The sequence below is a fragment of the Papaver somniferum genome, chromosome 6, assembly GCF_003573695.1.
Source record: "Papaver somniferum cultivar HN1 chromosome 6, ASM357369v1, whole genome shotgun sequence".
Taxonomy (NCBI): Eukaryota; Viridiplantae; Streptophyta; class Magnoliopsida; order Ranunculales; family Papaveraceae; genus Papaver; species Papaver somniferum.
In genome coordinates this window covers 123,789,454-123,861,542 of record NC_039363.1, presented here as the reverse complement: position 1 = coordinate 123,861,542, position 72,089 = coordinate 123,789,454, and the positions used below count along the sequence as shown (strand labels likewise).

The following is a 72,089-nucleotide window of genomic DNA, read 5'->3' as shown; positions in this document are numbered from 1 at the left end:
ATCGAAACATTCCAAGCCTACATCAAATGATTGTATTACACAAACCATGTAAGATGTTACTTGGCAATTTTATCATGATATAAGATGAACTTGGTCAAAGCAAAAGCTTACCAACACATATTTTGAGAAATATGTAAGCGAGATATACCCAGCTCGAAATCTCGCATGTGTATACAGAAAACTATATCTTAACACGACTTATGTCTCAATATAGGAGATAGTAGAAATAGACTTTCCAAGTGATAAACGAGTTCAAGTCTCCACATACCTTTTGTCGAAGAAGTTCCACAAGCTCCCCTTAGTAGTTCTTCATCTTCAAATGATGAACTCTATTGATAGGTGTTTAAAACACCTAATTTTATATCTAGTATTTATGCTTTCTTTGCTACTTTTCTTGTAAATTATGTATTTTATGTTTGATTTTGAGTTTATTAGGTGCAATGGAGTCATTATGAGCAAAAGAAGGATAAACGTCCATTTGGAGCGAAAAGCGCAAAGAGGTCAAGTCACTGGCGACATTTGGAGTCGGATAATGTTGCGTAAGGAGTGAAGAATGAACTGTCAGTTTTCTAAGACTGACAGGCCACATAGAAATTGGTCAGCCCTTATCCGAGTCCCTGAGTGCCAATACAAATCTGGGTTATAACTCTATACCTGAAGTTCAGAAAAACCATCTCTCTTTCATGTTGGCTGCGTTTTTATTGTCTAAAATTGAGAGAAATGAAAAATGAGAGACGGCCGTCACTGAGAGTTTGAGTTGAAAGAGGAATCGATGAGAGAATTCAAGATGGAGATGAAGTTTAAGAAGGATGAGTATCTGTTGCTCAGAATCAGATTGAGAAGAGGGTGGATTTGTTGTTGAAGGGGTTTGATTCTGGTGGTGTTGATATGAAGAACAAGAATAAAAAGGGATCTGTGAGATTTTAAAATCAAGCAGATAAGAAGAAATTGGTGACTGGTTTCTATGTGTTATGCTGTGAATCTGGTTGGAAGAAGATGAGAAGCTGTTATGCTGTGAATCTGAGAAGAAAGAAGGAACTTAGGGTTTGAGAAGCAAGAGTTGTTTCTGTGGTTTATGTCTTGATGATCTAGATGAGGACCTAGGATTTTGCAGTGATGAGTACGGTGAGAAATGGAATAATAAATCAGAGGGCTAGGCTCGTTACTGGTTAATGAAGCTTGGGTTCAACTCGAGCCTGAAATTGGCAGCAAAACGGTTGGATTTTGAGTTGATTCAGGGAAGGTTTGAAGTTGCTGGCTGAGACAATGAAGCCAAAATGGTGGTATACTTGGGTTGGCAGCAAGTGGAAGAAGTGCAGCTGTTGAACACTGATTCAGTTGAATGGTTTACAGGGCCATGATTTTTTATGGTAAATTGTTGCTGTTGTGATGCAGAATTGCAGCTGTAACAGGGAAGAATTGAAACAACCTCGTGATGTTGTTGATGCTCGAATTGAAGATGAATCTGAGTTCGTGTTATTATTAGCTGAATCTGATGAGGGTTAAGATGATTTGAATCGAGAATGGGTATTGAATTCGAATTAGGTGTTGGAAGATAAGAACAGTGCTGCTACCAATTGGTCTGTGGTGAAGCTGAGAAAATGGCTAGTAAAGAAGATGGATGCATTTCTGGTGGAAAGGTGAAGATGAAAAATGGTTGAGACACTGGTGGCGTTGGAGCAGTTCTGCCAAGAAGAGTTAGGAACAACCAGTAGTGGTTGCAGCTGCGATTGCAAGTAGATGAGCAGCTGAAGTTGAAGCAATGGCGTGGATCTGGTGGTTACTGTGACTAAGTGATGCAGGAGTGGATTGGCATCTTAGATTGAAAGTGGAGAAGGAACCACTGGGTTGTGCGGGTTCTGTTGTGTCGAGTTTGCGAAGAAAGGATGTTGCTGGATCTGTGCTATTGGGTTGAGCTGCTAAACACGAAGAGCTGCAGTTTGAAATGGTTGTTGTGGCTGAATTCGACGAAAGATGATTCAGATAAGAAGAGGGAGATATGGCTGTGAATTGCAATGCAGTGAAGTTGGTAGGATGTCATATGCATTACAGGAAAGAATAAGCTATATGTGTGTTGGTGGTATTGCTACAGATGCTAGTGAAGATGAGATGTACTGAGCATACGGGTTTGTCTGAATGTGCAACTTCAAGCAATGGTGTTGAGTACCTAAGCTAGAATGATGTTGTAGCTACAGAAAGTAGAGAACGGTGGATGCAGCTTCCGTTATGCTGAGATGGTGTGCTGACTGAAGTTACAGAAGTTGGGTTTGGCCTGAAATGGAAGTGGTGGACAAGACTAAGATAGATTCTTTACTGGTGGTCGATATGTTGTTGCTGTAGGGGTGTTTTAAGTGCTGAATAGATATATGTTAGGACAGGTACAAATTACAGGAGCTTAATGGGTTTGTGATGCAGTTGAAGATTAGTGTGGGAGGTGCAAGATGATATGGATGGTGTTGCACCTGGTGGTACTAAAGTTGGTGCTATGTAACTACAGGGTGCGAGCAAGAAGCTGTGGTGATGTTATGAGCTTGTGGAGATACAGTATTGCAGGGAAGACTAAAAATGGTGTCTACAGATAGAGTCTGTGTTGTTGTTGTAGATGGCTAAGCAAGAACCAAGTGATGTTGTTGATTGTGGTGTTCTAATTATAATTGAGCTGCTGCCAGAACAAAGGAACTGCAGGGATTGCATGTGCTGAGTAAATGTGTGTGTAGGATGGAATGGATGATTAAATGATTGTGCAGGGGAGGATCTATAGTTGAGCCTGAAACAGGCAGGAAATACCCCAGAATCGGCCTGAACTCGTCTGGAATCGGAGTACAGCGAGTTGACTCATCGATCCAGATAGATGACTGGATGGACTTGGACTTACATTAGTGGACTTGATTCCTGGACTGTTTTAAGGACTGGTTTTTGGCAGACGGGTGCGACCTAAACTAGCAGAGAGAGTATAAAAGAAAGATATATCTCTATTATATGGGAGGATATACAATATCTCTTCTTCTACTTTTGTTTTAGGGTTTAGACATGGAAACTCTTCTTTTCATTCTTGTTATGAACTCCAAAAACATGAGCTAGAATTTTATCATTGGTTAAAGAATAAATTGGATTTCCAAGCATGAGTTTTGTTCAATAGATTAGTTTTGTCTCATGTTTTATCGATTATGACTCGCTAGAAATATCGCCATGTATGATTGATTGTTAGTTTTGTCAAGTTGCAAATTGGTAGAACTTGTAATCATATCTATTGCTAGTTTAGGGTTTATTATACGTAAACGTGATACACCTTAAATACAAGTAGCATAATTGTGATTATTTCTTGTAGTGATACATCCTAGTAGTCACAAGTGATTTATAACCTTTGTTAAATCGGATTAGTGCTTTTACACGTTCGATTGCTTTGATTGGCCTGATTTCATAAAACTTAATGCATCTAGGGAATTAAACTTGATTAGTGCTTTTACACGTTAGGTTGTTCTCTAAGGTAGAATTCATACTCGCATCTTTTAATGTGTTTGTTGATGAAAACAGGAGATTTGCGGGATATACTTGCGATCAAGGTATCTTAGGTAGGGATGTCAATGGGTACCCATTAACCGGGTCCGGAACCCGAACCGATGGATTCGGGTCCGGTTACGGGTCCTTAAATTGGACCCATTAACCACTTTGGACCCGGCGGGTAATTACCCATATATACCCGTTTATGAACGGGTCCATCCGGATCCTACCCGTCGGGTACCCGCGGGTATTCGGGTATTTCATAAAGGGTAATTGTGTAAAATCCCCAGCGAAAATTAGGTCATATATAAAGCAAAGGATGAAGATCACCACCCATTCTGAATTTCCGATCTACTTTCTTCTCCTGCCTCTGCCTGCAACTACGAAGTGGAAATCCTTTGTTTCTCAAATTCTTTCACTGAAAGAAAAGTATGATATGCTAATCTACAAATTCTTAAAGGTTAATTAGTGGGTATCTTTCAATTTCTCAATTTTAATCAGTATTTGGTGTGCTCAATTTCTCTAAATTCAATAATTGAACTTATGGCTCTAATTGTTGCTGCTAGTGAAGTTAGATTTGTGGGTAGAGTTGTCAAACAGGCCGGCCTAGATTTGTTGCTGTGTCTAGTTATTAACTTATTATACTATTTCTTATCTAGTAATTGTCTAGTTGAAATGAATCGCTCATCTCTTATTAGTCTACTGTTTAATTTCTTTCATTTTTTTGTATCAATTTTTTTTCCTTGTTCTTGATGATTTCTCTTGCACAGACAAGGCAAACTTATTATGCTTGAATAGGTATCCCTGTAATCTCAATGATATGTGAACTCTATGGTTGTTTTTGTGAGAAATCAATGATAGCTCGAAGGCTGGGTGTTTTCAGTAGCTTGCAGCAAACATGCACAAGAGCAAATCAATGATAGCTCGAAGGTTGGGTGTTTTCAGTAGCTTGTGTGTGGTTGATGTGTATGTTGTTTATGCGTATATGCTTGGAACATTTGTATTTTCCTTACTGTATAATGTATATGCTTGTTAAATTTATTATCGTTTACACTTTATAACACCTGATAGGCTGATACAGATGTTTGTTGGTTTTTCCTTGCAGAGGCAACATGAAAAGTCAAACAGGAAGTAGTGTTGGTGATCATTGTGTTCCTGTAAAGAAGACTAAAGTTACCGTTTCGAAATCCCCGTGTATGCCGCCTCCTAAATATGCAACACATTATGCTTCTTCAGCTCATGTATACTCAGCAAACATTTCGACAAATCAAGTGAACATGGAAGATTCAGTTGGTAGTAGTGGTAGTACTTCATCTTCTCAAAGTTCTTTTACTTCTATAAGGAAAGGTTTGACGGCATTTCTGGAAGAAAGTTCACAACATGACGTTGTTCGCACAGATCTAGAGCAATACCTATCAGCTGATGTTCACCCTATTAGAAAAGGAAGTGGTATTGATCTGAATGATTCTAGTTTTGATGTTTTGGGGTGGTGGAAATTTCATGGACCAATGTATCCAATTGTAGCAGTGATAGCTCGTGATATATTAGCAATTCCTGCGTCATCGGTGGCTTCTGAATCTGTTTTCAGCACCAGTGGTAGAGTTGTAGATAAATTTCGTTCTTCAATGCTTCCAGAAACAATTGAAGCTCTGATATGCACACAAGATTGGATAAGAAGTGCGCTGAAGAGTAAGTAACATATTCAATTCATGTTTGCTATTATATCAATTTTAGTTAGTGATTCATTTACTATCGTTCTTGTACGTCAACTAACTATTTTATTGTGTTAGATGAGGGATTTGGGTTAGGTAGTACTTCACTTCAGACTCTTTTGGAGGCAATGGAGGAGCTCGAGTCAGATGATGATGATGCAACATCGCACATTGTCTAACTGACTGACTATCAATTTAAGGTAAAATAACCAGCTAACCTTGGAATGCACAAATTTGTATTTCCTTAAACTTTGTCGAAATGTGATTAGTAGTACAGTATAAGAAAGTTTGACTTGTGTCTGTCTATACAATATTAGTCCTAGCTAGTTGTATATTTGGGAATTTTAATGTTTGCTTGTGGTCCTGGCCCTAGCTAGTTGTATATTTGGTGAGTGCAATCATGGAAGCAATTCTTGCTTCATCACAGGCAAGGTCTTTGATTGTGATATGGTTACTTGTACACGTTGTTTGGTTGAATATGATCAACTGTTTTTGTTTCTCTTGCAGGAACAATTGGAAATATGATGGTGAAATCTTTAGTGAACTGGTTGGAACTTCTTTTTGGTATATATATATTATATAGGCATAGCCAAAGAACATGCGAAGTGCGAACTACATCCTTCTTTTTTTGTATATGTACTTGTGAAGGAAACACATTTATCTTTTGGGGCTTCTACACTTTATAGGATGATATGTCTGTCAACTTTTGTGGTTATAATACGACAGACTATATTAGCCATTAGGGCTGGCGTTACTTGTAGTTATCGGCTAAAAAAATGTCTGCCAACTTTTGTATTTAATATTTATCATATATAATGGAATATTCTTACTTATAGCTAGGAAAGTAACTTTGATTTTCCTAATCTAAGGATTCTAAGCTCAAGTTTACTCTACTTTTGTATGTATGTTAAATATGGTCACTTTTCAGGTGTTGAATAATCTTTTTTCAGTACTCAGGAGCCATAAAATTGGGAAGTCATATAACTGATATAAGTTTGTGTTTTTACTCGATGGGTACCCGGACCCGGTGATTACCCGTGACCTTTACCGGGTCCGGTTCTGGGCCAATATTATGGAACCGGTCCCGGAACCGTTAGGACCTGGAACCGACGCTGATATGTGGGGTCCGGGTCTGGGCCATGTACTACCCGGGAGGACCGGGACCCGTTGACAGCCCTAATCTTAGGGCCTTTGATAAAGGAGAGATTAAATATCAATTCTAGTTATTGTTAAAAAGCATGTTTGTGAATGAAGATGAATCCTTAACCAATATCTTTACATCTTAATTTGTGTGCTTTATTTGCTTTTATTTTAGTTTACTTTAAAAAAATCAGAAAACCCCCCTATGGTATTTATAGGAAACCGAAATTTTTTGACAACCTTAGTCCTCTCTGTGGGAACGATCCTTTCTTGCCCTTGTTATATTTTATATTTTGAGTAGTGAGAAAGTAATTTATTTTTGACGCGTACGACATCGATCATCTGTGAAATCTAAGCTCAACTACACTATCTATGTCCTAGTCCGAGACATCTATAAATAGGGTAGAAATCAAGACTTATAGTTTCAATCACTAACATTGACAAACATGCTTGAGATAGCAACGCATGCGAGTTCGACTGAGCAGTGCTCTAACAGAATGCAACGGAAAAAAAAATTAGGGTTTAGGCAAAATACAAGTCTGGATTTTGAACTTCTATAGAACAAGTATTCCATATCCTCAAGGATGGAGTCCAGCTTTTCTCATCATGTCTCTCCAACCTCACGACTATCCAAGGTTTTTTTTTTCCAGGTTTCCTCTTTCTCAAAAATGATTATACAAAGTCGAAGCTCAATGAAGAGGATAATTGGGGTTTTGATTAAGTAAACCTTAATTTGAGAATCTTTCTCAAAATTGAACGTCCTAGATCCTCCCCTACATGATTAAAACTAGTGTCACACCCAAAAAAGGCGTCAAACATTTCTCCATCTCCCCTGCACACGTATCTGAACCTATCAGAAGCTCAGAACATGGAAAATGTTGCTCATAACATGTCTTATTTCGGGAGTTCACATGTTTCCAGGCAAGGACGCAAGTATTTCATCATCACAGTCAAGATATATCATACACAACAAAATTCCACACGTATCTGGAATACCGTTCATACCATGCAAGCGCATCTCAAGTCTTCGACGACGAAATTAAGGTAGTGACAGAATTAACCCTAGTTTGATAATTCTATCAAAACAAAATTAATATTGCTCCACTGGAGGACCTAGTTACTTCTCGCACACACCGTTAACATCATACACATGAGGATCTTCACTCATACTTGCTCCTCTCTCCAATGCGGCCCACAAACAAATATAATTAAAGTTTACCCAAGGAAAACTCTAAAGTCAAGAGTTTGAATCGAGTAAGGAAAATTTTGATTTTTTAGGGGAGTTTTTTATACAATAAAGATTTATCCTCACAATGAGAAGTTGGTCCCAGCAAAAGCACACCTGAGTCAGTGGTTATATATTGTTGAGTTTCGTAATCAAACTAGGAGAGTTATTTTTCACAGACATGAGAGTTATGAAGAAATCTAAATCAAAAAGATGACATCCATCTGTTGTTCACGACGTAACTTATTATTTTGGTACAAGTAAAGTCTATTCCCTAAATTAGGGTTCCTACACCTTTTAGACTAAATTCTCACTGTCAGTAAATCCCGTGGAAGTCTCAGAGATCAAAGCAATCTAAGTACCACCCGTATCACTTCATCACGACTTCTTTAAAATCCAAGCTCAAGTCAAAGAGAACATGCAAAGATATATCCACATTGAGACTGTACATGGTCCAAACAAACCAACAACTAGCTCACTACCAGTAAATCTCAGTTCTTCGATTCCCTACAAATATGAACTTTATACAAGTTATGCTCAGATGCAATCAACAAAGACAACAGGAAAGACTGGTTCAGCAAATCCTAATTCAAAGTGTTGGCGTATTCAAAACGTAATTTCAAGTCACCATTAACGTGTGAACAAGTCTCAACTCTATCAAGGTATTTGCTTCAATCTCAAGAACTGGGGACTGAGCCCTATCTCTCTTTCCTGGTGGTGACTGCCGAATAAAAAGGTACCGTATGCAGACAAAGCTTCATACATAAAATTTACCTAAAACAAGTCTCGGACATCCAACATTTTGATGCAAGGTGGATCTTCCAATTAGACAACGAAATATTCCATGAATTTTAGTTTTCATCAGCTCAAGATATTGTCTCCGTTCTATAATCCTAACCCTAAGGTTTCTTTCACCTAAAATCTAACATGACCAGATAATCAGAACTAGGGGTGCACATACCCTACCCATACCCGCCAATCCTACCCTACCCGCCAGTTTTTTAACCGTATCCTACCCTATCCACTATTTGGCGGGTAGGGTGGCGGGTAAAAAATTTCTTAACCGCCGCTAGATGGGTAGGGTGGCGGGTAAAGCTCGAAATTATCCTACCCTACCCGCCTACCCGCCTGTTTATACTATTGATCTCTGCCGTTGGTTCTCGTTTAATCTCTACCGTTGATCTTTCAACTATTGATCTCTGCCGTAGCTTTATATTTTCCTACAACACTAAAAACTAAAAAACTAAAAACTGGATTCAATTTTCGTTTTATCTCTGCAGAGAAACTCCCAGAACTGAATTCATTGCTAAGAAAAAAATCTAGAGAAGAGAAGATCATGAAAAGAAAAACCCTATTCTTGTGAATCCACAACGTAAAAGAAGAACTGGCCAGGGGAGTTTTTGAGAACGGAAGAAACATAAAACCAGTACCTCTGATTTACCAGTACCTCTCACATCTCGTTTAGAACTTCAAATATGTTAACAGATCTCGTTTAGAACCTTTTAATAGGTTGATTCAAGGTAAGATCTAACTTCAAAGTTCATTTTGTTTCATTTTTTTTTTTTGTGTTAAATTGATTGAAAAATCATAAGGTTTCATGCATGTTGCTGGATATGAGGAATCTGAGTTTGGAAAGCTAATGAAGGGTTTAGAGAGTGGTTCTTCCTCCTAATTTGAAATCCAAACTAATTTTCAGGTGAAAATTTGAATAATTTTTTTAATAATTTGAATGGGTTTTTCTTTTATATGTTTTATTGCTTGGTGATTTTATTTGTATTTGAAGAAATTAGTTGAAATCAGTTGAGTAATATGATTGCCATCGTGAAAAATTGACATGCATGTTAACTGATTGATGAAATTTCTCATAGAAATTTAGTTTGTTCCTCATGAATGACGAGTTTCAATGCGATTCTGTTAGGAGATGGGAAAAGGCAATTGAATGGGATTTAAAATCTGTGGTCATATGTAAACTGATTGATAAATTGTCTCTTCATGATTTCTATCTAAAACCCATGTCTTTAAATGTTTAGATTATCAATATTTCAAACAATTTCAGTGAGATTTTGATTATGTGACACCCATGTCTTTAAAGGTTTATCTAAAGCAATTGAATTAACTTTAGATTCTGCTCACAACAATAGTAGTATTAATGAAAATCATTGGTTTGATTGAACATTAGCATCATGTCAGGTGAGTGAGTACATTTAAGACCTTTGCTAGGTGGGTGAGAAAAGGAGAGATTTGTTTTGTAGTTTAAATAGACAGTTGACACTGGAGTCCAGTATATATGTTTTCTCGCAAATAACTTGTCTCCACAATGCTTGTATGTCTGCAGAATATCTCGAATGCCACTTTCCCAATAAAGATCTATACATGAGTCTCAAATTCCTTATTCCAAGTCAATACAATGCAGAATAGCACTATCATCGATACCAATAGAACCCTCTAATTCTCCAAGGATATCTTAACCAACGGACGGATATAACTACTGTCTAATTCTAGATTTCAGTGTTGTTCTCTAGATTTCAGTGCTGTTATTAGGACCCTTTGAAGCCTGTTAACTTTTTTTGCTTTCTATTCATATCACTTGTTCTTTCTAGTGAGGAAGCATGGTTGAGATTACAGAATTGATGTCAACGAGACCTCCTATTCCCTCTCAAGATGCATCTCAATCCGTGCAACAAAGGGTCAGGGTTGTTATATCTCCGCCACCTCCACCTCCACCATCTTCTCAACCTGAGGTCAGGGAAAGTATGAAGCAGAACAGAACATCTTCGGTGTGGGAGCATTTCCAAAAGAGTGTTGATGAAGCTGGTGTTAAATGGGGGAAATGTAACTATTGTGAAGGTGGTAAATATAGGGCTGGTGGTAAGAAGTATGGCACATCAAATTTGAACTGGCATTTGACCAAGTGTCGGAAGTATTTGGAGTCACTAGAAGCTGCGCAGTTGGACTCTCTCGGTCATCCTAGCAATCTGGGAGATCAGCAGCAAACAGTTGGGGTTACGTTCTGTCAAGATGGATGTAGGAGAGCCTTGATAAAGTTCATTATCACAGATGAACAGTCTATCACTTATAGCAAGAGATATACTTGCTATTCCCGTCTCTTTAGTTGCAAGTGAATCTGCTTTCAGTACTGGAAAGCGAATACTTGGTCATTTCCGAAGTTCTTTAAAACCCCGAACTGTGGAAGCATTGATTCTCCTACAAAACTGGTTAAGGACACCGATTGATATGGATCCATCTACATTTGGAGCTGAAGAGAAGGAGGATGACGTCTTAGAGTCAGGTACACGAATTTCCTACATTTATTCTCCTACATTTGTCAAGTCTCTGTTGTTTTCAGTTTCTTAGAATATAGTATAACTATTATATGTCGTATAAATGATGATTATAGTATAACTATTATATTTCTACTTCATGTAAGTATTATAACTATCAACTGTGACATGAATTGTTAGCTTCTTATAATTTGAAAATAGTGTCTCAGACTTGGAGTCCTTGGAATGAAGGCAAGTGGTCAGGTTATATAGTGGTCATCTTGCTAAACCTTAAGACCCAACTTCATCAAGCCCCCATGTGGCTGCCACGTAACACCATCAAATATGGCATGTGCACCTGAACCTGAACGGATGAAAACCTCAGTAGAAAAATCACCAAAGAACTGATGAAGTAGAATGATCACCTGAGTCCTGACTCTTAATCGAAATCATATTTATCAGAGTTTCTTACATTCTGTTACAAGATATGGCAAATACCAGCGCAAAACTAACAAGTCTCACTCAAATGTCCAGAGCATGTCACCAACAGACAGGACTGCGAATATATCTTTGAGAGTTCTTACACCGTATAAGCTACCAGTAACTTTATACATAGTAGTCTAAATAAATACCTAAAGATATATACATTCATTATTCAAGATCGTTGTTGACATGTTGTTGGATTGGCATTATATAGATATGGATACATCTGACTGAGTATGCAGATCCAAATCCCAGTGACTACCACCACCACTACTTCTTCACTGCCTTTTGCTTTTATCCTACATTCTTTTTGGCCGTCTGTTTTATGGAGTTGTCTTTATATATCTCTATAGTGTCACACTTTGAATTGATTAATCAAAAACCATTATGGCCATTCAACTAGTACTCTAAAACTCTTTTTGTTTCTCTCTTTACTCAACTTGTTGTGATATTACTTGTATGCAGATTTATCTGGTGATCTTAGTACTTATTCCATCATCGTAGATGATGATTGAAGAAGAAGGTCAATATGAAGAGCTGCAATGCTTGTTAGTTGTTGGCTAAGAAAGCTAAAGTTGTGGAATTTGTGGTCGTGGAATTGGTGGTCGCGTTGGTGATGCTGGAGGTCGGGGTGGTAGTGTCACTAGAGGTCGTGGTCGTGGTGGTGAAACTGGAGGTCATGGTCGGGGTGGTGGAAATGTTGGCGGTCGTGTTGGTGGTGTAACTGGAGGTCGTGGTGGTGGTGTAACTGGAGGTCTTGGAGGCGGTGAAACTGGAGATCGTGTTGGTGAAACTGGAGATCGTGGTGGTGGTGGTGGTATTTGTGTTTGGGGAAGAGGAAGAGGAACACCAACAGCAGCACCCATATCTTCGACTCCTTCTACTCCTTCAATTTCTGAAGTTTGTTCATCTTCTGGATCACCAAACGTGGATTGACTTGCTGGTCGTGGTGTAACTGGAGATCATGGTGCTGGTGGTGGTGTAGCTGGAGGTCATGGCGGTGGTGGTGTTTGGGGTAGAGGTACAACACCAGCAGCACCCGTTTATTCGACTCCTCCTCCTTCAATTTCTGAAGTAGGTTCATCTTCTGGATCACCAAACGTAGATTTACTTGCTCAAGAAGTGCAGAAAACTCTTAACTGTACAACAAGAACCAGCAGTTTCTCTTGTTAGTTTAGTTCATGTAATTCACTTTCATCATCTCAGACATAGCCCATTCTGTTGTACTTGATGATGTATCTGTTCCTGCAGAAAAAAAAACGGTTATACCCGCCATCCTACCCTACCCGACCCGCCAGAGAATGGGTCGGGTAGGATCTTCCCCGTTTAATGACGGGTAGGATGGCGGGTGAAATTTTTCTTAACCGCCAATAAACGGGTAGGGTGGCGGGTATAGGCCATATCCTACCCATCCTACCCGTTGTGCAGCCCTAGCCTTAGGTATTTGGAGGGTCCATGAAATGATTCATTTGGGCCCACAATTGACTAGTAAAGAAATGAACTTGTAAATGGCGCCAATCTATGAAATACTTTTCTCAGAGATATGAAGATAAAACCCTAAGAGGCTAAAACCCTTATTTTTGCGAAAGTTCTCCCTCAAACAGCGCTCGCTGAAGATGATAAACTTCTCCTCATCCCGCATATACGCCAAACTCTAAAAGAAAGTCAGACAATTTCTTCTTCTCGTCTCTTCGTAAGTTACCTAATCCCCCTTGATTCAAGCTTTTTGTTTGATGGGACATTTTTCTATTTACTTTGTCGGTTCATGCTCCAATAACGGATGAACATCAAATTCAAAATAGGAATTTAAGGATTTGTTAGGGTTTACAATAGCTCTAATCATTGTCACCTTACTGAAATGGCGGAGGTGTTTGGGGGCAGTGTGGTTCCTTAAGCATAGGAGAGTTAAGTCCAATGGATTCATTTGTAATAAAAATGAAAAACAATCTATAGTAGGATTCAGTTCTAAACATCAAGAAAGAAGGCTTGGAGATCTGTTATGGAATCCAATTTGAGAAAATATTTATTGACTGAATCAAATTTTCTAAGCACCTAAATAAGAATAAATTGCCTTTGGTACTGCTGAAACATGAAAGTGACAGGAGTTAGATGTGATATGTATTGGTTATAGTATCATGTTTGTCGAGGTTTCATGATTTAATTATTTATAATGGTTGGTAGCTTGCTGGTCCTAAACTTTCGTTGGCGATAGCTGATATCATCATTATCATCATAGTAGTTCATCAGTGTATGTATTTAGGATGTAATTGGTGTGTGTTCGAACAGGTTGCCATATTAACAAGTAAGTGAGTAACATTAGTTTTGCACTTTGTGCTTCACTAATGTTTATTTTGTTTAAGCTTTAACAAACTTTGGACAAAATGAAGATTATAGTTGTGACTAGCTTTTTGAGATTGCACAGTTAGATTGAAATTCTATTAAGGTATCTTGTGTATCAGTGTATGGTTTCTAGCTGAAGTTATTTCAGATCATTCTATCATGATGGTCAATTTAATTGACAGTTTCTACTTGTGCATCACATTTTGACAGTGCTCAGTAAAAAGTTAGAACTTTAGCTCTTGGTGCTACCTGGACAAGAGAGTTCTTGGAGAATAATGGACTCCAAAGCTGCCAATACCACTGGGTGTGAGGCTGCTGCTGCTGCTATTAAAGGTTCTGAACCTCAAGGTCAGTCAACTGCAGGTAAGAAAAGAAAAGCAACTAGTACACCATCTAAAGCAGTGTCACACTTCTCAGAAGTTAGTGATAGCTCTGATTATGATTCTCGTAGGAAAGAATTAATTATAATGCTTACTAAATGTGGGCTTCCTTTTGAAATGGTTGAAAGGAAAGGGTTTAAGGCATACACCAAATACCTTGATCCTGGATTTGAGATCCCATCTAGTATCGCTGTTCATCATGATGTTTTGGCTATGTATATGTTAGAGAAGCAGAAATTGAAACGCTATTTTAAGAAAAATCGTCAGAGAGTATGTCTTACATTTGATACATGGACATCCATCCAAAAGTGTAAGTATATGTGCATAAGTGCTCACTTTATTGATCATAATTGGAAGTTACGTAGGAAAATCATAAATTTCTGTCATGTTGAGAGTCGTAAAGGTCTAATCAATGGCAAGACCTTAGGGACATGTCTGTTAGAGTGGGGAATTGATAAGGTGCTGACTGTGACTTATGATAATGCTACTGTTGATGATAGAACTATTACATATCTGAAGGATAGATTGATCAAGAACAATGCAATAAATGCTGACTTCTTGCATGTTAGATGCGCTGCTCATGTATTTGCTCATGTTGTAAAGGATGGTTTGAAAAAGTATCGTATGTCGATTAGAAAAATCAGGGCTGTGCTTAAGTATGTTTTGAGTAAACCTTCTAGATTTACAGAGTGTGTTGCTAAAGAAAAGATTGAATGCAAAAAGGGGCTAGTCTTAGATGATAAAACTAGATGGAATTCTACTTTAACGATGTTAGAGGCAGCTGAAAAGTTTTTCTAAGTTTTTAAAAGGTAAGAAAGGGAAGATACGAAGTTCTTTAAAAGGTTCTGTTCCAGTACTTGTACTGTTGATAAAGAAGCTTCTACCCTTAATATTGAAGAAGCTTCCAGTTCCGATTCCGAATCTTATGAAGAAGCTTCCAGTTCTGATTACGAATCCGATGAAGAAGATTCATCTCCTGACCAAAAAGCTTCCAGTTCTGATTCCAAATCTGGTGTAGAAACTTCCTATGCTGAAGATTGGGGTTACGCCAGAAATTTTATGAAGTTCTTAAAGGTATTTGTTGATGCTACGGTTAAGCTTACTGCGTCTACATATCTTACATCAGATTCCTTCTCGTGGCAGCTTTGTGTGATTCATAAACAATTGAGTATTTGGGTTAACAGTGAAGACCCAATTTTGAATTCCATGGCTAAAGCAATGTTGCGCAAGTATAACAAGTATTGGGGAACTTACGAGGACGTGAATCCTTTTTTATTTATTGCCGTACTGCTTGATCCACGAGAAAAAGAGTTTGGATTAAAGTTTCGACTCGATGTTTTGTGTGAAAAGGATGAGGATTTGGCAGTGAAGTTAATGGGTAAGGTGGAAAGTGTTCTTCAGAAACTCTATGAAGAGTACAAGTTACTCTATTCAGAGGCAGAAAATGGTGCTGCTGAATCAAGTAATCTACATGACACTGAAATGAATGACAGTGAGGATCTTGAGCCGCTTTTGAGATGGAGATTAGAAAAGGTAAAAGAGGAGACTGTCGAGTACAAATCAGAGGTGGACAGGTATTTGACCGAACCATGTGAAAGCACCTGTACTAACTCTCAGTTTGATTTGTTGGTCTGGTGGAAGACCAATTCTACCAAGTATAGTATTCTGTCCTACATTGCAAGGGATATGTTGGCCATACCTGTCTCTTCTGTCGCATCTAAATCAGCTTTTTTAAATAGCGGAAAGCGCATCCTTGATGAATTTCGAAGTTCTTTACCTCCTAAGACAGTTGAGGCTTTGATTTGCATGCAAAGTTGGTTACTCTCAAGAACGGATCTTGATCTTTCTGGCTTGGGATGATGCTGCTGCTGGTGATGATATTGAGACAGGTATTATATCTTTTTTGTTGATGTTTATAATTACTAACTTATTATTTATTCGTATTACATGATTATCCACTTCTTGGTGTAAATTCTCCAGATGATGAAGAGTGATAAAAGGAGATTTGCAAATGATGTAAACTGAGATGAGAGCTTGCAGGCATCTGGATATAAATTTTTTGTCGTGTTCTTAGATTGTTTTAGACCTCTGGTGATGCTAGAATATGTTTGTTACTATGGAATTTATTGTTTCTAGCTTTCTGACTTTATAAAAGTGTCAAATTTTTTGGTTAATTTATGTCAGATTTGTGTGTATTTTCTTTCAGAGTTTTTGGTTTGAATTAGTTTTGAATGTGTTTTGTTAACTGATCACTGTATCAATGTGCAGCCTCAGCTCGGCCGCAGTATCTCATGTACCTTTCACCGATCACACTACCAAGCTTTTAGAAAACCTATCTGAACTCTTGTCCCACAGTAGTATGTTGGGTGGCTTGGTGCATCAACAAAGACTAAAGAGTACACCAGTCACGACTCACGTTTCTGGATTCCGCGGGATGGCCTTCTCCTTGGCTCAAAATTTCCAATTTTTTATTTGGATACCAGCTTACTCTCCTACCTGTCCATCCTAATGTTCATTTGTGTGCTGTCATGATAATGCAGGCAATCCTGGCACATTCAGGTGTAATATAGTTTTAGGAACCCCTAAGCAAACCAAGTCTTCTAATAATAGGGTTCCAAACATAGCCTTAAATATTTCCGAGGGTCCATGAAATAGAGTGACTACTCGTAATTAATGGCGCCATCGTACTAAATAATCTCCCTCAAATAATTTTATCTGTCTTTTTTTTTTTTCCAGAAAATTAGAGCCCATTCCAAATTTGTGAAGCCAACACAAGAGAGTTAAAGCAGGATGAATGCTATGAACTTTATAAGATTCATGTGTAAGGATTTAATTTTGATTAAGTTTTATGTAATGTGATTGTGTTTTTTAAATTAAATATTTGTCTAATTAAAACTTAATGAAACGTAAAACCAGTTTGGATTTGATCATTAATTTTAATATAGTTTTTATTAATAAAAATATAAGATAATTACATTAAAAAGGTTGAAATTAAATTACATCCATAAATTACCGTTTCCTGACCATTAAAGATTTAATTGGTCAGGTTTTGTGGATCACGAGTGTTGTTCGACATTGCAGAGATCTCACCGGCTTGAGACTCATTTGGTGGTTGAGTCTTATCAGAATCATCAAAACATTGAAAGTAACGGGTTTACTAGGCGGAACGGAACACGATCGCGATCTTGAAATGGGTGAGCTTGAAATGGTCGAAATGCTGACGTGGTTTAGGAGATTAGGGTATATAGAGTAGATTTCCTAACTACTTCAGAGTTCAAGCCACTACTAGGAGTCATAGTGTAAGGTAGAAATTGATTGAACAAACCTCCAGGAGTTTTTTCCATGTTAATGACTTCATCACCACGTACTTGAGCATCTAACACTCTATATTAGGAGTAGAACTATCTACCACTACATTATGCATATAACGACTTCTAACTTCTTTGACTTCTCAAACTTCACTGACTTCCACTACGATGGCTTAAGCATACATCAAGACTTGTACCTAAACCATCATGACTTGAACTTGCACCACTATGACTTACACCTGCACCACCATGACTGGATTATAAGTGACAAACATCATGTTATCCCTAAATTTTTTCATCTCACTCAAGTGGAATCTCTGAAACTCATGTAGTAGATCATTATAATCGTTCAACTGGTCTTGATACTGCTCCAATGTAGATTCTACCCCCAGTATGGATAAGTGCGTTTAAGAACACTAGAATGAACAATTGGAACATAAAAAATAAGGCTTAATTTCTCCCGTGAGAGTTGAGTTTTGACTTGCAGATTTCCTGAATAGATGCCTAGGCTTCGCTTTTTCTGAATCTGAACTTGAAATCGATTATGGGCTTGGAATTTCTCGTGAATATTTATGCTAGGCGGTGTTTATCCGGGTGTTGTAGTCTTGTCATCATGAAATAAATGCCTTAGGCGTGTATATTTGCGATTAGGGTTTATCTGATTAAATCCCTAATTTTCAGCTTTGTGCTTGATCGTGTAGACCAATGTTGTGATGCTTACCGTAAAGCTGAGTATGGCCATTATAACCATTAGTGAGAATCTTGAATAGTTCTGATTAGGGCTGCACAACGGGTAGGGTGGGTAGGATATGGCCTATACCCGCCACCCTACCCGTTTATTGGCGGTTAAGAAAAATTTCACCCGCCACCCTACCCGCCATTAAACGGGTAAGATCCTACCCAACCCATTCTCTGGCGGGTCGGGTAGGGTAGGGTGGCGGGTATAACCGTTTTTTTTTTTCTGCAGGAACAGATACATCATCAAGTACAACAGAATGGGCTATGTCTGAGATGATGAAAGTGAATTACAGGAACTAAACTAACAAGAGAAACTGTTGGTTCTTGTTGTACAGTTAAGAGTTTTCTGCACTTCTTGAGCAAGTAAATCTACGTTTGGTGATCCAGAAGATGAACCTACTTCAGAAATTGAAGGAGGAGGAGTCAAATAAACGGGTGCTGCTGGTGTTGTACCTCTACCCCAAACACCACCACCGCCATGACCTCCAGCTACACCACCACCAGCACCATGATCTCCAGTTACACCACGACCAGCAAGTCAATCCACGTTTGGTGATCCAGAAGATGAACAAACTTCAGAAATTGAAGGAGTAGAAGGAGTCGAAGATATGGGTGATGTTGTTGGTGTTCCTCTTCCTCTTCCCCAAACACAAATACCACCACCACCACCACGATCTCCAGTTTCACCAACACGATCTCCAGTTTCACCGCCTCCAAGACCTCCAGTTACACCACCACCCACGACCTCCAGTTACACCACCAACACGACCGCCAACATTTCCACCACCCCGACCATGACCTCCAGTTTCACCACCACGACCACGACCTCTAGTGACACTACCACCCCGACCTCCAGCATCACCAACGCGACCACCAATTCCACGACCACAAATTCCACAACTTTAGCTTTCTTAGCCAACAACTAACAAGCATTGAAGCTCTGCATACAAGTAATATCACAACAAGTTGAGTAAAGAGAGAAACAAAAAGAGTTTTAGAGTACCAGTTGAATGGCCATAATGGTTTTTGATTAATCAATTCAAAGTGTGACACTATAGAGATATATAAAGACAACTCCATAAAACATACGGCCAAAAAGAATGTAAGAGAAAAGCAAAAGGCAGTGAAGAAGTAGTGGTGGTGGTAGTCACTGGGATTTGGATCTGCATACTCAGTCAGATGTATCCATATCTATAGAATGCCAATCCAACAACATGTCAACAACGATCTTGAATAATGAATGTATATATCTTTAGGTATTTATTTAGACTACTATGTATAAAGTTACTGGTAGCTTATACGGTGTAAGAACTCTCAAAGATATATTCGCAGTCCTGTCTGTTGGTGACATGCTCTGGACATTTGAGTGAGACTTGTTAGTTTTGCGCTGGTATTTGCCATATCTTGTAACAGAATGTAAGAAACTCTGATAAATATGATTTCGATTAAGAGCCAGGACTCAGGTGATCATTCTACTTCATCAGTTCTTTGGTGATTTTTCTACTGAGGTTTTCATCCGTTCAGGTTCAGGTGCACATGCCATATTTGATGGTGTTACGGGGGAGCCACATGGGGGCTTGATGAAGTTGGGTCTTAAGGTTTAGCAAGATGACCACTATATAACCTGACCACTTGCCTTCATTCCAAGGACTCCAAGTCTGAGACACTATTTTCAAATTATAAGAAGCTAACAATTCATGTCACAGTTGATAGTTATAATACTTACATGAAGTAGAAATATAATAGTTATACTATAATCATCATTTATACGACATATAATAGTTATACTATATTCTAAGAAACTGAAAACAACAGAGACTTGACAAATGTAGGAGAATAAATGTAGGAAATTCGTGTACCTGACTATAAGACGTCATCCTCCTTCTCTTCAGCTCCAAATGTAGATGGATCCATATCAATCGGTGTCCTTAACCAGTTTTGTAGGAGAATCAATGCTTCCACAGTTCGGGGTTTTAAAGAACTTCGGAAATGACCAAGTATTCGCTTTCCAGTACTGAAAGCAGATTCACTTGCAACTAAAGAGACGGGAATAGCAAGTATATCTCTTGCTATAAGTGATAGATTGTTCATCTGTGATAATGAACTTTATCAAGGCTCTCCTACATCCATCTTGACAGAACGTAACCCCAACTGTTTGCTGCTGATCTCCCAGATTGCTAGGCTGACCGAGAGAGTCCAACTGCGCAGCTTCTAGTGACTCCAAATACTTCCGACACTTGGTCAAATGCCAGTTCAAATTTGATGTGCCATACTTCTTACCACCAGCCCTATATTTACCACCTTCACAGTAGTTACATTTCCCCCATTTAATACCAGCTTCATCAACACTCTTTTGGAAATGCTCCCACACCGAAGATGTTCTGTTCCGCTTCATACTTTCCCTGACCTCAGTTTGAGAAGATGGTGGAGGTGGAGGTGGCGGAGATATAACAACCCTGACCCTTTGTTGCACGGATTGAGATGCATCTTGAGAGGGAATAGGAGGTCTCGTTGACATCAATTCTGTAATCTCAACCATGCTTCCTCACTAGAAAGAACAAGTGATATGAATAGAAAGCAAAAAAAGTTAACAGGCTTCAAAGGGTCCTAATAACAGCACTGAAATCTAGAGAACAGCACTGAAATCTAGAATTAGATAGTAGTTATATCCGTTTGTTGGTTAAGATACCCTTGGAGAATTAGAGGGTTCTATTGGTATCGATGATAGTGCTATTATGCGTTGTATTGACTTGGAATAAGGAATTTGAGACTCATGTATAGATCTTTATTGGGAAAGTGGCATTCGAGATATTCTGCAGACATACAAGCATTGTGGAGACAAGTTATTTGCGAGAAAACATATATACTGGACTCCAGTGTCAACTGTCTATTTAAACTACAAAACAAATCTCTCCTTTTCTCACCCACCTAGCAAAGGTCTTAAATGTACTCACTCACCTGACATGATGCTAATGTTCAATCAAACCAATGATTTTCATTAATACTACTATTGCTGTGAGCAGAATCTAAAGCTAATTCAATTGCTTTAGATAAACCTTTAAAGACATGGGTGTCACATAATCAAAATATCACTGAAATTGTTTGAAATATTGATAATCTAAACATTTAAAGACATGGGTTTTAGATAGAAATCATGAAGAGACAATTTATCAATCAGTTTACATATGACCCCAGATTTTAAATCCCATTCAATTGCCTTTTCCCATCTCCTAACAGAATCGCATTGAAACTCGTCATTCATGAGGAACAAACTAAATTTCTATGAGAAATTTCATCAATCAGTTAACATGCATGTCAATTTTTCACGATGGCAATCATATTACTCAACTGATTTCAACTAATTTCTTCAAATACAAATAAAATCACCAAGCAATACAACATATAAAAGAAAAACCCATTCAAATTATTAAACAAATTATTCAAATTTTCACCTGAAAATTAGTTTGGATTTCAAATTAGGAGGAAGAACCACTCTCTAAACCCTTCATTAGCTTTCCAAACTCAGATTCCTCATATCCAGCAACATGCATGAAACCTTATGATTTTTCAATCAATTTAACACAAAAAAAAAGAAACAAAATGAACTTTGAAGTTAGATATTACCTTGAATCAACCTATTAAAAGGTTCTAAACGAGATCTGTTAACAGATTTGAAGTTCTAAACGAGATGTGAGAGGTACTGGTAAATCAGAGGTGCTGTTTTTATGTTTCTTCCGTTCTCAAAAACTCCCCTGGACAGTTCTTCTTTTGCGTTGTGGATTCACAAGAATAGGGTTTTTCTTTTCATGATCTTCTCTTCTCTAGATTTTTTTCTTAGCAATGAATTCAGTTCTGGGAGTTTTTCTGCAGAGATAAAACGAAAACTGAATCCAGTTTTTAGTTTTTTAGTTTTTAGTGTTGTAGGAAAATATAAAGCAACGACAGAGATCAATAGTTGAAAGATCAACGGCAGAGATTAAACGAGAACCAACGACAGAGATCAATAGTATAAACAGGCGGGTAGGCGGGTAGGGTAGGATAATTTCGAGCTTTACCCGCCACCCTACCCATCTAGCGGCGGTTAAGAAATTTTTTACCCGCCACCCTACCCGCCAAATAGTGGATAGGGTAGGATACGGTTAAAAAACTGGCGGGTAGGGTAGGATTGGCGGGTATGGGTAGGGTATGTGCACCCCTACTTAAGGCCCTGTTTTGAACCTTGTTGTTAGGAGACCTGGATTGCTTAAGGGGTTCCTGTAAGTATTACACTGAGTACATAATAAACAAGGGGCGGCAAGTTTTATTAGAGGGGCATCAGTGTGATGGTGATGTCTTTTTAGTTGGTTAGGGAATGTCTTAAAGGGGATGTAAATTGACTAGGTTACCTTCCCCATTTTTTAACCTAAATCAAAACTAAATTGAAAATTTGTTTTCTTTCTTCTTCTCTTCTCCTCCTCCCATCAACCAAAACTCCATTAAAACTCAAAATTCCATCGTCTTCGATTAATCGACGATTCGAAAATTAATCAAGTGTAGTGTAATGACTTATATGAAGTATGTTTTGAAAAATCCAATTAGGGTTTAGTTTATCTTGTGCGATTTAAGTTTAATTTCTATCAAAAATTAGGGTTTTAGATGAAAATTGAAATTAAAGTTTCTGGGTTTATGTGAGTTACGGTTGATTTTAACTCTATTACGAACTGTAACTGGAGATTTTGATGTTGTTACGGTTGGTAATAGTTCAACTACCAACCGTATGTTCTTGTATATGAGAATTTTATTCAGTTACGGTTGGTATCGAGCATTTGGTTACCAACCGTAACTGAGTTACGGTTGGTATATAGCATTTGGTTACCAACCGTAACTGAGTTACGATTGGTATCGAGCATTTAGTTACCAACCGTAACTGGTTTTACAATTGGGTTTTCCCCAAATTTAACCAGTTACAGTTGGTAGTTCATCTTTTACGAACCGTAACTATGAATTACGGTTGGTTACGAGCAAAATGCCAACCGTAATTAGCTCTGAAAACGTAAGAAATTGAATTTTTTTACGTATTTGAGCAACAAAAAGCTAGTTGGGACTAATTTAGAAATATACCCGGTCATTTTCAGGCATTGGGTTTTCACTTTGTTGGTTAATTTCTTCAATTGATTGAGATTGACCTTCACTTTGGGTTAAAACTTCTCTACCATCTCCAAACTTTTTTTTTTAAACTCTAAAATCTGATTTTGTTTTGATTTTGAGTTAATATAAGTGAAATTAATCATTAGCATTAAACTTGATTATCATCACTAAACTAGGTTATCAATTATGATGGTTAATTTGTCATTTCCAGTTTTTTTGATAAAAGATACCTTGAATGATCATGTAATGACCCTTTTTGTCCTATTGAAATGCCGCCCCTCTGATAAACCTTGCCGCCCCTATAATAAGGTTGATAATAAATGTGTATTACTCCGCAGACTCCAGAAACGTGACTGTTGTGTTCTTTACTGATCCACCGAGCTACCCAACACTACTATGGGAATAACACATACATTGCACTAGAGATGTTGTGCAAAGTGACTTCAAATAGGTTACATTGGACTAGAGAAGTTTTGCAAAATGACAAGTTTGGTAGCCAAGAAGAGAATTTCATTGCATTTATGGGTTTGATATAGGCTGGCTAAGAGGGAACAGACCAAGGATGAGAAATTGCAACTCTTAAAAGTTCTTCTTAGTAGCTCTCAGCTCTGACATGTTTAGATTGCTTAAAAATACACAAGGGCTGCCATTGGTTAGTGACCGATCCATGCCAAAATGATAACCGAATCAATGTGGTTAATTAGTCTGCTATGGGATTCAATCTGTAATGCCTTCGACAATCAGTTAATCTACATAAAAATCTGAACTAAAATATAAAAAAACTGTTCATTAAGGTTAATCCATCCAAACATAAAAATCTGACAAACTTTCAACCTAATAAATCTTAACACTTTCAGGTCTGAAAGTTACAAAAAGTAAACTCTAATCCCAAATCAAGAAGACGTGACAATCAGATGCGGAGCAGCCTGCAAGCTCTCATCTTAGTCTATCACTCCCTGCAAATCCCCATTACCAATCCTCATCATAAGGTAAGATTGGTTATCGGACCTAGAATATCTACAATAAGAAGCGAACAATCAGACAAATAGATAACATATGAAGTTAATAATTTTAAACATAACAAAAAAGATATATTACCCGTCTCAGCATCAGCAGCGTCATCATCACCTACGCCAGAAAGATCAAGCTCTGTTGTGTGGCCTAACCAGCTTCACGTACAAATTAAGGCCTCATCAGCCTCCATATCGGCATCTTCATCATCACCGAAGCCAGAAAGATCAAGATCTGTTGTGCAGCGTAACCAGCTTTGCGTGCAAATCAAGGCCTCAACTGTCCGAGGAGGTAAAGAACTTCGAAACTCATCAAGGACACACTTTCCGGTATAAAAAGCTGATTTAGGTGCAACAGAAGAGACGGGTATAGCCAAGATATCCCTCGCAATATGGGACAGAATACTATACCTGGCAGAATTGGTCTTCCACCAGCCCAATAAATCAAATTGAGGATTAGCACGAGTACTCTCACATGCTTCGGCCAAATACCTGTCTACCTGTGATTTGTACTCCACAGTTTCCTCTTTTAATTTTTGTAAGCTCCGTCTAAGAAGAGCCTCAGCATTGTCCTCGCTGTCATTCATTTCAGTGCAATGTATGTTACTTGTTTCAGCGCCAACATTTTCTGCACCTGAATAGAGTAACTTATACTCTTCGTAGAGTTTCTCAAGAACACTTTTCGTCCTACCCATTAACTTTACTGACAAACCATCATCATTCACACAATGAATCAAGTCGAAATTCAATCCGGACTCTTTTTCTCGTGGATCAAGCAGTACAGCAATAAATAAGAAAGGATTCATGTCTTCATAGCTTCCCCGATACTTGTTATACTTGTGGAACATTGAATTACCCATGTTTCTTGAAAATGGATCTTCGCTGTTAACCCAAGTGCTCAAATGTTTATGAATCACACAGTGTTGCCACAAGAAGGAATCTGATGTAGATGCAGTAAGCTTAACGGTAGCAATAACAAATACCTTCAAGAACTTCACAAAATTTCTGGCATAACTCCAATCTTCAGCATAGGAAGTTTGTTCATCAGATTCAGAATCGGAACTGAAAACTTTTTTGCAAGGAACTGAAGCTTCTTCATCAGATTCGTAACCAGAACCAGAAGCTTCTTCATCAAATTCAGAATCAGAACTGGAAGCTTCTTCAATATCAAGGGCGGAAACTTCTTTCTCAACAGTAGAAGTAGAACCAGAAGTAAAAGTACTGGAACAAAACCTATTAAAGAATTTATTATCTTCCCTTTCTAACCTTTGAAAAACCTTTCAGCTGCCTCTAACATCGTTAAAGTAGAATCCCATCTAGTCTTATCATCTAAGATTAAACCCTTTTTGCATTCGATCTTTTCTTTAGCAACACACTCTATAAATCAAGAAGATTTACTCAAAACATACTTAATCACTGCCCTGATTTTGCTAATCGACATACGATACTTTTTCAAACCAGCCTTTACTACATGACCAAGTACATGAGGAGCGCATCTAACTTGCAAGAATTCAGCATTCATTATTGCATTGTTCTTGATCAACTTATCCTTCAGATATTCAATAGGTGTATCATTAGCACTAGTATTATCAAGAGTCACAATAAACACCTTATCAATTCCCCAATCTAACAAACATTTTTCTAATGTCTTACCAATGTTCACACTATTACGACTCTCAATATGACAGAAATTTATGATAATCTTTTGCAATTTCCAATCATGATCAATAAATCAAGCAGTAATGGGCAAGTAGTTAATCTTTTGAATGGATGTCCATGTATCAACTGTGAGACATACTCTCGAAAGATTTTCCTTAAAATAATCTTTCATATTTTGCTTCTTAGACACATACATAGACAAAATATCGCGATAAATATCCTTCCAGGATGGAACCTCAAATCTAGGCTCAAGGGCTTTGACAAATCGCTTAAACCCTTCTCCTTCAACCATTTTAAAATGCATGTCATCTTTAATAATCATTTGAACTAAAGCTTTCCTACAAGCCTCATAATTATAATCATCAAATCTACTGGACTCAAGGACTAAGGAAAATAGTATAAACCCTTCTCTTTCACTTATACCAAGAGACATCCCATCTATAACAATACATTGAAGTAAAGCTTTCCTACGAGCATCATAATAAGCTTCCATTTCTAAGTCATTATCAGATTCTCCTTCACTCATTTCTGCATCACTATCAGCTTCCTCTTCACTATTTTCTGGGCAGTGAAGAGGAGGTTTCTTTTCATACCTGCAGTTGATCGTTCTTCAGGTTCAGAAGCTTCAATAGGAGAAGCAGCAGATAAACCAGCACAAATAGCATCAGCATCAGAATCGGAGTCCATTATTGTCTAACAAACCAACAAATAAAACCGAAAAAATGCCCAATCAGATTAAAATAAATAAATTAGGGTACCAAATTTCTCATTTCAAAATGCAGAGAAAAACATAAAGATCAAGAAAGATTATGTACTTACGAAGAAATGAGAAAACAAAGTAGTCTCTGGTGATTTTGATAGTAGCGGACTTCGTTTCAGAGTATGAGGGAGATTGTTTGGAACATCTAGGGTTTTCTTCTCGTCTGAGAGAAAATTGTTTCGGCGCCAATTTCAAGTTAAAGTGGTCTATTGCGAGACAGTCATTTTGTGGACCCTCGAAACATTTTGGGCTCTGTTTTGGAGTGCACTTTTATTAGGAGACCTGGTTTGTTAAGGGGTTCCCATGAACTTGCACTTTTTTGTTGTCGACACGAGACGAGATACAAGAACAAAAAAAAACAAAAAAACAAACAAATTAAGGCATGACAAAAACCGGATAGGGAAGTAAGTCGGCAAGAGAAAGATCCCTTTCAAATTAGACTAGTAGTGATTTGTGGTGAAAGTCTTTACTATATGGTAGAGAGTCTGTCGCCCATATCTAGGCTATACATGAAGTAACTAGTTGAGAGAAAAGGGAGAGAAAAGATCTTAATATTTCATTACAAACACAATACAAAGAGGAGTATTTAAGCAGAGAAAGAGTAAACAGTAACTCAAGATACCTTTACCAGCTGTCATCCACTCATATGACATAGATATAAGACCAATAAGAAGAAAACACATGGACTATGTTATGTTAGGTACAATTATCTTAGAGTACAGACACATGACAGCTGAGTGTAAGAATATGACAATTATCCTCCCTCGAGCAAAGGGAGCTTTAGCACCTGAAGCTCGTGTTGTATTTGAGGAACTCAAATCTTGGAGAAGACAAACCCTTTGCGAAAACATCAACAACCCGATCATTAGTAGCAACATACTTAACCTGCAAGGACTTGTTATGAACCAGTTCTCTAACAAAGTGGAAATCAATGGCCAAATGCTTCATCCTGCTATGAAATACAGGATTTGAGGCTAAGGCAATAGAGCTCTTATTGTCACAAAAGAGAAAAGGAGGATCAGAGATAAAAATATGAAGTTCTCTTAACACCTGACATAACCACACAATCTCAGCAGTTGCAGAAGCCATAGACCTATATTCTGCTCCAGTGCTGGACCTTGCTACAATAGGCTGCTTTTTAGATGACCATGAAATTGGATTGCCCACAAAAAACTTGTAGATCTTCTGCTAGTAGGATCTCCTGCCCAGTCAGCATCAGAAAAACCTTGAATTACTGTAAAAACTTTACAAAAGAAAATTCCATAACCAATAGTGCCTTTAATATACTTGTGAATTCTTTTAGCAGCTCTGCAGATGATAAGTAGTGGGAAATTTCATGAATTGGCATACTTGGTTTACAACAAAACATATCTCTGTCCTAGTTCATGTGAGATATTGCAGAGCACCTACAATAGATGTATACTCTGTAGGATTTGAAAGAAGATCAACCTCATTCTGGACTAATTTGAAAGAAGAGGGACAAGGAGTAAAAGAATGCATAATACCCATTAAATTAGTCTTCTCAAGTAAATTTAAGGTATATTTGGTTTGAGACATAAAGATTTCAGTAGAATACCTTTTAACCTCTAAACCCAGAAAGTAGTGAAGGTTGGTTAAGTCTTTTCAGGGAAACTGAGGCTGTAGATGTGATATAATGTGATTACAGAACGACTATGAGCTACCAGTGATAGTAATATCATCAACATAAACTAAGATAATAGTAAGTTCAGAATATGAGTAATGTATGAACATAGATGAATCAGCTAATGAGGGTTTGAAATCAATAGCTACAAGGGCATCAACTAAACTCTCACACCATGCCCTTGGAGTTTGCTTCAATCTATATACTGATTTTTGCAGCTTGCAAACATAGTCTGGTTGGACTGGATCAACAAATCCTAGAGGTTGAGTCATATAAACATCTTCCTTGAGTGAGCCATGAAGAAAGTCATTGATAACATCAAGTTTCTTGAGACACCAATTAGAATTTACTTCCAAGGAGATAATAAGTCTGATGGTAGTAGGTTTTACCACAAGACTGAAAGGATTAGTATAGTCTAACCCCTCAAGGTGGTTTAAACCTTTGGAAACAAGTCTGGCCTTGTATTTTTCAATAGACCATCAGCATTCTCCTTTATTTTGAAGACCCATTTGCAACCAACCACACTCTGAGATGGATATGGTGGAACTAAAATTCATGTACCAGCTTCATCCAAGGCATTCTTTTCATTATGTAAAGCAACTTTTCATTTAGAATTTTTGTTAGCCTGAGCAAATTTTTTGGGTACTAAAGAAGGAACAACTCTCATAAAAGATGCATGAATAAGATGTTTAGTATCAAGAAACACTTTAGGTGTGAAGATACCATTTTGAACCATAATAGTCATAATATGAGATGTACAATACTTTGTAGTGGGAGAAGTAGACATTCATCTTGTCATATGTTGATGCAAAAACTGGAACAAACACAGTATCAGAAGCTGTAACAGATACTGATGGAGATATTATGTCAGATGAACTAATAAAAGAAGTTGCTGATGAAGTAGTCTGAGTAGTTGAAGCAGGTAAATGAAAAATAATATCCTAAGATGTATTGGAGTATGAGACCTTTGCAATAGCATAGTGTAACATTTATAGAGTGCGGATAGAAGACAGAGCATTGTCTATGAATGGAAATGTGGGCTCATTGAATCCAACATGTCTGGAGACATAAATTTTTCCATTGACCATATCCATACATCTGTATTTCTTGTGATGATTACTATATCCCAAAAATACACGAGCTTTACTTCTTGGTTCAAACTTGTTCATTGTATAAGTTCTCAACCATGGAAAGCACAAACAACCAAAAGTTCTCAGAAAATTATAATATGGAGTCTTCTTAAACAGAACTTCAAAAAGAGATACCATGTGAAGATATCTAATATGAAGTCTATTGATGACATAATTGGTTGAAGTTAGAGCTTCAACCCAAAATTTATCAGGTACACTAGATTGTATCTGAAACGCCCTCGTAATTTCTATAAGATACCTATTTTTGACTCTGCAACACCATTCTGCTTAGGTGTATACCATGTTCCAGCAAAAATGAACCTAATTCATTGTTTACAAATTCTCCTCCTCCATCTGTTAATCTACGTTTTTATTTTGCATGAAAACATATTCTCAACAAAAGCTTTGAAATGATAGAAAATAGTTATTGAAATTTGATTTTGCAGCAAGTGGATAAATCTAAAAAAATTTATTAAAAATCATCAACAATGTTTACATAGAATCTGTAACCAAATACAGAAATAGTTGGTGCAAGACCCCATACATCTAGGTGAAATAGTTGTAAAGGAGAACAACTTACATACCTAGACATAGTGAAAGGTTGCCTATGACTTCTTGCAAGTTTACAATCATTGCAGAAAAGAGGTTCATTCAAAGAAATAGGTAAGCTAAGTTTTTACACACCTATTTAATAGTTTGAAATATAGGATGTCCCAATCTCTTGTGCCAGGTTGCTGCAGGAACTTTGATACAAGATAAAGTAGTTGAAGTAGATGATAATGTGGAGGACGGTTGAACATGACCATGAATAGGATAAAGACCACCTTTATTGATCCTCTTGAATAATATCCTCTGAGATACCATATCTTTTGCAACATAGTCATAAGGAGTAACAATAAGAGAACAATGATTATTCTAGTAAATTGATCAAGAGATCAAATTTTGAGCACATTTTGGGACATGTAGAACATTCTTTAAAGAAAAAGCTTTGTTCTGAAGAATAAAATTAGTATTGCCAATATGTGAAATAGCCATACCTTCACCTGTAGTAGTAGTAGAAACTTGTGCAGGACCATCATAAGAAGTGAAAGTAGAAGCACCATAATCATCCATGTTGTGAGTTAGGTGATTAGTTGCCCCAGAATCCATATACCATGGATTTTCACCTAATATGTTAGCAATATCAAGCATTGCAGACAGATTATGTGGTGTTTCTCTGCCTTGATAGGAAAATTTCATGTGTTGATAACATTTTAAATCACTATGACCAGGTTTTGACAGATCTAACAGATAATGTGATTGCTAGGTTGTGCAGCGGATTTTGGCATGATATTATCAATAAGCGAATGATGTCTTGGAGTATAATATGAAGAACTATGAAAACCTCTCCTAAAATTTTATCCACGACCTCATCCATAAAAATTGGAAGGAAAATGAGGTCTAAAGTTTCTGAATGTACCTTGATGAGAAGAGGAAGCAAGAAAAGCTTTGGATTCTGCATCAGAACGAATTGTTGCATTTCGTTCTAGAGATAATGATTTCTTCACTAAGAAGAAGACTGTGAATTTCACCAAAAGTAACATGAGGATACCTAACACGGATTGATGTAGGAAAAGCATGATAATCAGGACCAATACCACCAAGAACAATGACAAGAAATTCATCATTTGAGATTCCCAATCCACAAGCAGCTAATTGATTTAAAATTTTCTCAATATCAGAGATGTAAGTAGAAACCTTAAGGTCACATAGGCCGTTCATTGGGTTGAAAGTGAAAGTCGCCAAAAAGTGGCGGATTGCTTTTGAAACCAATGAACTTAGGTAATATAGAGGAGAGTGAAATTTCGTATGTAGGGGTGAAAATCGGATATCTACGAAGGAAGGCCAAAAGCGAAGGAAGCTCTATAGGCATATAGAAAAAAGTTGATTCTACGTACTTAAGATAAAACAACTAGATCAAAATGTGGTTGAGATCTTTTTTATAGATGCGATCGAGCGAAACATTTATGTAAAGGAGACTTGTGCCCTACGTTTAGCTTGGATTGGTATAGCCAAGAGGAAGATCTTTTTAGGATTTGCCTCTCATTCAAACAGCCTTTTACACGGAGTTTACTAACATGGAGTTTACTTACGCTTCTTGACTTGAATCTCTTGGCTTAATGGAGAAGGACGGGGTTCACTCAACGAATGAAGGAATCATACCTAAGAAAAGACTAGTCTTGTTACTCTTCTTACTCTTTTGTAACCTGCACATCTGCTTCTTATTTATTCGACTAGATAGAAACTAGTTGGCACCACCTTGCATATCGTATTACTTCTTCACTTGTAATTATATGAGTCCAATTCTCGCACCCCATTAAGACATTATGTTGGTAGAAGTCTTTCTATAATCCTTTCAGTCGAGTCTCTAAAGTGACTCTCGTAAAGATTCAATGGTTGATAAGGAAACAACCCATGGATTTCACTTCCAGTTTTTAAAGACTGTCCCTCCTTTAAGAATCTCCGACGAATGATGTGAAGGATTACATTCTTTAAAGAACGATGCTTCCTTGAACGTGGAGAACGTGGATCCTTCTTACAAGGCATTCCCCATACAGGATTGACAGAAGTGCTAGAGGAAGACTTCGAGAGAAAATAGAAGATGTTTCTTTCCATTCCTCGTGAGCCGTACATGAATCAATTTGCGGTAAGAAGACAAGAGTATCCTCTCATTTGACCTTGTGACAATCTGTATACTCCAATCACCGGGTAGGCACAATTCTTAATACTCATAGACTATGCCAAAGTAGAAGAAAAGAAAATGGTAGAGAGATTCGGCATGGTGCTCACTAAACCTCTGTAATATCCACTAGTGGAAATGGGGGTTAAAATGACCCACAACCTCGACCCTCATTGACGGTCAACGGACCGTGGACCAGTCAAGACGGTCATTGTTGTTATAAATTTCCAGAGCACATCCCAGAGCGCTAAAAACAGTCATTGTATAAATAAATTTAATTACGATTGTGTCCCGATTCATCAACCCACACCGCGACGGACGAACCTAGTTGAATCAATGCTACTTTTTTGGCGGGATATCTCACTCGTTTCGCTCCATTTCCCACCTCGTTATTATCGGTGCTATATTATCCTTCACATCCTCTCTCTCTCTCTCCATAAGTTTTCATTCACAAAAGAGAAAAATCACAGGCCACCCAAATTTCTTCTCCTCTCTCATAACTCCACCATGGAAGCTTAATTAAGCCTTTAAATCACAAACCCTAACTAAGATTAACCTTTTACATCTCTCAGTTAGGTTTAATTTTTCGAAATCATCACAGGTACAGTTAGGGTTTTTAATTGAAGTTTTATTTTTCTTCTCATTTTCTTTTACTTGTTGATTTTCTTCATGGGGGTTTAACAATAATTGTTTTATTGGTGGATTTCAGGTAAATCAAGAGCTTTAGTTGTAGTTCATATCTACCTCAGGTAAAGTTAGGGTTTTTGATTCAATTTTTTTTCTTTTACTGATCGAATTTGTTCACGAGGTTTAAACACTACTGCTTTATTTGTTGATTTCAGGTATATCTCAACAGCTTAAGTTGCAGTTCAGAAATTTTATCAGGTGTATCTGATTTTGGGTGATAATTTTTTGGTTCATGAGTTTGAATCTAGTCTATGGATCATGTATTAGAGTTAGAATTAGTTATGGTCTGAGTTAGCAAAAGAAAGGAATGATATTTATGGGTATATCTGATTTTATTTGATTTGGGTGATAATTTTTTGGTTTATGAGTTTGAATCTAGTCTATGGATATCATGTATTAGAGTTAGGATCAGTTATTGTCTGAGTTAGCAAAAGAAAGGAATGATATTTATGGGTATCATATATCATCAGATGGTCCACTAAGAAATTAAATTGCGTTCGTCTACATTTAATCAGTGATATGCTTTATGATGGAGTAGTTGATTTTGATTATAACTTGTCCTAATCTAAAGAAATTTAGTACTCAGCAACAGTGAGTACTGACTAGCAAGTCTTCTCACTGCTGGTCGAAAGCTTGATTTTTTCTTGGCTACCCTACTACCTTGGTTTTGAACTTTTGATTAAAGGTGTTAGTTTGATTTTAAGTGGTTTAGTGCAAATGAAGGGTCACACTCTTGAGTCAAAATTTCAGTCAACATGAGTTAGCAATTAACCACTTAGCATAGAAGTGTTATTGTTGAACATAATCATGTTTTAGTGTTGTTGCACTTGTTAGTATAGTTTTTCTTTGTTCTTCCTTTTGGAAATTTGCATTGTTAATTAGTTCTTGCTGTTTTATTTGATGGATTAATATGTTATTCAATTTTGAGCATAATAATCATTTTTAATTATTTCATTCTTTTGAATGATTTCTGGTTTCTGATTATTGTTCAAATTGATTTTGTAGTAGACAACTATGCCAAGACATCCTCTTACTAGTAGCAGTCGATCTCGGCCTGCAAGTACTAGGTTTGCAAGTACTGCTCCAAGTGCAACTAATTGGCCGACGACTTTGTTCAATTCACAAGGGTCCCCATCAACTGATGGTGGTCACATTGCTACAAGTCCAAGTGAAGGGAGTCGTCATCGTTTATCTTCGTCAGATGGAGATCATTCTCCGAGCCATGGTAATGGGAATCAGGCTGTAGGAGATGGATGGCATGAGGCTTTTCATCAAGCAAATAATGAAGCTGAAAATACGGAGGAAAGCGGGATTAATTGTAGCACAATATTGTATTTCAGTTTTTTTTTTTATGTTATTGTTATAATATGTTATCAAGTTCTAATTGTTTCTGTTTTCTGCAGATGATCATCTATTGGAGATAAAGTTCAATTCTATGGGACAACCAATAGAACATGGTTCTAAGAAATATGCCACCAGGGTTGGAACAATAGCCACAAATATTATCCCACCACATCACGAAGATTGGAGAGATGTTCCTTGGGTTCTTAAGGAAGAAATCTGGAGAGCCATCAAGAATGAATACAAGGTACCTGAAATCATCAAATCCAAGGCTCTAAAGATGGCAAAAAAATCATGGAATAACAAAAAGACTACCCTAAGGAAATGGTGTGATCAATTTTAATACCGTTGCTGAGAGAAAGAATAACAGACCAAATGGTGTGAAGAGAGAGGATTGGGAGAAATTTGTGGACTTGCATAATTCAGAAGCTGATCAGATACTAAGGGAGATAGCGAAGGAATCAAGGAAGCTTCTGAAATCTTTACATACTAATGGAAGGGATGGTATTGCACGCCGTCGACATGTTATGGAACAACAATCTCCAACTGGTAGTGTTAGAAGATCTGTTGTATACTTGGATACACATGTTTACAAAGAAATACCTCAAGAAGCACTTGAATTAATGGACCCCAACTATTATGAAGTAAAATGCAGAGAATATATTGTAAGTTCAAGTTTCTTATTTGGTTTTCATTCACTATCATATATTATTCTTTGTTGGTTTTCTTTGCAAATTTTTTTCCACTTACATACAATCTGATATACTTTGCAGGCACAAGTAAGAGAGCTTAATGAAAATTAGCAGTATAGAGAGGAAACCAATTTGGACAGAGATGTAGTCGCCAAGGTGAGTGCACATGAATTTTTTTTGTTTCCCAAACAAAAAAAAACTTGTTAGTTACTAGCTAGCTAACTGTTTTTGTTTACTTCTTTGTAGGTGTTTCAAGTTGATGATAGAGGTTGTGTTCAAGGAATGGGATGTGGGATATCTAAGACTAACTAATTTCTTCTGCAGTTCCTAGGGAGCAGTTACGACAACAAGTGCTGAAGACTAGAGCTGTAGAAGATCGGGTCCGTAATCTCGAAGAAACTGTTGAGACACTAATGACCGGTTTAAGTTGCAATCCTAACCCCAGTACTTCTAATGCTCAGGTAATAACATTCTATAACTAGTTTTTAGTTTGCAACTTATAAACATTGTTCTAACCTCTTTGTCTAGCAAAAGGAAATATTCATTTTTACTTAAAATCTTGGTATGGGAGTGCTCGGTGTGCAAAGTGCTTTCATATACCAAATATCATGTTATACAGTGAGATGAGATTGGACAAGTATGCAACATATATACTTACAATTTTATTCTACTGTTTCAGAGTCCTGCTTTTATCTAATGAATGTATTAGTATCAATCTTGTTCAGTTTTTAACATTGTTTCAATTTTATTCTACTGTTTCAATCTTGTTCAATTTCATCAAGTCTTTTTCTGTTTTCTAATTCTTACATAGCTTTCAAAAAAATTTCAGTCTTTTACTCATAATTCTTTGCATAGCTTCCAACCAACACTTGACATCAATCACAAAATATTATTGGATGCAGAAACTTAAACTTCAAATGTGTTACAATCCAAGTTCTTAGAAACAGCACATACCCAATCTCTTTACCATGAAGAAATTTCAGAACTTCCATTCAGCTGAGTAAGTTACAAACCTGACTCATTTCAGACTAAATTATCTAGCTAAGAGGCGATTCAGCCCATTCAGCTGAGTCAGTTATTAAAAAGCGGGGGTCTAACAATAACACCCAATATTTCGCTTAGCAATCTATATGGACTAACTCCAAAATACTTTCTAGAGAATCAACTAGATAGTCAGACTCAATCTAGGTAAAAGTATCTCGAGGAGTTAATATCTCTCTCTTGTTTTGATTTACTCAAGCTAATAGAAATCAGCGAGTCTTTAATCAAACACAAGGTATAACTTGGATGATACCAAATACCAATATCCAAGGATCAATCAATATCAATCAACAACCGAAGGTCGGATTTCCAATTGATTGATTCAAACGCACAACATGTATTATTTCAATTATATAAACAAATATAATACGGAAATAGAAATAACACAGACACCGGAAATTTTGTTAACGAGGAAACCGCAAATGCAGAAAAACCCCGGGACCTAGTCCAGATTGAACACACACTGTATTAAGCCGCTACAGACACTAGCCTACTCCAAGCTAACTTCGGACTGAACTGTAGTTGAACCCCAATCAATCTCCCACTGATCCAAGGTACATTTATGCTCCTACACCTCTGATCCTAGCAGGATATTGCGCACTTGATTCCCTTAGTTGATCTCACCCATAACTAAGAGTTGCTACGACCCAAAATCGCAGACTTTGACAATAAACAAATATGTCTCACACATACAAGTCTATCAAAGGATCAATCTGTCTCCCACAGATAAACCCTAAAGGTTTTGTTCCGTCTTTTGATAATAATCAAGGTGAACAGGAACCAATTGATAATCCGATCTTATATTCCCGAAGAACAGCCTGGAGTTATCAATCACCTCACAACAATCTTAATCGTATGTTAGCGAAAAAAGATGTTGCGAAATCACAAACAATAAGACGAAGATGTTTGTGATTACTTTTTATATCTTGCCTATCAGAGATATCAATCTCAAGCCAATCAATCTGATTGTACTCGTACGATAGAAGATGCAAGATCAGATCACACAACTATGATAAAAGTAGTATCGGTCTGCCTTCACAGTCCCAATGAAGTCTTTAAGTCGTTAACCTGGTTTTAGAAGAAGAAAACCAAAGGTTAAAGGAGAATCGACTCTAGAACGCAAACTAATATCACACGTAAGGTGTGGGGATTAGTTTTGCACAATACTAGATGTCTCTTTTATATAGTCTTTCAAATCAGGGTTTGCAATCAATGTTAGCTTAGTAACAAATCATTCAATATTCATTGTTAGATGAAAATCTGATTTAGATTCAAGCTAATATTTCTCAACCGTTAGATCGAAAACTTAGTTTGTTACACACACTTGACAATGCACGCTTCTAGGTTTGTTAACCGTACCCAAACGTATGCACTTGTTGGTTCAACAATAGTTAACCAAAATGTTAGCCATATGAGCATTTCATATCAAACACGTTCTTCTTCATCATAACTAGTTCAAATGACTTCAAATGAACTAGTTAGAGAGTTGTACAATTGCAAAGAAATCTTATATACTACACAAGACACAATTGAAGTAAAGATGATTTGATTCACTTGAATCGGTTCATGAAATTTTATAGCCACGGTTTGCAAACTGCATTCCTTAGTCTTTTTAAGTTTAAGTTCAGAAATCATCTTCAGATATATAACCTTCTCAAGTTCGCAGACTAGGTTCGCGGACTTAAGTTACTGGTTTTACAAACTCCAGCAGAAATTCTCGGGTATGAGAACTTCGCCGACTCGCGGACTGAGTTCGCGGACTTAGATTCATGCAAGTATTTTGTCAACTCCACCAAAAATTCTCGGGTTTGAGAACTTCGGAAGTTTGCGGATTGGCTCACGCCATTCTTCCAGTTTTCTTGACCAACAAAGTTCGCAAACTTTGGTTCAAGGAATGTGACTTATACATAAATGTGTTTCCATAACAATGCTTATGTCCACCATTGGTTATGTAATCTAAACTCTCATTTCAATCATTGAAACATTCTTAGAGGACGTTATGTAGTTGTTACCCCATTTCTCGTCAAAGCAATTTTCAAGATGATTGAAACATATCATGACTTTCATCAAATGGTAAAGATAAACTTGATCGAAGCGAAAAGCTTACCAACACATTTTTTCGAGATATAGATAGGCAAGTGATAATATTTTTGATTGTGGTTGTTGTGGTAGTAAAGATTCGAACTCTAAGACTTGTTAAGATTAATTTTAAAGGAATAAAATAGAGAGTTACTGGGTCTAGGATTCGGCCAAACTCATATCAATAGGTTTAATTGTTCATTCTCAAACAATTATCGCTCGACAAATAAAACAACATCGACTCTTATTCTTGCCAAGGTAGATTCTCCAAACATTAATTATAAATCGTAAGCATGGGACATCAAACATCTAAGCAAGAATGACCCATCTAATAAAATAATAACTAATTTTTTCAAATTATAATTCTATTTTAATTAAGTGCAAAAGTCAAATAGAAAATAAAACAAATTCACCCAAGTATGAAGTCCGGCTTCCTCCATCGACCCAGTGTTGGGGTTTAGCTCCACATGGTGAAAACACTCTCAAAATAATATTTCATTGCTCAAAAAGGTGTTTACAAGGAGAAAAGGTATAAACACAGGGCTATTGTAACAGTTATAATTGTTACAGATACAACAATAAACTGTTACTAACGCTGTAGCTTCTACGACTGCCACTATGTGTCGCAACCACTGTAGATATACGACCCACGGCTAAGTGTCGTTGTCACTTTTGGAAAACGACTGTCTTTGCAAGCCTGTTCTTCGTTCTTCACTGTTTTTCTGCTGCTGCTGCAGATTTCTCTGCAGCAATTCTCTCGACTCTGTAGCCTCCCCAATCACTCGATATCCTTCTAGGATTCCCAGCAACTTATTTATACCCATAGCGACTCCAAATCTCTCGAGTAAATGCAAAATATTTTTGATTATTCTCCATGCAAGGTACGGGTATTTTCTTCCTTTTTTTATCTCCTCACGCGCTCTGCTGGTATTGACATGTTCCAATTACTTTGATACATAACTCTTGAATGAATTGAACTCCATCCATCCACATGCTACCACCAATAATATCTCAACAAAATACCAAAAATATCTCTCGAGAGTATTCTTTCACTGTTTCAACCAATCTCTACGTTGCAGCCATATTTGATCAATTCCAACACACATACCTTCCCTGTTTGAATGAAACAGGTCATTCTGCAACCAATTTCGACCAAAAATCCGATTAAATTTCAGCCAAATCACTTCCACAAATACACGCAGATACAGTCAAACCCGTGAACCCTGTTTTCTTTGGATCCAACTATCCAGCCAACCTGGATTGATTCTAATACCCTTACTGGCCATGTTTCACCTAATAGAGTTATCCCAAACAAGTATAGCCATTAAATCTCACTACAAAGCTTCGAATTCTCATACCCTAATTCTGGTCCGTGAAGAACAACTTTCCCGCCAAAACTGTGTTGCTTCAGATCCATGATTCTAGCAAACCCAGCCAAAGTTTATGAATTCCATCATACCAACCCTGTTGAGCTTTAACAGACTCACCCAAGAAGTTTCAGCGATTGAATCTCATTATTCACACCCCAAACACAAACCCTAATTTTGTTCTGTGAAGTTCAAAATTTCCCGCCAAAACTCAAAATTTGAATTGTTGAAGATGAAGTGCCCCTATCCTGAACTGGGGTGCGAATAGTAGACGCCTTTTGGGGTGACCTGGGGTGCCCCTTAGTAATTGAGGTTCCCCTTATCCAACTGTGAGAGTCTGAATAACACGTGTCCTTCGGGGTACAAAAACCACTTTTCGAGCAACTTTCTCCAAAAGAGCTTATTTCACAAAAACACCTACAAACAAGTTTATTAGTGATAAAATGAGTCCCAGCTAATGTATTTATGGGTGAAAGTGTGTCGCACTTTCGTGCTCATCAGCGAGGTATACTCAGCTCGAAATACCAAATGTGTATAATCAAAGTCTATATATATAGCATACGACTTCTTGTCTCAAAGAGTAGGAGATAGAGTAGATATACTTTTGAGTGATAGGTATGTTCAAGTCTTTACATACCTTTTTGTCGAGAAGTTCCACCGGTTCCTTGAGTAGTTCTTCTACTTGTATGATGAATCGCCATGAATTTCTTGAGCTCAACTACACTTTCTATCCTAGTTCAAGACTTAGCTATAATAGACTAGAAATCAAGACTTATAGTTTTGATCACTAACATTGACAAACATGCTTGAGATAGCAACGCATGCGAGTTCGACCGAGCAATGCTCTAACAATCTCCCCCTTTGTCAATTTTAGTGACAAAACTATCAATACATATGGAATACAAAAAAGATAAAGAAACTTTAGTAGCTCCTATTCCACATGTCTAATCTTCAACATTACTCGAAATCTTCGTCACTTCCAAGAACTCCAATGATCCCAAACATTGTAAGTTTAGCATCACCGCTGTTGAAGATCCGTAGCTATAACAATGAGAAAGCATCGGCCTCGATCATTGTTATACAGTGTCATAGTATTATTACACAGTGTCAAAATCCAATTGTATCATAACTTCAACAATAATACTATGGTGATATGTATCACTCCCCCTTAGTCAATACTCCATCTCACATGGAAACCACTCCCCCTTACATAATGATCCGAAAACCATATGTATTTTTAGTATGAACTACATATTAATTCTCCTCCTTTTTGTCAATAAAATTGGCAAAGGTACAAGAAGGGGATCGTAATGAAATTTCCAAGAGAGACATTTCATGACAAAAGGAAAAAAATACATACCAACTAATTTAGATGCAATCATAAAGCCGAAGCTAAATGCATTCATCAAGGAGTTTAAAGATACGATATAACCCCTCTAAAATTCCACAGCCGCACACCCCTCAAGATATGACCATTAAGCACAAGTTCAAAAGAACTCTCCCCCATTTGATATCATTCCCGAAAGAACAACAAGAGCGCCCTTAATTTCAAAAGAAAAGAAGGATTTTATTGGACACCAAAAACCATAAGAATGATTTCCTATATTCAAAAATCCAATCAAATTAATCACAAGTAAACCCATGATTAATTTAATCGGAATACGCAACCAAATTAAACACAAAAAGTGATCAATTCAATTGATTATGCTCAACATAAGAGAACTTATGGAGACACGAAAATTCTCAACTAGATTAATTACAAGAGAACCCATAATTAATCTAATTGGAATACACAACCAAACTAATCACAAAAGTAATTAATTTAATTGTCATTTGTTTTGCTCGACATAAGAAAAGTTACGGAGCAATAACTAAATAAGCACACAAGATGATTAATTTAGTTCAATATGCTCGACATAACATATCTCACGAAACACCAACTAAGCTAATAAATCAACTTGATTGTATAATGCTCAACATAATATGCATTACAGAGCCTCACAGTAATACATAAGATATGGATCAGGGATGATCAATACCGTGAAAAACACAAGGATTCATTCTATCTTCAATCACTATTTGTATAATGACAATTAATAGACATAATCCTTGAAAACAAAATATTTTAACCTATCTTCCATCAAATGTTTGACAATATAGGTTTAACTTTTGTATTTGTCAAAAGTCTATTCATTCTTTTACCAGTACGTGAATACCGATCACAAACGACTTTACTTTTGACAAAGTAATCTGCACTTCTTGTGGATTTAACGCAGATAGCATTTGAGTTAAAAACATAATCATCCAAACCATTGTGTCATAAAGTTATTACACCACAGAGTCATAAACTTCAAATCCAATAAAGATAAATTTAAACAGATAATATCAAAGAAAGATATAGAGAAGAGATATCAGTCACTCCATCTATAATGATCTCTTTCAATTTTATAAAACTTCTCTAGCAACTCTGGAACAGCATTTCCTGCAAAATCTACTTGCTCTCTGAGAACTGCATTTTCTTCTCGTTGTTCAGCAAGTTCTGCTCGAAGGCGTGACAATTCTTCAGCAGCTGGAGTCTTAGGGGCTCTTGAGTCTACCCTGACTGTAGAGGGCCTCATCTTCTCAATGCTTGACATAGTCATCACAGTTGGTCCTCCAATATCAGAGCCAAAGACATGAATATTAGAGTTAGCACAAATTCTTGAAACGAGACAAGAGAAACCTGGTTTCTTTCCTGTGTTGTGTCTGACACTAATTATTTGATCAATGATAATTCCACAGAAGTCAATATTTATCTCTTCAACAATGTAGTAAATGAACTCAGTAAGTCCTCTGGTCCAAGAGTTGCTGTCATAAGTACTGGGCATCATATTTGCCACAATAAGTTTAGTTGCAACTTTGAGAAACAATCATGTTCCTCTTAAATACACCTTACCATCATTCCGAGAGAGGTCTTTATCAAACAACCTGTTTAATAACACTCCTAAGGAAAGTCTCCCAAACTCAGGAGGGGGATATCTATCACCACCTAGAGGCACACTAAGCAGGTTGGAGTTGACAGAACGATTCACGGTAAAAATAGTGCCTCCAACCGTGGTTTTCAAGGAACAGAGAGCAGTGTCTTCATCATGAATATTAGCATAAAATTGAGCGACCATATCAATACGAACACTCCCTAAAGGTTTATGAATTTATGCTTATTGAAAAACCCGACCAAACCCGGAACATCTAGTTTGGTTGCATCATAGTACCTTTCACAGATGGGTGATTTGTTTTTGAGCACTAGGTACAGTTCGCGAGCGGCAGGGTTGATGAACGCAGCACCAATACTAGGGTCAAAGAAAGTTTCATCTCTATCTTGTTGGCTTGAACTCCCTACATGCCTAGTTCTTCTCCTACGCATGATTGCAAAAATTCAAAAACGAAATCGAAAACTTACTTGGTTTGCGAACTGGTGCTAATGGTGACTTACAAACACGGACTTAGAAGAAAAAACCGTTTTTAACCCAAGAAGCAGGATCTTCTTCCGATTCCAATGGTACAATCTATTTAGCAAGAGGATTGGGAGAAGAAATCAACAGAGGAGGAAGAAGTATGCGAATTGTTGGTTTTTCTCTTTGAGTTCTCGAACTGAAGAAGAAGGTGATGAGAACGAGAAGAATAAAAACTTCTTTTAGATGTCAAAGAAACAATTTGACACGTTCGAGTACTAGACTCGTTCATGAGACGGTTCCTGAATCCGTGTGTGAACTGCTCGTGTGTCAATTAAGGACCTGTTTGGTACAAGGAGGACCATGAGTCTAACAGTGTTTGCATATCATAACACCATGAGAGGGCTTATTTCCAACTTCTCTTACATATTGAAAAACTGATACCATCCCAGAACATTATTATAGAACTATCAAAGATTATTATCAGAATTAATTTGACGATCTGATTTCTCTTTTTCCATCTTATCAGAAATTGTTCTTGACAGTAGGTTTTTCTGAAACTATCTTCAAAACAATTATCAGTAATTGGGTAATGACAAAATTTATTCGTAACGAGGTATTCATGTGACTGATATTTAAATTCCTCTTGAACCAGGACTTGCAGGTTATTGCTAGAAGATACCAGAAGAGAAGCACGTCTCTCATTGATAATTGAATCAATGTCAACCTCTATATAAATATTATTTGTCATAGCTTGGTTTAGACTTTCAAGAGATTCTTGCTCATTCTGGAGAAACATATCAACGTCAGAAGACAGGCTTTCAAGTTTCTTTTCAATTTCAGAAAAGATTTCAAGGGATTTTGTACCTGAAGGAGGTTTAAATAGAATTTCTTCTACATATTTTAATAAATCGGTAATGGAAGAGAATTCTGAGATCCCTGGATCTGGTGGTGCATTTATTGAGATAACACTATTGTCCAAAGAGTCAGATCGCTACAAACACAGACTTGTAAGGTCTTAAACGTGTTTGCCTTCTATGATACCAATTGAAAATGCGGGGGTCTAACACCACCACCTAATATTTCGCTTAGCAATTTGTATGGACTAACTCCAAAATAATTTCTAGAGAATCAACTAGACAGTCAGACTCAATCTAGGTAAAAGTATCTCAAGGAGTTAATATCTCTCTCTTGTTTTGATTTACTCAAGCTAATAGAAATCAGCGAGTCTTTAATCAAACACAAGGAATAACTTAGATGGTACCAAAGACCAATATCCAAGGATCAATCAATATCAATCAACAACTGAAGGTCGGATTTCCAATTGATTGATTCAAACGCAAAACATGTATTATTTCAATTATATAAACAAATATAGTGCAGAAATAGAAATAAAACAGACACCAGAAATTTTATTAACGAGGAAACCGCAAACGCAGAAAAACCCCAGGACCTAGTCCATACTGAACACACACTATATTAAGCCGCTACAGACACTAGCCTACTCCAAGCTAACTTTGGACTGACCTGTAGTTGAACCCAAATCAATCTCCCACTGATACAAGGTACATTTATGCTCCTACGCCTCTGATCCCAGCAGGATACTGCACACTTGATTCCCTTAGTTGATCTCACCCATAACTAAGAGTTGCTACGACCCAAAATCGCAGGCTTTGACAATAAACAAATCTGTCTCACACAGACAAGTCTATCAAAGGGTCAATCTGTCTCCCACAGATAAACCCTAAAGGTTTTGTTCCGTCTTTTGATAATAATCAAGGTGAACAGGAACCAATTGATAATCCGATCTTATATTCCCGAAGAACAGCCTAGAGTTATCAATCACCTCACAACAATCTTAATCGTATGGTAGCAAAAAAGATGTTGCGGAATCACAAACAATGAGACGAAGATGTTTGTGATTACTTTTTATATCTTTCCTATCAGAGATATCAATCTCAAGCCAATCAATCTGATTGTACTCGTACGATAGAAGATGCAAGATCAGATCACACAACTACGATAAAAGTAGTATCGGTCTGGCTTCACAGTCCCAATGAAGTCTTTAAGTCGTTAACCTGGTTTTAGAAGAATAAAACCAAAGGTTAAAGGAGAATCAACTCTAGAATGCAAACTAGTATCACACGTAAGGTGTGGGGATTAGTTTTGCACAATACTAGATGTCTCTTTTATATAGTCTTTCAAATCAGGGTTTGCAATCAATGTTAGCTTAGTAACAAATCATTCAATATTCATTGTTAGATGAAAATCTGATTTAGATTCAAGCTAATATTTCTCAACCGTTAGATCGAAAACTTAGTTTGTTACACACACTTGACAATGCACGCTTCTAGGTTTGTTAACCGTACCCAAACGTATGCACTTGTTGGTTCAACAATAGTTAACCAAAATGTTAGCCATATGAGCATTTCATATCAACCACGTTCTTCTTCATCATAACTAGTTCAAATGACTTCAAATGAACTAGTTAGAGAGTTGCACAATTGCAAAGAAATCTTATATACTACACAAGACACAATTGAAGTAAAGATGATTTGATTCACTTGAATCGGTTCATGAAATTTTATAGCCACGGTTTGCAAACTGCATTCCTTAGTCTTTTTAAGTTTAAGTTCATAAATCATCTTCATATATATAACCTTCTCAAGTTCGCAGACTAGGTTCGCGGACTTAAGTTACTGGTTTTACAAACTCCAGCAGAAATTCTCGGGTATGAGAACTTCGCCGACTCGCGGACTGAGTTCGCGGACTTAGATTCATGCAAGTATTTTGTCAACTCCACCAAAAATTCTCGGGTTTGAGAACTTCGGCAGTTCGCGGATTGGCTCACGCCATTCTTCCGGTTTTCTTGACCAACAAAGTTCGCAAACTTTGGTTCAAGGAATGTGACTTATACATAAATGTGTTTCCATAACAATGCTTATGTCCACCATTGGTTATGTAATCTAAACTCTCATTTCAATCATTGAAACATTCTTAGAGGACGTTATATAGTTGTTACACCATTTCTCGTCAAAGCAATTTTCAAGATGATTGAAACATATCATGACTTTCGTCACATGGTAAAGATAAACTCGATCGAAGCGAAAAGCTTACCAACACATATTTCGAGATATAGATAGGCGAGGTATACTCGGCTCGAAATACCAAATGTGTATAATCAAAGTCTATATATATAGAATACGACTTCTTGTCTCAAAGAGAAGGAGATAAAGTAGATAGACTTTTGAGTGATAGATAAGTTCAAGTCTTCACATAACTTTTTATCGAGAAGTTTCACCGGTTCCTTGAGTAGTTCTTCTACTTGTATGATGAATTTCCATGAAGTCCATGAGCTCAACTATGATTTTTATCCTAGTCTGAGACTTAGCTATAATAGACTAGAAATCAAGACTTATAATTTTGATCACTAACATTGACAAACATGCTTGAGATAGCAACGCTTGCGAGTTCGACCGAGCAATGATCTAACAGTTATAAATCTGACTTGTTTTAGACCACAAGATTCTTATCTAGATCCAGCTGAGAAGCGATTCAGCCCATTCAGCTGAGTCAGTTATAAATCTGACTCGTTTTTGACCACAAGCTTCTTATCTAGAAAAAAGAAAAGCTCGAACTTTCTCATGAATGATTCTTTTTTTTTTCGTTATTCTCTCCCATTACCTACTTCTGCAAAACTTTCTTAGACACTCACGGAAAATTTGATCATCGAATTGATATGCAACATTATAGTTCACAACAAATTTATGAGGTAGTCAGATTCTTCATTCTGCGACAAATGCTTTGATTTCACAACTCAAATTTCCATATCAAGAATTTGTTAAGGTAAATACTGAATTCATGTTAAAAATTTTATGGGTTTTGCCTAATTTGAAGTTCAGTAGGAAAGTTTTGGTTAGTAAATCCTAGGATTTGAGTTTTAACAGATTTAAGTGTATCTTAAATTTTGGGGTTTTGATTAATTAGGTCAAAATAAGTAATTATGTTATGAATCTGGTGAGTAGTAACTTGTTCTAGGATTTGATTAATTATGTTTTATTGATTGAGTTTAAAGAATGGATCCCACTCTTAGCTCTCTTAATTGCACACAAATGATAAATTTTTTGCATGCTCAGTACAATATGAGTCAATACTATTAGTTGTAAGTTGTAACTCCACTCTTAGGACTCTTAATATCTTCTATTCTTCACTCATTCTAGAATTATGTTCAAGACAAAGAATTCAGTTCTGCTTTATTAGTAATGATAGCATTCTTCAATTACTTAAAAAAGAGTTTACTTTTTAACAACAAAAAAAAAGTTTAAGACTTTGTATGTTTGGATGATAATAGGAAATGTTAGAAGAAAAATCCTTACCTAGTACTGAAAAATGAGCATTCAATTTCACCTAAGTAGCTGACCCTCCCTCTTTTTTATCTGTTCTTTTTCTTCATAGTTGTGATGATATGTAATGTAAATCATTCTATACTGTAAATCCTTCTACTTTAATGCAGTTTCTTCTAAATTGTGGGTTCTGATTTGTGTATGCACTGTTTTGCAGATGTTTCGACATCGTGTAACTACTCCAAGTAAAGAATGGATAACTGCACCCAAGGGTTCACCTCGATGGATTAAAGGTGTTCAATCTTTCATCCAATTTACAACACAAAGTCTTGGTGAAGGTATCACAGAATTTCGATGTCCTTGCATGAAATGTAAGAATTTTCGTAGTTTACCAAAATCTCTAGGTTATGTACATGGGGATATCCTTGATAATGGGTTCGATGTGTCATACCGAACATGTATCCATCATGGAGAGCAACCTTGGGTGAATAATGTTAATGCTCCCACCTTACCTGCAAATAATGTTGTGAATTATGCTGCTGCATCTCATTCGAAATCTATGACTTGTTCAATGAGGCGCATGGAGGTGTACTTGGTCTTGATACCCCTGAAGAATGCCTTACTAATCCTAATCACCTGCCGGTTGCTGCTGCTGAAGATGGTTCTGGTGGTAATGTTCAAGATAAGGCTACTATCGAGTGCAAGAAGCGCTTGAAGGATGCAGTGCAACCCTTATCTCCAGGTTGTGGTGATGAACATACAAAACTGTCAGCAACAGTTGAGTTGCTAAGTATGCAAGCAAGGTATCAATGCTCTGATGTTTTCATGACTGAGTTATTAGGATATATGAAAACTATTTTACCTGCTGGGAACATGTTACCATCTACTTGTAGTAAAGCTAAGCAGATGATCAAGCCATTTCAGTTGTCGGTGCAAATTATTCATGCTTGTATTAACGATTGTATTCTCTATCGCAAGGATTATGCCAATGATGATAAGTGTCCTAAATGTGGTGAAAGTAGATGGAAAAAACCACCAGAAGGGAGTATTCCAACTTCTAAAAAGGTTCTGGTAAAGAGACTGGGGTATTTTCCGGTCACAGAAAGGTTGCAACGGATGTATGACACCGTGTGGATTGCTGAGTTGATGACATGGTATGCTAAGGTTCAAGAAAGTGCTACACACATGAGACATCCAGTGGACTCTGCACAGCAGAAGGAAATTGATAAGAAGTGGCCTGAGTTTGCTTCTGAAAAAAGAAATGTTCGTCTAGGATTAGCAACAGGTGGTTTTAATCCTTTTGGAATGATGAGCACGCACAGTACTTGGCCTGTTATGATTGTTTGTTACAACCTTCCACCATCTGAATGCATGGAAAAGGATTTTAGAATGTTAACCCTGCTGATTCGTGGTCCACTTGGTCCCAACCATAACATTGATGTCTATTTACAGCCACTGATCGACGAGTTAAATGAGTTATGGTCACTCGGAACGGTAACCTACGATGCACATACGAAGACTGACTTTACAATGAGAGCAATGTTGTTGTGGTGTATACATGACTTTCCTGCATATGCCCATGTTTCTGGTTTGCGAACTTCTGGAAGATATGGTTGTCCTGTGTGTGGAGAAAATACAGAGGCATTTTGGCTAAAATGCGGTTCCAAATTTGCTTATACGGGTCATAGAAGGTTTCTAAGAGATCGGTTTCACCCTTATAGAAAGAAAACATCCCAATTCAACGGACCAGAAGATTTAAGGGTTGCACCAAGACGTTTGAGTGGCAGCGAATTATTCAACAAGACAGCAACTGCAGATAAAGAATTTGGGAAGTTGGTAAAGCATCCTGCCATTGATTCTTCTTGGTCAAAGAGGTCAATTTTTTTCAGCTCCCATATTGGAAGGTAAATTTTACATCACATGTTATTTAACTGGAGTTATTGTTTTTCTTTTCATGAATTTTATTGATTCATGGCTGCTATCAGGGCCGGCCATGCATACAAGCAAAGAAAGCTTTGCTTGAGGCTACAAATACAAGGAGGCCACGTAAATTTTGTTTTGTCCGCTGTAGTAAAGAGTGTTGGTTGACCAGTAACAACTAATCAAGGTAGTTGCCTAAGTTAAACCAATCAGTATAGTTGAGTCTTGGATAAGAACTTGGTAACATAAATAAAGATTACTGTAAAGTTAAACAAGTACCTTAGAGTGATACATATGCTTATGTGCGTATAGTTCGGTCTATATCCCTTTTTCAAGGTAGTTAGTGCTGATAAGGATGAAAATTCTCTAGCTTTTCTTTAATTATTTTCTTGATCAGTTAGAATTTTAACTGGTAAAATATTTTCGTGTTTTAGAAGTTGTATACCCCGATTTGGCATTATCTTCTAATAACCTAGTGTACGATAATGACATTAGCTCCTCCATTGTTTCTTGATTCAGTCAATGTGTAAGTTGAGAAGTTGACATGAATAATATAAATTTTCTTATATGAGGGATTTTGGGACTAAACAAGACTATAAATGAATAAATCTCTAGTACGATTTTGTTTTGCACATCTAAATAGTCGAAATTTTGTTAGACAATTATCTTAACCGTACATAGCATTCCTAAACTAACTCATGTAGGTAGTTTACTTTACAGTTTTATTTTGCTTGCGAATAGAAAAGCATACAATGAAAGATTAGGCATTCTAGAAAGAAAAAAACTTTGGCATGTCTATTAGGAGCCACAAGTTTTAGTGTTGCTTGGAGCCAAAAAATTGTCAGGACCGGCCCTGGCTGCTATGCATAATTAACACACTAGATCATGTAACTCTTCATAATTCATATAGTACTCATCATATTTAACTGCTAGCTTCTCTTACCTTTGTCTTATAGTACTCTTACACCTGTGTTGCGCAAATGGACTTAAAGTTCATGTAAACGAGATATAATTCATATAGTACTCATCATATTTAACTGCTAGCTTCTAAAAATCTGGATGTAGAAAAGAATTTTGCAGAGAATCTGTTTGGAACTTTTATGTGCCATAAGGATAAGTCCAAGGATGGGGCTCCAACGCGAAGAGATTTAAAAATGCTAAACTTAAAGCCTAGCTTGTGGTTGACGGAAAGGAATGGACGAGAGATACCCCCTCCTGCACCTTATTGGATGTCTAAGAAAGAAAGGGAAGTTATTTGTAAAACTTTTAGCACACTTAACGTTCCAATTGGTTACAGTGGGAATTGAAAAAAAAAGTATGCTTGAAAGAGTTCCAATTGAAGGGTCTAAAGTCGCACGACTATCACATCCTTATGCAGGGTTTAGTACTTCTAAGGTTGTTATTGATCGTGCTGAGCTTCGTGTAATGCATGATCGTGTCGTGGAGTCGTTATGCGTGTTTGAAATGTATTTCCCTCCTGCATTTTTTTGTTAATATGACTCATGTTATCGTATACTTAGCAGAAGAGGCATACCAATTGAGGCCTGTTCAGTTTAGGTGGATGTACCCTTTTGGGAGGTACAATCCTTTAGTCACTGGTATTCTTTTGGTTTATTCTTTTATCAACTCTGTAAACTTACAAATACTTGTTTACCATTGTATGTGCAGGATGATGAGAGTCTACAGGGTTCTTGGTCGCAACAAAAATTATATAGAAGGCTCTATTACAAAACAATGTGGGGTCAATGAAGGAGCACGCCATTGCGCCGAGATCCTTCCCGATGCGAAACGAAAGTATTTGAAGTGTCGTGGAAAGATAGAGATGCCCTGTGATGCTTATGAAGGTCCATACCCAGTTGGTTCGCAAGGAAAATCATGTTCATTAACCAACTTATAGTATGAACAAGTTCGTTTGTGGATATTGAGACACGCAGATGAAAATACTGAATGGGAAGCGTAAGTTTATTTCTCTTACAATCATTTCATTACACTGTAAAAAGTAACCTTCTAAATTTCGCGTATGGTGTTTTATTGTTGGATTTGTTAACTGTTTTAGGTTCTAATATGCGACGTGTACGTAATGAGTTACTTTCCAGCTAACTTTCATGACATGCACACCTCCTTATTTTAAATTTATTGATTCTTGTAGCTTCTAGAGAACTGATTCTCACTGCACATGAGTAAAGATTATACTAAAACAAATTTTTACCTATCGGTTGTAGCCTCTAATAAATCCCTTTGATTGTAGTAGTACTGATATTAATCAGAAAACAACTCTATGTGAGAATTCTATCATGGTTTGAATAATCCTATGCAATATCTGTATCATGTGTGTGGGAAGTGTTCCATTGTGGAAGTAGATTATGCGAACCTAGATGGAAACTTATAAGTTAATTGTTAATTTGTTTTATGTGACAGGAAATACGTTATATATCTTAGCAACTTTAACCAAACTCATATGGGAAGGATGAAGCGTTTGTCCTACATTCCGTGGCTACAGGAACAACTTGAAGGTCATTCCATGACAAATTTCCGTAGGCTGGCAATTGGTCCTTCCTTCTCCGCAGTTTCGTGTAACGCATACTTTGTTAATGGATATCTTTTCTATACGGCCAATGCAGAAAAAGGTTTTATTACACAAAATAGTGGAGTTACCATGGATGCTTGTACCAGTTTCAGAGAAAGTTCCAGAGATACTAACCTTGTCGATGATGATACTACATACTACGACATTCTGCAAGATATATTTGAAGTGGACTATGGAGTTTTCACAGAAGTTGTTTTTAACTGTCATTGGGTGTGAACGGAAGACAAAGTAAAGGGATCATATGTGGATCGAGATACAAACTCAAGGTTTGTCAACTTCGAAAGGTCTATGAAGAGATCAAGAGAAGCCGACGAGCCATTCATCCATGCTTCTCAAGTAGACAAGTTTTTTACTGCCAAGATATGACAAAGAAGCATTGGAATTTGGTTTTGGAATCTCCAATAAGATCACACCCCAATAAGAACGCTTATGAAGATCCATTTGTCTTTACTGAAGCCGCGAATGAAGCTTCATCAATTTCGACAACTGTCGGAGATGATGAGTATTGGAATAGAGATGCTCTAGCCAATGATGAGTTTTGGGATCAATATGTTGAGGTAAAAACTGTTATTCAGTTCCCTGTTTAGTTATTTTTTTTTTACCTTTTTTATGTACATGGAGATTTGAACATTGATTCAAGTCTTGATGTTGGCAGGAAACTACCTGAATGTGGATTGTGGAATATATGCAATCATGTACACAGTTACACCTAATTACAGAAAGGTAAACCTTGTCTCTTAAATTAATTTACAATGAATCAGTATACCTTTCCTGCCATAATTTTGAAAGTTAAAAGAACAAGGAAATAGGAAGGCATTATATGGTTAAGTAAATGATATAATCTTGATTTCTATTAAGACACGCATGCCTGCGAAGAACATCATATAATGGCATTTTTCTAGAACTAGTACTATTATAAACAAAAAGAACTTAGTAACGTGGCTGGTGAATTCTAGGGTCCCTATGCTTGTTTGACACCAAATTTAGTGCAAGTTCTGAAATTTTTTTCTTAGTTTAGTTTTGTCTATATCATAGTGTATCACTTACTACCAAATGAGCTTGAGATGGATTGACGCGTGTCATCCTAAATTTTATTGAAGTAGTTTATAGAGTGCATGCTTCACTAGTAATTCAAACTTCTTTTGTTAGAATTGTGTGAAATTGAACTGATTTTTCCATCTCATTATATTGATGCTGCCGCTTGCTTGTCTTCGTAAAACTCGATGAATATATTGGCAGATCTAACTTCATGTTAAAGGGTTAAAGTGTTTAAAATTGTTGAGTTCTTTTGGTTATTCATCTTGGGGCCTCTCTGCAATTTTGCTGATGGACTTTTCTGTGCAGGTACGCCATTATGAAGTAGGAATAAGTTCTTCATCCTCATCGGAGTATATGATTTTGTTGTTTAATCAATAGTTTTTTAGTTCATCCTTTTGTAATCGAATCCTAGAACTACAGATTTTAATCCTTTGTGTAATTTGAAACCAATGAATGAATGAATGTTAAATTAAATGATTATTTATGTGCAAGTTTAATTTGTTTCTCATTTTTATTTGATTTGAAATTGGTTTTCATTTGATTCTCATTTGAATTCTAATTTGAGTTTCATTTGAATTCTAGTTTTAGTTTCATTTGATTCTCATTTGAGTTTCATTTTTGTTTAATTTCAGGTTCAGTCAGATTCAGTCAGGCCAGACAGCCTATCTGAATCTATTTTTTATTATTTTAAGATTTATATCCTTGACTGATTGAAGACAGTCATAAAGTTTTGACCGTTATAATCGGTCGTTGATATAAGATTTTCAACGACCCCCAGAGACACGTCATAGTTGAAAAATACGCTCAAACAACGACCCTTTCTTCGACCGATAAAGCGAGTCATAGATACGAGTTAAATGACTTGCTTTGTCGGTCGCGAAACTGCTGATTTACACTAGTGATATCTAACAAGTCGAGTCGCGTTCTTTATGGCTTATTGACAAATCGAAGATAGTAAAGGTCTAAAAAGCATATTATGTATTGGCATGAGGAATTAGCTTCAAGGTTCTAGGTACGTTTCCCAGTCGAGATATGAGTGCTTCAGTTGGACCTGGATAAACTGACAGGAATAGTTCGGATAGTCTTCTGAACTGTTTTCAGAATATTAAATTTTATTTTACGAAAAAGAACATCATTGTTATCAAATTTGGTGTTGTTAAAAGAGTAAAATTCATACGTGTCTGTCACACATGTGATTTGACTAGTGAATATAAAGAAAAAAGAGTGAAAAAGAAAAATTGTTTCCCAAGTAGCTATGTGTAATACAATTACCAAGTGATGAGGAAAGTTTGGTTTAATTTGTTAATGATTCATAGATTGGCACCATTTATAAGTTCAGTTCTTTACTAGTCAATTGTGGGCCCAAATGAACTTATTCATAGACCCTCCAAATAGTTAAATCCCTGGTTCGCTTGCGAGGCAAAGGGTGTTTCTGCAAGTATATATAACACCTGAATGTACCAGGATTGTTGTCGAAGTGAGTATTAGTTCGCACTCCGCACTCCGCAGACTTCAGAAACGTGATTGTTGTGTTGTTTTCTGGTGCACCCAGCTACTAAGCTACCCAACACTAATACGGGAACAACAAAAGAGTTCAAATAGGTTACTAAATTCATTGCACTGGGTCCTGGAGAAGTTGTGCAGGTAGATTGTTCCAGCAATCGAAATGTGAGATATCTCAAATCGACAAGGTGTTTGATTAGGAAAAGACTTTTTCTTAGATAAAAAGAGATTTCCATTGCATTAATGTGTTACATAATGGTTATCCCTAGATAACAGAGAGCAGACCAAGGATGAGAAATTGCAGTACTCATAACAAAAGTTCTTCTTACTAGCTCTGAGTCTCAGACATGTTTCGAATGCTTAAGAATAGACAACGGCTTCCCATATTGGTTTGGTGACTGATCCATGCCAGACTGATAACCGAGTCAATGTGGTTGATTATAATAAGTATAGTCAAATAAGTATGGTAAAAGTTAGTTTACTTAATACTGTCAGTTCCACAGAACTGACAGAGATGTTGGTTTTAGTGAAATATGATTGTTGTATTAAAGGATGTCTGAGACAGGCAAAAACCTGTAATAATAATTTTCATGCAATAAAATCTTATTTCTTCAAATTCTTTGATTTCTTCTGTTTCTTTAAAATCTTGAATATTGAGACATCGATTTCTCATGGTATCAGTTAGGTTATCGAACTAACTAATATCAAACATCAAAGTTCAATAACTTTTCTCAACAATTTTCAGCTTTCATCTACAATCTGGGTAACAAATATTAAAAACATTTCTCTCAATATTTTCTAGGATTCTTGATTTCTGTATGGTAATTTTGAGATCTAGAAATAATTCAACACCCAAGCTACAAAGTCTAACAAGAATCGCAACAACAACAATCTCAATAACAACAACAACAACAATCACAACATCAATTTTCGATCTGATCTTGAAAATTTTCAGAACTCCAACATTGAAATGTCGACTTACGTTGTTAATGGTACTTCCTTACCATTTACAAATATCACTAATTTTGTATCAATGAAACTTGACGGTACAAATTATCTTCTTTGGCGAGATCAATTTGAAGGGGTTTTATTTTCTACTGATTTGTATGGTTATATGAGTGGTGAGATTATTGAACCTCCAAGAAATGTCACAGTTAATGGTGTAGAAACAACAAATCCAGAATGGGTAACTTGGAGACGCTTGGATAGGTTTGTCTACACTTGTCTTAAAGCCACTTTTACTTCTACTGTTAGTGGAGATGTTCTTGGTCTTACTACTGCAAAAGCTATATGGGATTATCTTGAAAATATCTTTAAAACACAATATCTTTCTAGAAAGAACATGTTAAGAACACAATTACATGGAATTAAAAAGGGAAATTAGTCCATTGTTTCTTATCTTCAAAGGATTAAATCCATATCTGATTCTTTAGCAGCAATTGGAGAGAAAGTTAGTGATGGGGACCTTATGATGTTCATTATGAATGGTTTAGGCAGTGGGTATGACATTTTTGTTATCCCATCTCAAAATAGAGAGAAGCCTTATACTTTTAGTGAAATTAAAGCAAAATTGCTTTCTCATGAACAATTTTTGGTTGATAGACAATAAAGTACTACAAATGTCTTTGATGATCAAAATGCAACTGCTTTTTATGCAAATAATGGATCAAATTCTTATACAAATCATAAGAAGAATGGAGGGAATTTTAAGAATAGCTCTTATCAAACTGGGTCAAGTTCAAAGAATGCAAATACATATCAGAATGGGTCAAACTCTAATAATAATAGAAGATTGGATTATAACCAGATGTACTGTCAGATATGTAAGAAGAAGGGACATTTGGCTATCAGATGCTTCTTTAGGTATCATCCTCCTAATGGTGCTTCTACTACTTATTCTCAAGCTCACTTTGCAAATTCTGAGAATCAAGGAAAATTTTCTACTGGTGCAATGCATACTTCCGGGACTTCATAACATGCTTTTGCAAGCTTTAATGTTCACAATACTGCAGCAAATGATGATCCTTCTTCTAGTACATTTTGGATTTCAGATAGTGGAGCCTCTACTCATATGACTGATGACAGAACTCTTCTTCAAAATACTTCTGAATACAAGGGCAAGGAAAATGTTCAAATTGGTTTTGGTAAGACTTTATCTATTCCCCTTACTGGAAATACTATAATTCATACACCTACTACAAGTTTTAAATTAGATAATGTTCTACATGTTCCAGCCATGAAGCATAATTTGTTATCAGTTGCTAGATTTACCATAAATAGTATTTTCTCCATCACTTTTGATCCATATGGTTTTGAGATAAGATGTTTGAAAACTAATGCATTACTTGCTAAGGAAAAATGCTTAACAATTTATACCCTATTTCCTCTGTTATTCTGCATTCTGCTTTTTCATATGTTGTTGCTTCTCCAAATATATGGCATGACAGGTTAGGTCTTCCATCTCCTAGAATTTTACGGAAACTTCATAGTCATCATAACATTAATCTATCTTTCTCTATTTGAAAATAATTGTGTCACTCTTGTCAGTTAGCTAAAAGAAAAAGATTACCTTTTCAACCTTCATCTTCACATGCTTCTTCTCCACTTGAACTTATTCATTGTGATGAGTGGGGTCCTTCTCCTGTTACTTCTTTAGAAGGTCATAGATATTATATTTTGTTTGTTGATTATTTTAGTAGATTTGATTGGATTTATCCAATGCAATTCAAAACAGATGCTTTGCAGTTTTTTCAGCATTTTAAAACTTTATCTGATAATTTATTCCATAGCAAAATCATTTCTTTCCAAACTGATAGAGCTAGTGAGTTAGTAAAAGGTGTTTTTAAAGTCTTTTTAGACTCTTGTGGTATTCAAATAAGGATATCTTGTCCTAAAACCCCAGAGCTGAATGGTCTAGCTGAAAGAAAGCACAGACACATTACTGAAATGGTAGGATGCTTTTTTAACTGCTACCTTTATCATTAATAGAACTCCAACTCTCAATAACAAATCACCTTTTGAAGTTCTTTACAATACAACTACGGATTACTCTCAATTAAGAATATTTGGTTTTGTGTGCTATCCTTTTTTAAGACATTCTAGAGTTGATAAGCTTTCTCCAAAGTTAGCAAAATGTATTTTTATTGGCTATAGTTCTTTGCATAAGGGTTATAAATGTTATAATCCACTTACCAAAAGAACTTATATTTCTAGACATGTCATGTTTTTTGAATCTGAGTTTTATTTTTCTACATCTATTTCTCCTGATTTACATTCTGATTCTGCTCTTGTTGAGCCTTTACCTCCATCATCTGAGTCTGCTCCTTCTACCTCTATTGTTACAAGGTCTCAAAAAGGAATTTCAAAACCTAAACATTTCCTTGATCATGTAATGCATTATTCTATTAAACATCCATTACATTCTGCTTTTGCTTCTTTATTGGATATTGTTAGAGCATAGCTCGGTTGAACCCACGAAGAGTTGGTATGTCAAGTTTTTTTTCCATATTTAGTGAGCCAAAACTCGTTTAAGATTCGCTTGATTATGTACTAGAGTCAACTTCGTATAGGTTATCTTGAAAGTATTAGGATATGAGACATTACAAGTATTGCGAAGACTTGAAGAAGTGAAGAAGTAAGGAGCTACAACAACAACATCATCCTTCAACTGCGAAGACTTGAGGTTAGTGATATTTGACTTGAACTGCTTCATTCCCTAAACGTATCTTTCAAGTCGTGCATATTGAAAACAAAACTGCGAAGCATGAATGGTTATACTTTAGTTAGACATAATATTAATACAGTACGAGGTTTATTGCTTAACCATTAAACTTTGTAGATAAGACATCGACATAATCATTTGAATGCTATTGTGATTATGTATGGGTATAAGGTGAATATTTCATCATAGGAAACAATGTTTACATTTGTTTTAAGGAAGTAAATTCATGAACTTGTTTTGTGAATCGAAAGAGAAATTGCCAGGAATTATTGGTATTGTTATTCATTCCATATCTTTTGAACTACCAATATGTATGATTAGTATAAACGCTCATGACTTGTTTATGTTCTTGGTAAAACTATTCACAAAGGCACGACTTTTGTATTGGTATGACTTTTATTAGTGAAACCGATCTTAAGTAATCACCTGAGATGGTATGATCGATTTTGTGTTATTGGTATGACCGACTCTGGGTAAAGGGAACCGATCCTAGTAAGAGGCGCAACCTATCACAAAGGGGAATCGATCCTTGTATGAGGTGCAGAAAGTTTTTAGCAGAAAGGGGAGCCTATCCTATGGACATGTGCAACACGTTTTTAGGCAAAAGGGAACCGATCCTATGGACATGTGCAGCAAGTACAAGTTAGATACCATATATATGTGGGGAACCGATCCTAGTACCTAGTCAACCTAATTTTGGAAAGCTAGTGTAAATATGCACAATGCTCACATGGAGGTAGAATCGATACTTGTTTTGGTAGAACCGTGAAACCCATGTTTTGTGATTGAGTGTTCTTGATCAATCACATAGTTATTGAAAGTCATATGAACCAATCTAAACTTGTTTGGAAGTGTGGCAAATAGGTTTCAAGATTGTAAGTATGAAAGAGGATTTACAAAGTAAGGATGTCAACATACTTTGAACATGTGCAGTAGCGCTTATCTTTAATTGTTCAAAGTTATTCCTTAATAGCTAAAGGAAGAAAATCCCAGATCGAATAAAATAAATTGAGAATCTTTTATTTAAGGTTTTTAATTTTATTTTAGGAAAATGAAAATTAGTAATGTGAATTTACTAGTTGGAGATTTTCCAAGAGATTTTCGGTCAATATTTTGGACAAAGCATTTCTAGAAATTATGGAAACCGAATCTGGAATATATTGCATATCTGGAGGGTATTTTCGTTTTTGGAAATTCCTTGGTGTCCAAACTTCCTTGGTCTATAAATATGAAAGTTTTCATTTCGAGCAAACTAATCCTCGTACAACAAGAACTATCTCAGTTGTGCTGGTACTGGTGAAGCCGCCTATTCGGAGAGGAGAGTAACCTAATTAGGCGAAATCTCTTACTGCCGCTCAGTTTAAAGTCTTCTTTCGGATTAAGAAGCTCTATTAGTACCGTTGGTGGGAAACTAGATAATTGCGGTTTATATTTTATTTTCGATTGATTTGATTGACTAACGGTGGTTGAACTTTGATTGCACCTAGTTTGTTTATGCTTGAGAATTTTCTCTTCGACTTATCTTCAGGTTCAAAAGCTTCAACAGCAGCAGCAGCAGCAACACACCCAGAACACAACATCAGCATCAGAATCGGAGTCCATTATTTTCTAAGAAACCAAAAAATAAAATAAAAAAAAATCCCAATCAGATAATTAGGGTACCAAATTTCTGAGAAAAAAGATGAAAATCACCCAAAATGCAAAGAAAAACATAAAGATCAAGATAGATTTTGAATTTACGGAGAAATGAGAAAAGGAATTAGTCTCCGGTGATTTTGATAGTAGGGGAACTTTGTCTTAGGGTTTTAGGGAGACTGTTTGGAACATCTAGGGTTTTCTTCTCGTCTGAGAGTGAATTATTTCGGGGCCAATTTCAAGTTCAATATTGAAGTGTAATGGTGGACCCTGGAAGCATTTAGGGCTCTTTGATTATTAGGACACCTGTTTTATTAAGGGGTTCCCATAAACTCACACCCTTTTTTTTAATAACCAAGGGCCTTCAAAAAGGCTAATGATCCCCCTCAACAAAAATCATCAGCCATATTGGAGGAAAAAACCAGTATATAGTAGAGTTGTTTGATTTATCCCAATGGGAAAGTTCATGAGCCACAGAATTACAAATACGTTTCTAAAAGATAAATAAATAAGCTACAAGTTTAGAAGAATGCTCTTGCTCCAGCTTCTTCAGAAGATTCAACTTGAAAGACAATAGAGGCACAAAATGAAGCATTATTGGTGAAGTCCCTCATCTCAAAGCCTGTACCATTATCACCAGAAATATCGTCATATGCTCCATTTGTATTACATTTTATCCATCCAGTTGGAGGGGGCATCCATTTGTCACTAATACTAACAGAAACCCTAGTAGAAATGGTAATAGTTGGTTTTTTGGTAAGTAACATGGCTTTGGCTCTCATCAGAACATCAGTGTGGTTTTCCTTGATATCCTGAAACACTAGGTTATTTATACTTTGCCACAAAGACCAAAAGATAGCTACAAAGAGACACTGATACCCATCAGGGAGTTTAGAGACAGGGTTAACTAACCAAAATAACATCTAATCCATGAAAGATTCAGTACTAAAGAACTGGGTGTTAACACAGAACGACGATAAGAACCGAACCCGACTAGCAAAGGGGAAAAGAACAAGGGCATGCATAATCGATACAGAGGGGTCCTTACATCTAGTACAGTCCACAGAATTCATAGGCATTCTGGTATGAAGCACAGTTCTAGCAGGTAAAGCATTTCTAGCAGCTTTCCAGCTGAAAACTTGAATTCTATAAGGCACATTAATTTACCAAATACACTTCCAAAGAGCACTACAATGGGAAGGCCTAAGCCCTCGAAGTCCAAGGTAAGCAGATTTACAGGTAATTCTACCATTCTTTAAAAAATCCCAAGCCCTCATATCAGGAGTGCAACACTGGATTAAGGGAATAGTGATAATCTTTTTAGCAGAAGCATCATTGAAATGGGTGTTTAATCTATCAACATCTCAAGATCTGGTAATAAGATTGATAAAAAAAAACTTTTATAGTTGGATCTGGAGGCACCAGAGGGTTGGGGACAACAGATCCTAGAAAAGGAATCCATTTGTCACACCATGGGTCAATAAATTGACCATCTTCAACAATCCAAGTGATAAAAGGTTTTATGAGCTCCTTAATGGTATGTAAGCATCTCCAAGTCCAAGAACAGTTAGCAGGACACTTAGCATTTAAAAAATCAGTCCTGGGGAAATATCTAGCTTTCAGAGTAGTAGCTAACAGGCAGTCAGGGTTCTCAATAATCCTCCAAGCGTTCCTGGAAAGCATTGCAAGATTATTGAGCTCAGCTTTCCTAAAACCAAGGCCTCCTTCAGATTTTGGAGAGCAAAGAATGTCCCAACCCAAAAGACAGAGTTTTCTATCTTTTGGGTCAAGAGTTTCCCCCCACCAAAATTCACATAGGTGGGAGTCCATTTTCCTACAAAGATATTTGGGGATAAGGAAAGCTATGATAAAGAGGGATGACCTGACCAATATGCTTAATTAAGGTAGTTCTAGCAGCTTGGGAGAGGAGCTAATGAAGCCAGATTGAAATTCTAGCATCAATAGCCTGGAGAATACCTATATGGGTTTGGATTTTAGAAGCTTTAAAGGCAGTAGGGGTGCTTAAATATTTTTCTCCCAAATCCCTATTGCTAATATCAAGAATATTAGAAAGCTGCAGCTTGAGGTGCTCAGGAGTTTTTTTGCTAAACAGAATACCAGACTTGTCAAAATTGATTTCTTGGCCTGAGGCCAAGTAGTACTTCTGAAGGTACACTTTGATAGTATGGAAATCCTAAATAGTATCTTTAGAAAATAACAGAGAGTCATCAGCAAAAATAAGGCGAGTCATGGTAGGAGCATTTTTACACACCTTTATGCCTTCAACCAGCCCTTTCCTAGTAAGAGCATCAATGTAAGAGGACAAAGCCTCAGAACAAATGATGTACAGATAAATAGACAAAGGATATCCTTGTCTTAGGCCTCTCTATGGCTTGAAAAGACCAGTAGGGATACCATTAAGAAGAACGGAATAGGAAACAGTAGAGACACACTGATTAATGAGTTTGACCCAATGATAAGAGAGACCCATTTTTTTCAAAACCTTTTCAAGGAAAGTACATTCCATCTTATCATAGACCTTATACATGTCAAGCTTAATGGGTGCAATACCAATAGCTTTGTCATGATGATTAACAGCATAAATGGCCTCATTAGCAAGAAGGATGTGTTGATGGTGGATTTTAGTTCAGGGCTAAAATTGTAAAACCAAATTTAATGTGCCGACATCCTGCAAAGGGTAAAGCCGTTTGATAAGTGATGAGTGCAAAAAACCTCTTAACTTTATTTATTCGAAGCAATTCAATAAATACACAAAATTCACCCAGAATGGTGCGTGCAACAGCAATCCCAAATATTCTGTGAATTTTTTAGCATTATTAATTAATGCATGATTTTCCTAGTATTTTCTGTGTTGTTCTCAGCCGAACTCTCATTATTAACATGACATGACGACTGAGTGTTCACTCTTAGCAGAGTAACATGAATCTCCCAAAGTGCCAATATTGAGATGTGCATGAAATACCCATACATGCTATATCATTCTCTAAAGAGAATCTTGCATCGAAGCGCTTTGGTTAGCTCAATCGAGCATGCTTAATTTCCTTAAGAGAAATCTGGACTGTCCATATCAGTCTCAGAAACGATCACGACCACGCAATTTGGCCGCGCAATTTAATAAGCCTAACCAAACCCTGGCGAAAATAGGCAATTGTTGTGATGACCACCGGCGGGCCCACTTATGCCCTAGCCGGTCGAACACCACACCATACTCCCCAGCGCCGTCAAACGCCAACTCAAAGTAGGGTGGACGCGCTATTTTGGGAGAGGCTCGAACGAGCAAGACTGTTCAGGAAAGTCTTAAAGCCATCGCAACCGTCCAACTCCATCAGCCTGGTTGGAAGAATTAGATCATCCCATGAATGATCAGGGAAGTGCTAACGCACACGTTGGTGGACCCACTTCTCCTTCACCCGATCGGTTTTCTCACGGCGAGTCCATGGAGCAATGAAACGATTGCTCAAACCATGGCAGGCGTGATACTTCTAAGGGTCGCGGAATTCCACTAGTGTCTTAAATAGATCACAACCATCCAACTTAGCCATCCTATTTGGATGGCTTAGATCGCATTTAATACCATTAGGGAGGTGCAAATGCGTTCACTGTCAGCCCAACATGGGCCCCACATGATCGATCTCTCCAAAAAAGGATCACGGCGTGCCAAACCGCTTTTCCAAAGTCACGTGTGCGTGACTGATTCAAAACCCTAATTAGGGTTTGCGGCAATGCATATCTGTCGTAGTTCGGTCGCGACCATCCATCTTCGCCAGCCTAAACGGAGGGTGTATATATAGACTCAAGCGGTCCCAACGATGTCAACGTGATCACCGTGGGCCCACCTTTGCATGTGGTCGGCCGACCAATGCAGACTAGGGCCCGACGCCTCGAAATGCAGCCCAAAGGTGGCATGTTACACGGCTTTTAAACCTTTGTGGCAATGTATTTCTGTCGCAAATCGATCACGACCACTCATCTTTGCTGGTCAAATTGAGTGGCCTAGATCGAATCTTTGTGGGACCAAGAGGTGTAGGAGTGCACGCCAGTGAGCCGTCTTCACGCATGCCTGGTCGGCCCACTCCAAAATTAGCGCCCATGCTTGGATTCGATCAAGCCAAAGAGGGGATGTTGCGCACCTCTAAAAAACCATAAAATCCATCAATGGCAGCAAATATGTGCCGTAAATCAACTCGTCCGTCCAACTTTGCCAGCTTGGTCGGACGGCTTAGATTAAAAGTTAGGCGATCAATGAAGCGCCTCAATGATTACCGTCCGCCACTCTGCCGCAGGGAGTGATCGACCAGATGGTGGACCGCCCATGCGGCCTCCAAACGATCATTCGAAAATGGTCGAACGTGCTGCCATTTTAAGACATTTAATCCGCGACTTGTTCAATCAAGCTTTAAAACAGCGATGCTTCATGCATATCGATTTTTTTGAGCTGCTTGATTTAAAAACGATGCATTACATGCATCGAGCATGCACGGTATTTCATGAATATCAAATAAAACCGTAGGCTATTTCTTGCGGCGGGTCCCACGACTCGACCCACTCATTCGAGACATCAAACATGTCACAAACTGGGGGATACTTACTGGGGTATTGATGTGGCGGTTTACAGCGTGCGGCGTGCAATACGCCCATTACGAGAACGTGTCAGGAGGCATGGACGGTTAACAATGATGAGGTAAATGGGCAAAGGCGTCACCTACACGACCCCACTACTCCATCACTCAACTTCCTCCACTTCCTACGAAATGAGGATTGCGCTCAAATGACTTGTATAAATAGGTTCTTCGATCTATTTTCAAACAACACAGAAAAAACCAAGTGTTGTCACAGTATCCAGAAAACACCTAGAACTGATAGCTTACATTATACAAGCCAGTTCAATATTCTGATACAAGTCATAAACAACCAATACCTTCACAATCTCAACACCTTCTTCGCTTTCGTCCCTAAGATCAACCCCATTTCCTTCACTTTGTGACCGAAGCAAGTCTGGAACGGCCATTTCTAGGTTTAGGCCAGAATTGTATAGATTGATCTCTTGAATCAAAAGCACTCTCGTGCAGTGCATTTGTTTAGGGTTTAGATTCATTTCTCATCCACACACACCCAAAATTACCAAAACCAGCAGAAATAGTTATCACCCATAAATAATTGGCGACCATAGTTAATCTCTCGGTTGTAAAGTCAATTTCTTCAATACCCAATCCCATTTGGTTGATTTCAAAATGGTTGGTCTTAGGACTCCCCTAAAAATTTCAAATCCCGGTCGAAGTTCCTCCGATGAAGATACCCCTCTTCCCAACGGTTTATCTGATGGTGTAACCGGAAGAATCCCAACATTGATCGAGTTAGCACGGGTGCAGTAGATTCACATGAAGAACATGGACCTGATCAAAGAAACAATAAACGGCATACTCGATCTCCTCATCAAGATGACATCAAATATGAGCGGTTCTCCTGTCACGGAGATTTCTACACTGGGGACTGATCCTCGCAACAATCCTCCTCAAGTCAATAGTTTCACTATGAATCAGAGGCCGGTGGATCAGGAAGCGGCTTCTCTAGTGGAAAGTTTATGCGAGCTTTTACACCTCTCGAAGAATCAGCGGGCGGAGACGTTTGCTGCAATCAACCAGATAGCCCTGGACGTGCATTTAACTCCTTTGCATCCAGAAGCCTCAAAAACACCAGAGATATCTGTGAATAATGTTACATTTACGGAAGAAGACATGATGGCGGAAGAAGGTCACACCCGGGCTCTACACGTTACTGCATGCATCAAGGATTCAGAGTTCAAGAGGGCCCCCATCGACACGGGAGCGTATTCGATAGCCTACCACTCAGGACATCCAAGGTTCGCCCAAGCAAGATCGTGCGATAGCCTACCACGATGACAGACTTTGAAGGAAACCAAACCAACACGTACGGGTATGTTAATCTGAATTTATCTACAAGACCCGTCCAATCAAAGGTGAAATTCGAAGTCATAGAAAAGGAGCCAGACTACCATATGATACTGGGGAGACCATAGCTTAATGACAATAGGATCGTCCCCTCGACGTATCACCAATGCCTGAAGACTATGCTGAATAAAGAAGTCATTCGTATTCCTGCATTATTGTCTCCTTATGCACAAATATGTGGAGTGTAATTGTTTGAACCAAGAGAATCTCCACGCGAAGAATCAGACCAAGTTCGTTGCATCCCACTCCCCACGTGGGCGTCAATCCAGAAGGAGGACCGACTTGCATCATTGAATACTAAGCCCCATGATGCATCTTTGCTGACAAGATGTTCCAATTCTTCTTCATCATGTGAAGCCGCGACCCACGCTCACACTAAGAGGGAACGAACTTTTGTGGAAAGCGGTGACCAGAAAGGAAAAATAATGTACCGACGCCGCTGTTAGCAATTAGCAGGGGAGACTGTTACCCAGTCTCTCCGCCCAACGGAATGCTACAACAACGACGATCCATAAGAAGAAGTGTTAGATTCTCCACGACAGCTGCAAGATGGCACCAAATCCACAATTGATGAGCTCGAAATCGTTAACATCGGGAATGAGGAATCTCCTAGACCTCTCTCCATCTGCTCAACCTTGTGTATGGATGAATGCACGAAGCTCGTGGAACTTATCAAAGAATACCAGGACATATTCGCTTGGATGTATGAAGAAATGCCCGGTTTAGATGATAAATTGGTCACCCATCATCTACATGTCATACCTGGATCCAAGCTGGTCAAACAATCTCCAAGGCAATTCAGGCAAGAGGTAGAAGAGCAAATCAAGACTGAGATTCAGAAGTTGCTAGCTGCTGGCTTCATTAAACCCATTCATCATCCGACCTGTTTGGCTAATGTGGTTCCGGTGAAAAAGAAAAACGGACAGATCAGGTGCTGCTTGGATTTCAGAGACTTGAAAAGATGTTGCCCCAAAGACGGTTTTCCTCTACGTAACATCGAAATGCTAGTAGATACCACCAGCGGACACGGCATGTTCTTCTTCATGGATGGATATAGCGGCTATAATCAGATAAGGATGTATGAGCATGACACAAATAAGATAGATTTTCGAACTCCTCTTGGGAAATTTTACTATATTGTAATGCCATTTGGTTTAAAGAATGCCGGTGCAACGTATCAACGCGCTATGACGGCAATCTTCCATGACATGATGCATAACCAAGTCGAAGACTACGTGGACTACGTGGATGATATAGTAGTCAAATCAATTTCTTAGGTGGACCACACAGGAGTCCTACGGCAAGTGTTCGAAAGGTGTCGTGAATACGAATTGAAGATGAATCCTTTGAAATACGCTTTCGGCGTCTCTTCAGGCAAATTTCTGAGATTTCAGGTAACTGCTGAGGGGATCAAAGTGGACCCATCCAAGACTCAAGCTATCCTCATGATGCCGCCGTCGCGAACTGTGAAGGAGCTCCAAAGCTTCATGGGAAAGGTGAACTATATTCGACGTTTTATACCTGGTTTATCCCAGCTCGTTGCTTCATTCACCCCCTTGCTGAAGAAAGGGGCAAGTTTCGTCTGGACTGCACTATGACATGAACCGTTTCGGAAGATTCAACGAATATTGTCATCTCCAGCCATCATGAAGTCTCCCGTCCAAGGAAGACCCCTATGTCTCTACACTTCCTTCAGTGATACCTCCGTCGGGGCTTTGCTCGCTCAAGAATATGACGAGGGAATCGAACATCCGATATACTATTTCAGTCGAATATTGAGAGATGCTGAACTCAGATATCCCAGGGCAGAAAAGGCATGCTTATCCCTAATTCATTCCATTCATAAGTTTAGACATTACCTGCTATCCAACAAGGTGATACTTATATTTAAATATGATCCTGCGAAGTTTTTGCTTTAAAAACCGGCCTTGATGGGAAGGTAGGCCAAGTGTCTTCTCCAAATGTCATAGTTAGACGTAACATGTGCATCACCAAGAGCTATCAAAGGACAACCAATTGCATATTTACTAGCAGCATTCCCCGGGGAAGGCACTGCTGCACTACGCGAGGACCTTCCTGAAGAATTTCCAGACATCTCCGTTGTCGAAGAAGAAGCGTAGCTGTTATAATTTGATGGATCTGCCACCCCTAGCAATAACACTCTAGTGTCTCCAACCGGTGAAGTCTTCTCGCACTCCTTCAATATGGACTTTCAATGCACCAACAATTCAGCAGAGTATGAAGCCTTCCTCATAGGACTGTCATTAGCCAAACAAGCAGGGGGCACACGCCTGGAAATAAGAGGTGACTCTAAGTTACTAGTTAATCAAATGAATGGGGTATACGCGTTGAAGGAGGTAACACTGGACCCGTACCGATCAGAGACGCAAAGGTTAGTAAACTACTTTGCTGATGCAACCATAACCCATGTTGGTCGCAACAACAACAGACACGCCGATTGTTTAGCCACGCTGGCATCCAAATTGCAGTTCGAAGGTTTAGAAGAAACCATGACGGTGAAGAGGAGAACGGTAGATTCAACATGGCTTTCACAATGAAAAGACACTGGAACCTGCGATTGGAGAACTCCGATCATTCAAGAGCTCAGCAACTCGCTTTCTCAAGGAAAGGTCAGTCTCAAAACCCTGCAGAACTTCTTCATGCTTCATGGTATGTTATATCACCGAAACCCGATGGTTCTCTATCAAGATGTCTCAGAGATGAAGAAGCACAGTTGCAGCTTAACCACATTCATGATGAAATTTGCGTACAAACATTGGTGGTAACGCTCTATCGTCGTCTTCAACGCCTGGGCTATTACTGTCTAGAAATGGAAACTCAATCTCGTTTACTCCAAAAGTCTTGCTCTAATTGTGAAGTGCCCCCACATCAATTGGAGGTTTTCAACATAAGTCATGCTGGGGACATGAGAGAACCATATATTATCTATCTCTGCGATGGGGTAGCTCCTGCTAATCAAAAGGATGTCGTCAAGATGAAGCAAAAGGCGAAGTGATTCGTATTTCACGAAGGAATCCTGTATCGCAAAAGCTTTGGAGGAGATCTGTTACGGTGCATGGCTAAGGTAGAGATTCCAATTATGTTGAAAGAAATGCATGAAGGAGAATATCAAGGGAAGAAGAAACTGTTTCTCCAGATACACGAGAAATATTATTGGCCGACCATGGAGGATGATGCAGCTGCATTTGTTCAAAGATGTCACAAATGTCAAATTCATGGAAACCTCGTTCACGCACCTTCCACTCCTTTACACTCGATAAGCAGTTCATAACCATTTTATAGCTGGGGACTTGACATTATTGGGTAGATCAATCCGCCGTCATCAAAGCAGCACGAGTACATCATAACTGCGACAGAATATTTTACCAAATAGGTTGAAGCCATTCCTCTACGAGGGACTACAGGAGCAACGATTGCGGATTTCATTAAAGAGTACATCATTTTTTGGTTTGGCGTTCCTAAGCATGTCATCACCGATAACGGCACTCCCTTCTCCAACAAACAAGTTCGAGAGTTGCTTGAGGGATATGGAATTAAACAAGTCTTCTCCACAATTTATTACCCCCAGGGAAACGGACAAGCTGAGACCACCAACAAAATACTAATTCGGATTCTCAGTTGAACAGTGCATGACAATCCCAGAGAATGGCACGAACAGTTGTCGATGGTGCTATGGGCGTATCGGACAACACCTAGAAGATCTATTGGAGTTTCTCCATATTCGCTCATTTACGGCGCAGACGCGATCCTCCCAGCAGAAATCAAGATCCCGTCAGCCAGGATTGCAGCATCAAGTGGGGTCCACTGGAATGAAGCTGAAGCATCAAACTCCAGAATCGCCGAGTTAGACACTCTAGACCCCAGAAGAAGAAAAGCATAGGAACGTGCTCAGGCGTATAGAAATAGGATCTCCAGGGCATATGACAAGACTGTAAGGCCACGTGTTTTTGAAGTAGGAGATTTGGTCTTAAAGACGGCCAAGCACATTCAGCAAGACATGTATGCACCAAAGTTCTCTCCGAAATGGGAAGGTCCCTATGCGATTACCAAGGCTTACAATACCAGCTACTACAAGATCATTAAGGTGGATGAAGGAATGTTAGAAGCCGTCATCAATGGAAAATGGCTCAAGGCATATCATGCTTGATCATTGTCCCGCCGCTGTCTCATGACATGGCAATACATGCATTTTTTTCATTACACATCTGAATTATCAATTTGTTCAAAGATACATTAGTGAAAAAACTCCTTCCACCTACCAAAAACCAATGCAATTCATTTCTCAAGAATGTTCAAAAAAAAAAGAGATGACATGAGCACCATTGGTAATAGGAGAGTGCAGCTTAGAAGAGGCCATCCAGTAGATTATAGTTCCTTGAGAGCATCATCTTCAACCTAGTTTGGTATCTCTCTGTCCTATTCTTCAAGTTTTGAACTGCCTGCTCCACCTTCTTTGATTCTGCAGCCAGAGCCTTCTCATCCTCCAAGATAGATTTCACAGCAAGAACTACATTCACGAGGATACCAGCTCGATCAACCTTGATGATGTCAAGACGCTGCCGCAACCAGCCCACGTTGAACTCCATGGATTCGCAGGTAGACACCAAGTTCTCCCACTTTTCGAGATTTGATTCAATAACGCTGCGAATAGAGATATTCTCCATCTCAGCAATCATGGGAAGAAGGAAGTTTACTATGGTAACCAAAGCCGATGAACAGTGTCGAACTACATTCTTGGTTGCGATATGGCCATGCTTTCTCCATACTTTTGTGTATAAAGGTACAAACTCCTTCCGCACTAAGAATCTACCGACAGTTCGGTAACTGGAAGATAGACATCTCATGTGGATATCGAATGAAAGGCCTTCGATGGGATATTCATAAGATGAGATACCCAGATCAGCATCTTCAAGGTCCGTGGGGGGTAGGCGTGTTTGAGTTTGAAAGAAGAGGACTGGTTAAGTAGTCATCATCGATCACTGTCACACATGTAACAGTAGGATATCTCTGCGAAAGGGGAGGCTTATTCACCTGATCATGAAGAACAAACAATTGTTCGGAAAAGAAAAAGAAAATAAGAACGAACCGGTATGATCTTCTTAACTCGGAGGATACGAGCAGGGGAGCCATCACGAAGCTCAGGGATTCGTTTACACTGAAATAAAAGTAACATGAGTAAAATAAAGGAAAAAATAACGTCTTTGAAATCAAGAGATGGCTCATAATCATACCTCGGATGCAAGCCGTGTACGCTTAGCAGAAGAGCCTGGTTTGTATGAAGAAGACGATCCACTGCTGTTCGACATGATGAAAAGATGGAGTTTCTGCAAGAAAACCCTATCAAGAAATGGTAAAGGGTGGTTCTAAATCCCTACATGTACATATATGTTGAGGAAACCCTAAATGAAGACCAAATCGATTGCGGCAAGGTTTATCCGATGAATAAGGATTCAACACCGACCAAGTCGTGCTTTCTTTAAAACCCTAATCAAGGTCGAAAAAGCCGCTGGATATCTAAAAGTGAATGATTTGACCAGCTCCGGGACGTTTCAGGCGTGGGGTGGTGTTCATCTCTACGGTAAATATTTATTTACTTTAGCTTAATCGTTCTAATATTCAAACTGTCACCATCTAATGCCTACCCCGCAATAGTGCAACTATTACGTGCTAGGCGGAGGACTTAATGTTGATGGTGGATTTTGGTTTAGGTCTAAAATTGTAAAACCAAATTTAATGCGCTGACATCCTGCAAAGGGTAAAGCCGTTTCATAAGTGATGAGTGCAGAAAACCTCTTCACTTTATTTATTCGAAGCAATTCAATAAATACACAAAATTCACCCAGAATGGTGCGTGCAACAGCAATCCCAAATATTCTGTGAATTTTTTAGAATTATTAATGCATGATTTGCCTAGTATTTTATGTGTTGTTCTCCTCCGAACTCTCATTATTGACATGAAATGACGACTAAGTGTTCACTCTCAGAAGAATAACATGAATCTCCCAAAGTGCCAATATTGAGATGTGCACGAAATACCCATACATGATACATCACTCTATAAAGAGAATCTCGCATCGACGCGCTTTGGTTAGCCCGATCGAGCATGCTTAATTTCCTTAAGGGAAATCTGAACTGTCCATATCAGTCTCAGAAACGATCGCGGCCACGCTAGTTGGCCGTGTAATTTAACAAGCCTAGCCAAACCCTGGCGAAAATAGGCAATTGTTGTGATGACCACCGGCGGGCCCACTTATGCCCTAGTCGGTCGAGCACCGTACCATACTCCCCAGCGCCTTCAAACGCCAACTCAAACTAGGTGGCCTCGCTGTTTTGGGAGAGGCTCGAACGAGCAAGACTGTTCAGGATAGTCTTAAAGCCATCGCAACCATCCAACTCCGCCAGCCTGGTTGGACGGATTAGATCATCCCATGAATGATCAGAGAAGCGCTAACGCACACGTTGGTGGGCCCACTTCTCCTTTACTCGATCGGTTTTCTCACGGAGAGACCATGGAGCAATGAAACGATTGCTCAAACCATGGAAGGCGTGATGCTTTTAA

The 72,089-nt window shown here is 37.8% G+C and overlaps 1 protein-coding gene across 10 annotated transcripts; it reads left to right on the top strand.

The window, feature by feature from the left end:
• Positions 1 to 46,447: 46,447 nt before the first annotated feature.
• On the top strand, positions 46,448 to 53,166 carry LOC113289145. 10 transcript variants are annotated; one of them, XM_026538326.1, is made up of 8 exons: positions 46,448 to 46,618; positions 47,333 to 49,019; positions 49,101 to 49,222; positions 50,106 to 50,613; positions 50,704 to 50,991; positions 51,454 to 52,179; positions 52,278 to 52,345; positions 52,967 to 53,166. In XM_026538326.1, exons 2-3 carry the CDS (start codon positions 47,908 to 47,910, stop codon positions 49,201 to 49,203), a joined length of 1,215 nt encoding a protein of 404 aa, XP_026394111.1. In that variant the 5' UTR covers positions 46,448 to 46,618; positions 47,333 to 47,907; the 3' UTR covers positions 49,204 to 49,222; positions 50,106 to 50,613; positions 50,704 to 50,991; positions 51,454 to 52,179; positions 52,278 to 52,345; positions 52,967 to 53,166. The 10 variants fall into 10 exon arrangements, with proteins under 10 accessions (XP_026394111.1, XP_026394108.1, XP_026394116.1 ...); XM_026538323.1 differs by lacking the exons at positions 49,101 to 49,222; positions 50,106 to 50,613 and having other exon boundaries at positions 51,454 to 51,548; positions 51,657 to 52,179; XM_026538331.1 differs by lacking the exon at positions 49,101 to 49,222 and having other exon boundaries at positions 50,559 to 50,613.
• The last annotated feature ends 18,923 nt before the right edge of the window (positions 53,167 to 72,089 follow it).

Coding starts and splice junctions, on each gene's coding strand:
- LOC113289145 (XM_026538323.1), top strand. CDS start 47,908: ATGCAAGCAAGGTATCAATGCTCTGATGTTTTCATGACTGAGTTATTA. Junction 49,020..50,703: donor TTCAGCTCCCATATTGGAAG/GTAAATTTTACA, acceptor TTGTATGTGCAG/GATGATGAGAGTCTACAGGG.